This window comes from Pteronotus mesoamericanus, unplaced genomic scaffold, assembly GCF_021234165.1.
Source record: "Pteronotus mesoamericanus isolate MK-2021 breed Mesoamerican mustached bat unplaced genomic scaffold, CSHL_Meso_final contig_101, whole genome shotgun sequence".
Taxonomy (NCBI): Eukaryota; Metazoa; Chordata; class Mammalia; order Chiroptera; family Mormoopidae; genus Pteronotus; species Pteronotus mesoamericanus.
Window position 1 is genome coordinate 7,367,779 of NW_026555001.1, and position 72,089 is coordinate 7,439,867.

General features: G+C 37.4%; 1 protein-coding gene and 1 non-coding gene across 5 annotated transcripts; one reads left to right on the forward strand and one right to left on the reverse strand.

The window, feature by feature from the left end:
• Positions 1–9,474: 9,474 nt before the first annotated feature.
• Positions 9,475–9,607, reverse strand: LOC129068187 (small nucleolar RNA SNORA41). Its single transcript, XR_008528910.1, has one exon. It is a non-coding gene; the product is annotated as a small nucleolar RNA SNORA41 (small nucleolar RNA).
• Positions 9,608–11,749: 2,142 nt separating this feature from the next.
• On the forward strand, positions 11,750–58,907 carry ATL2 (atlastin GTPase 2). 4 transcript variants are annotated; one of them, XM_054567654.1, is made up of 14 exons: positions 11,750–11,915; positions 33,667–33,911; positions 43,040–43,174; positions 43,593–43,697; positions 46,201–46,251; positions 46,555–46,611; positions 48,028–48,120; positions 50,717–50,855; positions 51,638–51,765; positions 52,869–52,925; positions 53,907–53,978; positions 54,637–55,068; positions 56,604–56,618; positions 56,700–57,183. In XM_054567654.1, exons 1-14 carry the CDS (start codon positions 11,798–11,800, stop codon positions 56,805–56,807), a joined length of 1,755 nt encoding a protein of 584 aa, XP_054423629.1. In that variant the 5' UTR covers positions 11,750–11,797; the 3' UTR covers positions 56,808–57,183. The 4 variants fall into 4 exon arrangements, with proteins under 4 accessions (XP_054423629.1, XP_054423635.1, XP_054423653.1 ...); XM_054567669.1 differs by lacking the exon at positions 11,750–11,915 and adding an exon at positions 12,066–12,454; XM_054567660.1 differs by lacking the exons at positions 56,604–56,618; positions 56,700–57,183 and adding an exon at positions 57,190–58,907.
• The last annotated feature ends 13,182 nt before the right edge of the window (positions 58,908–72,089 follow it).

A 72,089-nucleotide genomic window follows, 5' to 3' on the forward strand; every position in this document is an offset into this window, starting at 1 on the left:
TTCCCTTCCTAATAGGGATCCACCCATCAGCTTCAGACAGTGGTCACTATGTAATCAGCTGGCCCAGGGGCTCAGACCTTGTGATTTTTCAAGAAAAGCCAGAAATCCACATTTTAAAAAATGTGTATAATTACAAGTATTTCTGTTTTTAAAATACTTGTAATTAAGTTAAAATGAAAAAAAAAATCACTTTGCGGGCCAAGTATGTGAGAATCAAACAGAAGGAACTTGTAGGACTCTTTCAGCTCCCAAACATCCAGGTTAAATTAATTGTCTGGTGGGAAAAAACCCAGTTTCAAGTCACTTCAAGTTATGGAGGATAATTTCATAAGGATATGTGTGACCATAAGTAAAATAGGATTTTCAACCACGCAACAGGGCTTCATAGAAAGCCAAGAACTCTATACACATCCCAGGCCAAGGGATGAGCAGAAGGAGCACATGACTAATGCTTACTGAGAATTGGAAGATCCTTTATCACCACTAATGATTTAACTTATCCTTCTCAATTGGTGGCATGTTTCAACACAAACTGCCTATGACTCACGTTAAGTTCTCTAGTAATTGTAAAATATTTGACTGGGTCTCAGGACTTCCAAGCTTCTCCTAGCCTGTTCTAGAAGGGCCTTCATTACTTTAGTTATGCTCAAATTCCAGGGGGTAAGTGTGTATTCATTTTCCTTGTGGCAACTGACTTGGAGCAGAAAAGGAGATGTTGGTAGGTTAGGGTGTATTTGAAAATTATGCCTATGTTCTGATCTATGACAGACAATATGAGCTGTCTCTTCCAAGTGGTCGCTCCTCCCTTTTTTCCTTCCTATTAGTGTGCACCTTTGACCAGATATAAGGCAATTTGTGTACTTTACAATCAGCTTACTACCATGGAGGATAAATGTGTGAACAAAAGTCAACCTGTACAGGAAGGGAGAGTAGATAATTAAAAACAAAACAAAAAAACTCCAGATGTCTTAATGATGCCACTGAACAGTGAGTTAACCAACCTTGTAAATATTCAACCTCTGAACTTTCTCTTACTTGAGATATTGCTACATTCTCCTTTTTGTTGCAGATGTTCCTGTTTGGGTTTTATGTTATTTTCAACCTAAAGCATTATCAATTACTATTTCACTAGTAATAGTGAAATAACTTACCTAGCTTTCCCCTGTAAATTAAATTATGTCCTCAAAGGCTTTACTAGAAGCAGCCTGTGAATTTTAATGTTCCCTTTATGTTTAAAGAAGAAGCCTCCGCAGGTTGCAGCTGTCTGTGTGTGGAGGAGCCTGCTGAAAGCTTGTAGGTGCTATGGGACGTCTTGCTGGCAGGAGACGAAAGCTATCTTGGGCATCCGTGGTGGACTGGCAGCTTGTGCCCAACGCCGACACCATATCCTTAGGTACACTGCCTGGAGAATCAGTCATAGTCTTAGATTTAAATCACCCATTTTCCTTGAATGCAAATAATATAACTTATCAAAGGATCTACACGTAAGGACCTATGATCCGTATTTGCAAGACCATTGCAGACCCTTTGAGGCTCAGTCTACCAAACGGATCCCCAGCACATGGTAGATCCTGCACTTGTCTCTCCAGTCTTTCCAGTAGCACCTCCCAGTTTCTCTCCTATTAAAATATTTGCTGCTGTTGCCTTTCATACTTTGCTCTCACCTTTGTTGTCTTCATTCCTCTCTCCTGCCCTGCCACTGGCAAGGGGACAGCCGGCCAGGTTGCTTTAGTGGATGTTGAAGAGGGTAGACTAGAAACCAGGATCTTATTCGTTCATTTCCTTGCTTGCGGGGCTTGGAAACACCATCCTTTAGTGAGCGGATGCAGATTCCCCAGACTCGTATGGGGCTCTAGTACATTCCATTTATTCTCTCTCGCTCTCTTTTTATTTCTTCATTCTGGTTTCTGAATTTTTGTTGCGTAATTTCTCTTTCCTCCCTCTTGACCCACAATGGACATTTTCTCATCTTCTTAACTTTAACTTCCTCTTTGTCTCTTTCCCATCCTTGACTGGGATGTTCCCATCACAATTAGCTCCTTTATCCCACACTATCCCTTTTCCAGTTTTTCCACCAAAGGCCTCTTCTTTTCTTCCACCCTCTCCAGAGTATCTCTATGTCCACCTGAAATTTCAATGGTTTTCTGGAGCTCCTCTTCTGACTTAGTTTTGGTAAATAGCCATGTCTTCTGTATATTCTCCTTAACCCACCCTGTGCTCCAAATAGGGACTAGCTCCTCAGTTCTCACATAAGCATTATGAAATATATTAAAACCACTCTTGTTAAAGTATTAGGCTGAAAAATATTGTTCTTTTATACAACTGCAACTTTTATCATGAGAAATAACCTGCTTAAGAACAACCCCCCTACCTACAGTCATGTTGAAATATCCATAGTTTCCTTCATTGACCTGAATATAATAAATCCTATTAACCACCGTCAATTAAGGATGAAATAAAACATGTATGTGGGTGAGGAGAGAGTCCCAATAAAGCATACAGGGTGCTGCTGGTCATGACCTTCTGATTTTAACATGCCCACAAACTAAAATTTAAAAATTCTCTTTTCCAGATGGACATGTATATTTTTGGTTCTACAGAAGTAAAATAACAACAGGAGGAAAATATTTCATCCATGCTGAAGTTCCGAAGTATTTTTATTTTTAACAGCTGTTACAGGGCAATTTTGGTCTACTGAGCTAGGGCCAAAATACAGAGAGTGTGGACAGTACTGCTCCTCCAGGTAAGCCCCTTTGGGCTTTGCATGCATAGTTATCACTAGTGTGCACGTTTTGTGCTGGACTGGTCAGACATCCAATGCCCTTAGGGGGAGGACCGGTGAGACTGGGGCCTGAAAGGTGAGAGGCAGAGGACAGGCACAGCATCTATTCTTTGCTTATCCTTTTGGGAGCTGCTGGTGACCTCTGATTAGAAAGGGGAGACCAAAAACAGGAACTGGTTTCATGAGACTTTGAGGCATGTCCAGCAAGAAGTGAGAGGAAGAAATTGTAAAGTCTCTATTCAGGAGAGACTTCGGGAATCTTGAAGCACAAGCAGAGCCGCTCAGAACAAAGTGAGGCAGGGCCAGCTGGAGGCTGATCTCGCTGCCCCTGTGTAGAATCTTCTCAGCTGTGGTCCCCAGTGGACAAGAGGCGCTAGGAGCATCAGCAGTCTGCACGCTTGGCCTGGGTCCTAGCTCTCTTCACTGGCACTGTCAGCACCAGCAAGGATATAGCTCTGTCCTCAGGAACCCCGAGGAAAGCAGATGCTGGGGGGGAGGGGTTGAAGGAGATGGCAAGGCTGGGCAGAGAAGTACATGAACATGAATACTTGCTCAAGACAAAACTCACCAGCCAGCCTTAAGCGATTGTGGTTAAGTTGTGGTTCCTTTAGTTTTGTGGAAATGAAAGTATATGCAAGTTAAATATGCTTTCAAGGGTTTGCTTATCAGAGAATCGATGTTGCAATCTGAAGCCCTTGCTGCTGCCGTTTTTGGGTTATCCATAGCAAGTGTGGGTGTCTAAGGGTGAATTTTCATGGATTAAACTATGCCTTTAAGATGCTCCAGAGGCTTCTGGAATGGAGTAGAGAATGGGTATGAGAGAGGGCATGACTGGCCACTGCCAGCGTGGCCCAGTGTGGTGTCCAGAGTAGTGATAGCTGATGTGGTGTTTCCCTAGCAACAGGTGACTCTGCACCAAAGCAGTTTGGGCTCTGGATTTGAGAAGCAGACTGCACTTAATACACTGGAGCATCGATGACTTATCTGTGATTGGACTCTGATGTCACATGGTGACAAGAAAGGGGCATATGGGGTGGGGTGAGACAGACCAACCCCAAGAAGCTACTGGTATCATACACCTGGAATTTCTCAAGCTGTTCTAGGAAAATGGAATTTAGTCATTCCAAGTGTGAGCTTCTGAGTTCTACCTGTGGGTTCTAAGCCCAGCTCCCCTATTTTATAAGCTGGATAACCTCGGGCAAATTATTTAATTTCCCTTGGCTTCAGGTTTCTTGTTGTAAATGGAGATAGTAGTAATATCTCGGTTTTAAAATTGCTCTGAAGCTTAACTGAGAAAAAGTAATATTCTATAAATGTAACCTCATCATGGTAATATGAATGGCCGGACACGAAAGTGTTGAATATTGTTTTAAGTCTTAGTAGCAGATTCCAGGGATCTTCCCCTGTGACTTGAAAATCTGCTTTTGGTATCTTAGGCTCCGCTGTTTCTAGCAGCAACTGAAGGGTTGAAGACAAAGTGGGAACTTTCCATGGAGGCAGGGGAGGGCCCAGGACACGTAGCTGGATCCCAGGGCTTTTGTGTGAGCCTTGCTGGGCTCCGCTGTGAGGTGTCCTGCCTAACCTGGTCCCTGGGCACTTTGCACTCACCTGCGGAGCTGGAGCTGACTTGCCTGTGCTTTGTTCTTTGGCGTGTCCAGGACCCAGCAGTCTTTTTTCGCTAATTCAGGTCACATGTCTGATTCTCACCTACACCCTGCATGTGATTCCTGCCTTAGACTGAACACTGTGCTCATGATGATAGCCTCTGGTCCCCCACTCAGCTACCTTCCAAGCCCTCCACTGTGCGTAGTGACCTCTGGGCCTCGCTAAGGGAACCTCAGAAGGGAGAACCAAGGCCCGTTTCCACCTTAGCCCCATGCACCATCGTTTTTAATTTGTTGTGATGATTTCTTGAAGGAGCAAGGCCACCCTGAGGAGCCGTCCTCTCCCCGCGTTCTAAATGGGGAAGAGGGGCAAAAACTGCTCTCTGCTTTCTGGTTTCCCTTTGGTCTACTTAACATTGACTTCCTGGATTTAAGCCCTAAAAAGGACGGACCAGAAGCGCTTGCATCCTTTGTCTCTTTATTCCTGTGTTCTCAGACTTGGAGGTGATAGGAACATGTGGAAAGTCAGAAGTAAAAGTGTCCTGCAGTGCTCAGCACCAACAGTATGTTTGTAGTGATTGGAGGAAAAATAATATTTGAAAAGTATGGAGATAGAAACTAGCCTATGGAAAATTCTCTCTAATCATTAGATGGATAGAATTGTAGAAAGAGGATTTTGGTTTCGTCAATGATGATTAAAATGGTATTTCTTGCCTGTTAAGAATCTACTGCATAATGCAGTATATACAATTATAAACACCCCATACATTCTGAGTTCAAAAGGTATTTGAGATTAGCCACTGAAAAGAAATCTTGTTGCAGTGTTATTTTACAATAGCTAAGATTTGGAAGCAGCCCAAGTGTCCATGAGTAGATGAGTGGATAAGGCAGCTACTGTACATTTACACAATGGAATATAATTTGGCCATAAAAAAGAAGAAAATTTTACCCCTTGCGACAGCATGGACAGACCTGGAGAACATTATGCTAAGTGAAATAAACCATTAAGGAAAAGACAGGTACCATTTGATTTTACTCACTTGTGGAATCCAATGAACAAAACAAACTAACAAACAAAAGGGAAATGGACTCATAGATACAAAAAACAGACTGAAAGCTGTTAGAGGGAAGGGGGGTTGGGGGCTGGGTGAAGAAAGTGAAGGGACTAAGCCAAAAAAAATCCCCCAACCTCCCCCCACCCCCACCTCAAACCTCATAGACACAGATAACAGTATGGTGATTATCAGAGGGGAAGGTAGGGTCGGGGAAAGTTGAAGAAGGTAAAGGGGGATAAATGGTGACAGAAGATTTGACTTTGGGTGGTGAACACACAATACAGTATATGGATGATGTATTATAGAATTGTATACCTGAAGCCTATATAATTTTATTAACCAATGTCACCCCAATAAACTCAAAGTAATACCAACAGCCAGAGAAGAAAAAGAAAGAAGAAAAGAAAGAAAGAAGACTTGATGTGTCCTGAAATCCAAAGTTCCTATGTGAAAGAGACCTGATATTTTCCCAAATTTGACAATAATCCTAAAAATTCACATGACAACAACAATGAAATGTTATGAAGCCGAAAGAGACTTTTTGAGGCTGTCAATAAGTAAAGACTTGTCTTAACTATGCTGAAGGAGAAATGAAATCACCTTTCTGTTTTCTCTTCAGAAACTGAAACCCTGAAATGGCATGACATACAGAGCCCGTCAAAGACCACGCAGCCAAAAAAGCAAGACGAACAGTGTTAGAGAGGTATGCCATGAGTTTAATCAATAAAAATTATAAATTTTCTGTATGTTTGCTGTTAACTTTATAGAATTTGTGATTTCTTTTATCATTCTAAATAAATACTCTCACATCTAATTTGTTATTTTTAAAGAAGTTCCCCAAATTCGTAGATGCTTGAAGACCCACAGATCTTCGATCTGCTCCTGCACAGGAGCCGCATGGCCAACAGTTTCACTGACGATGGTCACCAATGGCTACTTGGGCGTGCCTACGGCAGCACATCCTGCAAGCAAATGCCACTTACCATTTGCATTACTTTTAAATAAAACAAAACTGCAACAGCAACGAAAATGATGAACCACTACTCTAGACGGCAGAAACAAACATGTAACTTTACCAACAGGTAATAGTCACAGTCCTGAATTCAGTGTTTGCTATTGCTGTGTGTTTGTTTACACTTTCACTCTATATCCATGTTTACATACTGCTCTCACTCCATGTGCATGCATTCTGGCTACCTATTGCTATTGTATAACAAATTACCCCAGAACATAATGTCTTAAAGCACAATCATTTCATTATGTTTTATGATATCTCACTTCCTTGGATGGTAATCAAGACAAGCTTGAAATACAGTTAAAAAAAAAAAAAGAAGAAGAAGCTTGAAAGATAAATATTTGCCAGGCAGATCCAGTGGCAGTAGCATTACCTACCGGTATTTCAGCTTTAGCAAAGAGATGTTACAGGAAATAGAAAGAAGGAACTCACATTCTAAACATTTATATTTGAGGACAGACCCCAAGAATATGGAGGGAGAGAGGAAATGGAGAGGGACTGGGGAAAGTGTTTGAGATGAGGTGAAGATTTAGCCATTGAAAAGATAATGATGAAACCACTCTAGTGGCCGTGAATCCAAGGATTAAATCCGTTACAGCAAAAGGACAGTTAATTCTAAGGGCATTGTCAAGGTGGGGTGTTTTGCCTGCCAACTGACCAGTCAGTTTTTGGGAGTTTGGAATTAAGCTTCGGTGCTCTCCAGTTCACAGATAAAATATGTTGATTGTAGTAAGGCTGATGTAGATATTGTCTAAATCTTAAAAGAAGCTAAGATATGCGGTTTATTCTGTGAAACACAGATTTCCCACTGACTTCAAAGGCACTCCTGAGGGTAGGGCAGTGAATGGGGGACATTCGGTGTGTCCAGACAGGATGAATATGCCTGGATGAATATCATTCGCTGCCCTATTTCTCAGTGTTTGCTTTAAGCTACAAGCACGTTGTCTGTTTCCTGGTGGCTACGTGCACTCTTTCATTGTTATTTTTGAGAAAGTGTTACAGGATATGATATGGGTCCCTAATTTAGCATCCATTGACGGTTCTTGTCTAAACCAATCTCTTCCCTCATGGTTGCAAATTGGTGATTTTCCAACTCTAGTACTTCTTTCACATTTACCAGTCGACCCTCAGCATTTTACTGGAAACAGGAGTCCTCCCTTCACATCTATTTAGCTACCTACCTACCTACCTACCTACCTACGATTATAGACTGGTAGATTCCTATCTTTCCAAAGATCTGTAATTCATTATTGCCCGTAGTTGCTTTAGTGCTCAAATTGTATGTTCCAAATTTGGTTAGTGGGAGCCTCTTCAAGCTGACTTTTGTGTCTCTGTGACATGCTCCATTATTTGTTTGAGTTCCTCCTTAATTTCTATCACAAAAATGGTGCTCAAAATTCACATTCTACCTATTCTGCTTCAGTTCTAGAATTAGCCATTTCTCCAAAGACTCCTGTTTCCATTTAGTAGGGAACGGTATCAGAGACCAAGACTGGGCACTAGGTATGATCATTACTACCTTGGTGTCTTTGTTTATAGTTCTTCTCTATGGTTGAACTTAGGAAATACATCCATGTATACACATGCATATATACATCTATACACATTCATACATATACACATGTATTTTTACACTTGCCTACACACATACACACACACACATTTTAGAAATCTTTAGTCCATATTTATACTCCAGTTTAATCCATCCCATAGGGTTCATTTTGCCTTCCTCCTTTCATTATTCATATGTTCCTTCTTCCTAACGAGAACTCTGGCTCTCAACATCGAGACATTTACACATTTGTTAATTCTGTAGTACATCTAAAATAGGTTCAGAATTGCTTTGCCCATACTTCTACAAAAACAGGCCTACCAGTAAGAATTCAGGATCTGTCTGATGTTCTCCCTCCATCCTGACTGAGGCAGAGAAATATTTATCGTCTAATGTTTGTAAATTACTGGATTAGTTGGCTCTTTTTTTCCTCTTCAGCGTGGTTATTTGTTTAAAATACTGTTAAGATCTTATTTAATTTGCTTTCAGTTTTAGTCCGCACTTCCCATCCTTGCTGATTTTATTTTTTTGATCATATAGAACATGATCCAAATACAGCCAGAAGAAGCTCTCCCCCTCCCCCCGACAAAGTCAACATTGTATAAACAGGTATAGTCAGATAATGTTCTGTTCTGTCTTCCTGCTACCTTATTCTATCACACTCTACTCCTGGGAGGGAACTAACTTTATTGTTTTCTGTTTAACCTGTCTGATTTTATTTTTGGACAGTTAAGTGGACATATGTATATTTTCTTATTTCTCTTTCTCACATAAAATATTCTGCTCATAGTTAGCATACTACATACGCTGTTCTGTAGTTTGATTTTTTTTTCACTGAAAAACCTCTTGGAAATTACTCCATGTCAGTTCATAGAGATCTACCTTTTCTTTGCTTTTTTTTTTTTATAGCTACCAAGTGTTCCATCATGCATATTTATCATAGTTATTTAACTGATCATCTATGCTTGGATATTTAGATACCTATCAATATTTTGCAATTGCAAAGAATGCTGCAGTGAATAATCTTGTGCCAATGTATGTTTTTGTGTTATTGAAGTTGTATCTTCAGAGTTAATGTCCAGAAATGAGGTTGGCAGGTCAAACAGTAAATGGCAATGAAGTTTGTTGGATACTCGTAAATTCTTCTCCATAGGGATTACACCATCTTGCATTCCTGATGAGAATGCAGTGTATGAGTACCTGTTTTCCCCCGTATCCTTGCCAACAGAGCTTAATCCTAAATTTTTGAATTTCTGCCAACCTAACTTGATGGGTGAGAAATGGTTTCTCAGGATTGTTTTACTTTGTATTTTTCTTATGAGTGAAACTGAACATTTTTTATGTGTTTAATTTCCCATTTTTATAATTATTTTGAATTGTCTGTGTATGTCTTTTGTCCATTTATTAATAGGATTTAAAAAATTTTTAAAGTTATTTGGCAGAAATAGCTTTTTTTTTTTTACATCTTGTGTTTGTCACACGCATGCCCACTTTCCGTTTTGCTAGAAAAGGGACGTTTAACAGGGTAACAATTCCCTTCCCACAGAGGAATGCCACAACTGCCATCACCAGAACAGCTGCTGACCAGTAGCTGTGGAAAGAAATAGCTTTTAATGCAACTTATACTAACTGAAGGCAGAATCTCAAAGTACCTACTATGAGTTCTGCCCTCTTGCAATTTATAGTCTACAGGCTGAACACCAGTCACAGTGGATGTGAGCATAACCTCTGGACCCAGATTCCCTGCTTTCAGTGCCAGTCCTGCCAAGTAGGCAAGTCTTTTTTTTTTTTTTTAACCTCTTGGTGCCTCAGTTTTTAAATCTGTAAAATGAGAATAACAGTAGCATTGACCACTTAGAATGGTTGTAAGGATTAAATGACTTCACATATGTAAAGTACTTTGAACAGGGCCTGAAACAGTAAAACAGTCCACAAATATTGAATGAGCATTGTGTACTTTATGACCCTCACATTCAAAACTACTGAGCAAGTAGAGCAACGAATCTGCATCAGATGTTGCATTAAACTTGAACATTCCTGTGAAAACTTTGGATGATTCAGAAGCCTGCAGCTATGGGTAACTGCTGATTGGCAGCTTCATCACAACACATCCACTCATGCATCACACCTAGTGCTATTTTTTTGCAAAACATCAAATCACCCAAGTTACTCATCCCTGCTATAGCCCAGACTTGGTGTCCTGTGACTCCTGGCTTTTCCCCAAAATAAAGTCACCCTTGAAAGGGAAGAGATTTCAGCCTGTCGCTGAGATTCAGGAAAATACAACGGGGCAGCTGATGGTGACTGGGAGAACTGCGTGAGGTCCCAAGGTGCCTACTTCGAAGGGACTGAGGCATCATTGTCCCATGTACAATGTTGCTTACATTTTGTATCTTCTTCAGTAAATGTCTCTATTTTTCATATTACATGGATGGATACCTTCTGGACAGACTTTGTACTTTACAAAGTGTTCCCTCCTATAATTTCAGTACCCACCGGACACTGTACATAGTTATTACAATATTATTGATTACATTCCTTTGTCTGTACATCCTCATGACTGTTTGTAACTATTAATTTGTACTTCTTAATCCCTTCATCTTTTTCACCCAGTCTCCCAACCCCTCTCCCTGGCAACCATCAGTCTGTCCCCAGGGAAAAGGAATTTCCAATGCAGATGCTGATATGATAAAAACCCAAAAGAATAGAGACCATGTATTGCAGAAGTCCCCACAGGCTATTTTTAAAAGTGACCTAAGCCCCTATCAGGGTAGCTCAGTTGGTTAGAGCATCCTTGTCATATTTCAAGGTTGAGGGTTGCATCCAGGTCAGAGCACGTCCAAGAATCAACTGATGAATGCATAAATAATTGGAACAACACATTGATCTCTCTTTCTCCCTTCCTCTCTGTATAAATCAATTAAAAATAAATTAAAAGTGATGTGCGCTTTCTACAGGAGGTCACTGGATCCCTACAAGTTCCTCACAGTTAGAAAAGGATATGCTACAATTCATTTTCTGATTGGAGTGCTTTGTGGCTTGCCCCCTCCAAGATGCTAGTAGTTGGAGGGCAAGGGTACGCACAGCTAAGATGGGGGAGGGCCTCATAAGTAGATGGGAGCTATGGCAAAAAAAAAACAAAACCCCAAACCCAAAACAAATAAACAAAAAAACCCCACAAACAACAAAACCCCCCATAGGGTGGTCTCTAGAGGGGAAGGAACGTTAGGGACTTGTGCGAGGAAATATCACGAGGAAAAGCAGGGCACAAGCAATAGCTGGGGAGTGGGGGCGGGGTGGTAGGGAGGCAGGAGGGGAATAGCTGTGGAGGAGGAGGTGGGGATAAGAAGGAAGGACGGAAAGGAGTGGAAAGCAACCTCACGTGCAGGGCACGAGTCGACGATTGGGGAGAACTGTAAAGAGAATTGGTTTACTGAATTGGGAAGGAGGAGCTTGATTCTAAGGAGCTCCCTTCTGGGTATTTACAGACCAGCCCAGCGCTAAGGGGGTGTGGTACTGAGCTCACGGCCTTAGCAGTGTGAGGCAGGGGTGGCTGGAGAGCCGCCCCACTCCTCCTAAAAAGGAAAGGCCCGGGGAAACTGGCCGGCCCGCGGTGCGGAGGCGGAGCGAGGGCTCCGATGGGCGTGGCAGGACGGGGCGTGGGGAAGACAGGGAGGTGCTGGCTGGGGCGGCGCTAGGACCCGTCAGCGCCCCGCCGGCTCCCGGGAGGTTGATAAAGCGGCGGCGGCGTTTGACGTCAGTGGGGAGTTAATTTTAAATCGGTACAAGATGGCGGAGGGGGACGAGGTAGCGCGGAGACAGCAGCCGCGCCCGGGGCTGCGGCGCCGGCGGCGGAACAGCGACTCAAGCACTGGGGTTAACCACGTCTCGTCCACGACCTCCCTAGGTACGGGCCGGCGCGGCGGAGGCCGTAGGGCCCGGGTGGGGAGAGGGCGCGGGCCGGTCGGGCTCGCGGGCTCCGGCCACGGGCGGCGGGGTCGTCGTCCGCCGCTGGCTCGGCTCTCCTCCCGCTGCCGCGTCGGGCCGCTGGGCCTAGCCCCCGCCTTGCTCCGTGCTCTCGCCTCGCGCGTCCTCAAGGGGCGCCCCGCGGGCCGCAGCTCCTGCAGCTGTCGGGTGAACGGGAGGCGCGCGCGTCTGCGCCGGGTCCGGCCCCCTGCCCGTCTCCCCGCGTGGCTGCCGCTGCGTCCGCCCCGACCTGAGGGGGCGGCCTTGAGCCGGGGCCGAAGACCCGGGCGCTGGGAGGTTGGCGGCCGTGGGGCTCGGTCTCAGAGAGCTCCAGACGCTTCAGGCGACCTGTCACCCGACAGGCACTCGCTGTCCTCTGTCCCTCGTGCGGAAAGGGTGGAAGGGGTTACTAGGGAATGACGGGCCCCGCGGAGAAGGAGGACGTGGAGCGCGCGGGGGGAGCAGACACCTCGCTCTCAGGTCGGAATCATCTCCAGACACCCTTCCAGGAGGGAACCGCAGTCCGCAGGCCAGGACTGTGCCCGGGCGCCCGCGTCCCAGGGCCCTTCGGCCCCCCAACGCATGGTTGCGCGTGGCTAGGATAGAAGTCCAGATTTAGTTGCTAAACTGGGGTTATGAGCCCTTGACTGCCTGATCGCACTGAAAGTGTTTGGTGCGAAGTCACCTGATCCTTCGCTCCCGGGTTTTGCTGAATTCAGTTCCTACTGTATGTGAGCAAGGAGCGTCCGTGCCTTTTCGAAGAGGCTCTTGCGTTGGCGGCGGAGTGTTGTGTGTCCCTTGCACTGATAGCATCCCTATTTTTAGGAGTTTAGCATTTGATCTTTTACTGTAGTGGGAGTTGTATGCATGAAATTCCGATTGAGAATTTTGATGGTACTTAAAGGCATGAAGTTTTTCAAAGGCTTATAAATAAAAAAAAAAGCTTACAGTTAGGTCAGTACGGCCATGGCATAGGTAAGAGTTTGTTAACTACACTAAATATGAACTTATGTTTTTCAGAATTCCCTCTTCCCAAAATCCAATTAAGGTCTTGTGAGATGAAATGTAAAACATTTTGATAAAATACTAACTGTGAAGATTCATGTTAATAGAAAAGTTTATGTGAAATGCACTTCATCATTCACGGTAGTCCTTGGACGGGTTGAACATGTGTCAGAGGTGATGACAAATTCTAGAGTTTTGGTAAGGAAAAAGAACAGGAAATAAAGAACAGCATTACTTTATTACCTGCCAACCAAAGCATATGACAACTGTTTACACAGAAAAAAAGAGAAGAGTTTTGTCTTAGATCTCTTCTGGTTGAAATTCTCAAGTAATTGCAATATTGATGGATTAGTTAATTAGCTTTTTTGGGACGGGGGCGGGGGTGGTGTGTGTGTGTGTGTGTGTGTGTGTGTGTGTCTTTTTAAGGTAACCATTTTAGATGTAGTGTCAACGTATTTTATGTACTTGCCTAATCAGAAGCCTAGCTTTATGACTCAGTCATGGCTATGGACATTGTTTTTATGCTGTGGTACACTGAGAAGACATGCAATTCTTAAGACTTGATAAACAGGGCTCACCATTTATTAAATGCTCAGTCTGCTACTCAGATTTTTAGGCCCCCCCACTCGCCCTCCCGGAGTTAGCCTTCACTTAATAGTCATCCCTAACAAATGAATGCCTAAAACAGTCCCTCTCCCTGCTAATTTGCTCTGAGTCACCATTACTACATTAAAAACCAAATAAACTTGTTAAGATTTGTATTTAAAGTTAAAGAGCAAATAGGCTGTGAATGAGTAGGGACTGTTTTTGACTGAAGAAACTCTGTCTCCCTCTGCTTTCTGGAGAAGTCAAGTTGAAGAGCTAAGTTGGGGTGAATCGGGTGCAACTCCAGTAGTTTTAGTCTTAGGAAGATGCTTTGTGTCTCTTTTAAGAGAAGTACTTACTCTTTTAATGTAGGAATGTAGGATCTTTATAAAGCACCAGCACTCATATTTTAATGACTTTGTAGGATGATAGGAAGAAGTGGATGTGATGAAACCTATTCAGTCAAGTGTTTTGAAATCTTTTAAAATTACTTTTTGTGGGGGCAAGAAGAAGGCTTTACCTCTTACAGTAAAGAGGTATTTATTACACAGAAAATAAACCAGGAGTTTAAATTTGACATTCTGGCCTTAAGTTGAGTGTACCTGTTTTGGAATCCTCTTTTCATTTGTTGTGTGTATAACTTTAGGATAAAGTTTTTGAATATTCACAAGTAAAAGTAATTTCTTGAAATTGTTAGAATTTTTCCCAGAATTGTGGGTTTGTTTTTTTTTTGTTTTTTTTTTTTGATGTGAAGCAGCTGCTGAGAGTTATGGAGTTTGATGGTGTAGTTTGACATTTTAAAAATTGTGATACTTAGTAGCAATATACATTTAAAAAAATTGTTTATGCTCCTTTGGAAGACCTGTTTGACACACAGTTGTAAGCAAAGCTGTTTGGCAGGCTCTCAAATTGAAGAGTCAGGAGTGTAAGGGATGGGAATAGAAGTTAAACTTTTTTGTAATTATAATTTACAGCTTTACTGAAGGAAGATTTTCTCTGCGGTGCTGTGCTGGAAAACAGCTTGCTTTCTTTTTTCTTTTTTAAAGTGTAATGGTACTGTAGTCTGTGTAGCTATTTTGGGGTTTCAGAGTTCAGGTGAGTTGTATACTTTGTTGAGCACTACTTAACTAAGGAAGGTAGTTGAGAATAGAGCATAACTGAACTTGATCCAATGAATTCATTACTCGTGTAAGTTTCTTCCCATCTTTTTTTTCTTAGCACCCACAATACAGAAGAACAGTTGAGGACTTTTCTCTAATAGCTTTAAAAATGAACGGCAGGAAAAAAAATCAGTCTGAAAATATGATGGCAATAGGTTAATACTTGTTACTTTATAAAGCACTTTAACGTCTTGGTTTTTTTCCCCATAAAACCTTCCTTGAGGGAATCAAGTTATTTCTGCTGGAGGGAGTGATTGTGAGTTGTCAGCAATCACAGACTACGCAGAGGCACGTAGTGCTCCTCACCAGACTTTGAGGAGGGTGGAAGCCTTGCTTCATTGAAGATGACCACATAATTAGAGATGGCTGGGTAAAACTTTGAATGAAGTCTGAAATCATACTAATGAGAAGATAGGGCTGTTAAAAAGTAAGGATGGAGGCAGTCACAAAGTGAAGTGGGAAATTTTAAAGTAGGAAGGGAAAAGGTAGATACTGTAGAAAAGAGTAGAAGTGATGAAATGTTACAATTTTGCTTGTTGTAGACATTGAGAAGCATGAAGTGTTCCGAAGTGCAAAGCCAAGATAACTGTTTTAAAAATGATTTATCAAATTATTGCTAAACACATTTCTGTGTGTTTGGGTGTACACATACTTGCTAAACTTGGGTAGTTTTTGTAGAAAAGTGTGCATATAAGTAGCCACCCTTACTACCCACTCTGTAGCAAATGGCTCTAAGGTAGTTAATTTAATGGGCAGATGATGTCTATTTGAAACAACTGTTAAGTCATGAAAGACTAATTTATATATTACCTCAAGGAGATAGTTTGCACTTATGACTGACTGACTGACTTCAGGTTTAGTCTTTTGGCCAGTACATGTAGAATCTAGGTGATTACTCATACAACTTATATTTCTCTGGTTGGCATCAAAATAACTAGTAACTCTATTAGCTTGGTGAAGTATGTAACCGATGAAAGATGCTTACCTAGGACCTCTAATACATTTCATCTGAGCATGGAGCTCAGACTGTGGGGGTGTGTTTCATTAATTATAGAGAAGAAAGATAGTGTATGGAAAAAAAGAATGAAGAATCAAAACCCACTTAAACTTTCTGTGCCTTGAAACCTATCACACAGGGTAGTGATAATAATCCCCTAACAGGACAGTTGTAGGAAACAAATGAGATGACAGGGTACAAGTGTTTTGTAAGTTGTAAAGTTGTCTGTGCTTAAGACATAGTAATAAATATTCAAGATTGTGCCAACTTGACTAGTTATTATGTAAATATTGCAGTCAGAAATTCTCCTAATCTTTTTTCTGTAATGTGGACAAAGGTTTAGGTTGGGCAAGGGTGATAGGTAAATTTTTAACTTTATCTGTAAAATGGCGATAATGTGTTAATGATTAGGGTTATTGTGAGTATTAAATATGATAAAAGTTCTTGGCAGACATTTTATTGATGATAGTTATTACTCTAATGTGTGGTTATCTAAGATGAGACTTTGAACTAAAGGGTAATTTAAAAATAGGTGGTGTGAAAGACCTTTGTTTAGTTTTTATTGTAAGATAAAAATATACATTAATTCTTCTGTCTTCATTTTAATAAATTTGCATTTTAGAGAATGAATCGTGTCAAAATAGTCTTCTGAAATTGATTATTTCAATAACAGCATTCAATATGAATTCATTTTTTTTACTTAAGGTCATGGCAGTTCCCAAGTAGAGTGCTTTTTAAACAGTAAATGTGCGAAATTTAACTAGGGTCTGTTATGTACAAGAATGCCTAAAAAAATGATTTACTTTATACTATACTAATTGTAAATCTGACAAAAAGCTTCCCCCCTCCCCTTCATGTAATCATTTATGGGAGAGTCACAGGTAGTGATTAAAACATAGTTATTTTAACTAAAGACTTTTGAGTTCTATAAACGTCCTGTGACGTTCTGAATGGATTCAAAGTGGAGCCTTGGATTTTAGCACTACCTCACTAACACCCCCCCTCCCCGGTTAATATCAACCCAGCAAACTTACAGGTCTTTAAAAACTTTGATGATTAAATAGTTTATGATGGCATTTTTAGAAGCTTTGAAGCCTTCCTTAAACGCTTTAAAGGGGATGAAATTGGCACACTAAACAAGCTGTTCTTTCTATATTTGAATGAATGGGTTATGAGATGTTAGAAGCTGGATTAAGTTCATTTTTATCAGAATGGGTGAATTTTTAATAAGTTGGAGAGAAATTTTGACAGGATAATTACCGTGTTCTCAGATTTTTTTTGAAGACAATTACTAATCAGATCTTCAGAAATTGCTGTTTTCTTTTCATCAGAACTTTAATTTTAAAATAAATATGACTATAAACTGGCTATGTGGAGTTTTTGTTTAGAGCGGAGATGCTTTTTATTGTAGGAAAATGGCAGTGCACTTGGATATTGTTTCTCAAAAAATTCTAAAGTAGGCTAGAAGGTCAAAGGAAGGTCAACAGTGTAGCTGATGCTGAATGTCTTACAACTGGATGTTACAGAGATTACTGCCTTTAAGTTACAATTAAACTTTGATTGAACAGGGTTTGCGATCACACCTCATTATATAATAGTAATATGGTAATTCATACTTTGTTATAATTTTTTTTTTCCCATTTCAAAAGCAATAATCTTTGCAGACACTTGAAAAACAAAATAAAAAGGAAGAAGGTAAAAATCCTATCAACTAGTGGTAACCATTGCTGACATTTTAGTATACATCTTTTAGTTTATATCCTTTTTAAGTGCATAATTTAATTTTTCCTAAATTGAGATCTTACTGCAATTTTGTAATTTACTTTTCCATTTCATATTATATTTCCCTATGTGATTAAGTAATCTCTATGACATGATTTCTTAAGTGGCATCATAGTGCTACTTAATCTTCCTTTTGGATGTGGGGTTATTTCTTGTGAAAAATGTTGGCTAACCATCTTGTAGATAAGTCTTGACCTTTAGGATAGGTTATAAAAGTAGATTTCTGGGTCAAATTGTATGCATACTTTCACCATTGAAAATATACCTCAGCAAATCCATTCCGAAAAGTTGTATCCATTTATGCCATCTTCCATTAGGGTTAGGTTTGTGCTTGTTTACAAATACCTTTGTTTACAAATGGATATTGCTATTTAAAAATGCCAACACAGGTAAAAATGGGGATCTTACTGTTTCATTTGCATTTCTTTTTTTTCTTTTAAGAAATCCATGTGTGTTTTTTTTTTAAAGATTTTATTTATTTATTTATAGAGAGGGGAAGGGAGAAAGAGAGGGAGAGAAACATCAATGTGTAGTTGCATTTCACGCGCCCCCTGCTGGGGACCTGGCCAGCAACCCAGGCACATGCCCTACACTGGGAATCGAACCGGCGACCCTTTGGTTCACAGGCCGGTTCTCAGTCCACTGAGTCATACCAGCTAAGGCTTATTTGCATTTCTTTGAATACAGTTGATGTTGAAATTTTAATAGGGTAACTGAATGCGAATCATTTTTATTAATTGCATTTTTGTGTTCTTTGATCATCTCAGTGTTTCTCTTACTCATTTGTAAATGCCTTTTACATATAAGAAATTCCTTATTTTTGCTTTTTAATTTTGTGAGTTTGGAGAAGTAGTATGTTTAAAAAGTTCAAAATGTTTCTGTATGAGTGTTTTTCTTAAAATGGCAACTTTTCAATTTATTAATTTAGTGTTAATCTCTTCTGAATGTTTAGGTATATTACTGGAGGTTTTTTTTTTTTTTTTTAAAGTCGAAAAAGTTTCTTTAACTTTCAAATTCTTTGTGAGATGTTGTTTTATTCCTCTTTCTTTTTAAAGCCAGGGTATGGGCGTTGGCTTCAGGGTCTGGTAGTGTGGTAGACTCCAAATTTAGGGGCTGGATTCAGATCACCACACAACAAAGCTTCAGCTTCCTTAACACACTTTAGAAGTCTAAGATTGAAAGATAATGTCTTAAAAAGGACTTGGCATGTATTGAGTGTGCAAAGAAAGTTATCCCCGTTTCAGGGTAAAGGAGAACCTTAAGGGGCTGGGGTTAGTTTTCTTTTGGGGGTAAAGAGGTGGATGGAGAAGGGCAGGCAGATTGAAGACCACACTTAGACAAGAGCTAGCTTTTTTCCATTGATGTTATAAGTTGACACATTGAGCTCCTGCCTCATAAAAGGGCTTTGGAGTTGCTTGTAATGAACACCTATGAAGAAAAGCGCAGAACAGACGCCTGTTCTAAGCTTTCATGGAGATGGGAGATCAGATAGACCTTATACATATTTGTGAATACAGTTTATCATTAAGTTTATAATTCAGAAGTAGTAATTACTGTGTGCTAATGTTGAGGAAGACTTACAGAGAGTGGTCTTTGTCACGCCTTGAAAAATATGTGGGAGAGCAGAGTGTAGGATGTACTACTTGTTTGAAGATAATGAAGACAGTCAGTATGTTAGTAAGCTTTTTACACAATAGTTTAAGCACTTGTCTCTTTCTAAGAATTTTTCTAAAAGGTTTGCTTAAAGAAGTATTTAAAAGCATGTAGATAGAGAAAGTTGAAAGAGCAAAGATTGTTAGAACATGTTTAATAACAAAGGAGCATGGGCTGTTTTTCTGTACCCAAGTAGAGCAAAGAATTGATTTAAATAACTGGATAGTTCCTAGAATAACTGTGTGAATAGTCCCAAATGTGACTTCTTAAAAACTGTGGAGATATGTTTCCCCCTGTTTTTGAGCATGTGTATTTATCTACCACAGGGAATCCTGACATGTACTTTAAAATTGTCACACTCGAAAAAGGATGAAAGAATATGGTGAGAACCTCTGACTTTCTTCTTCTTTTTTAATTAATTAACTTCTTTTTTCAAATACATTTGTCTCTGCCTACCCCCCAAGAATCTCTGACTTTCTTATCCCTTTCATTCTTTCAAATTAGCCACATTTTATTTAGCTGGAAGGATGTTTGTTTTTGGCACTACCCTTCTTTTTACTGCTGCTCTCTTAGTAGGAATTTCGCCTGAATTGAGCGAAGCTTGGGATTTGAATGTATACTTTACTTTTCTTGTTTTTTTTTTTAAACTGCTGCTTTAATGAGTCATCTGAGGTAGAGAGTTGTGGCAAAATGGAACTTCAGAGTCTTATTTCCAGAGTCTTGGCAGATAGATATCTATTTGAGATTTGTCATGAAAACCGTATTCTAAATTTAAGCTTGCGGTGGCGGGGGTGTTGGTGGGGGGGTGGGTGTGGGGGGGTGGGTGGGTGTGTTAGTGACTCCTTTCCTAAGTGATTCTCCCAATTTTCAAAAGCTCTTCTGTGGGTTTAATATCTTTTACCTTAATGCAGAATTAATTTTGGGGGCCAAAAAAGGAATGTCTAAACTATTTGTCTGGATCAAGGAAACCTACTCTGAGTTTGATGGATTCCTCATCGCTGCGTTACAGAACCTTGTAGTCATTGTATCAAAAATACTTTTGGAAAGGAAAATTTAGTGCATTGTTGTTTTATAAAGGCTTGTAAGAAAAGAGATGGTTTCACAAAAAATATTGAATAATTTAGTGTTATTTGTTGCCTTGCCCAAAGAAGGGTGTTGAACTCTTGCATGCTTTTCTTTTTCCTTTTTACTGTCACCTCCTGACTTTGGGCTTCTATCTTATACTTAGTTTCTTCCAGTTGCCTTATATCTGATTTCTCTGTTTTTAGACTCTCATTACACTTCTTACTCACTCATCACTTTCAGCTTATCTCTGTAACACAGCTTTGATCTTATCACTCCTCTGCTTCCAAATTTTCCAGAGCTCTCTTCAGGATAATGCCCCACACTTAGTTTAAACTTTTAAGGCTATCCTTAATCAGATTTTCAGGGCTCGGAGGGATACAGCCTTCTCCAGGATATCTTTATTAATAATCCTAGTTTAAATAATCCATTATAGCACTTTCTTTATACAGTCCTTTTATGCTTGTTTGTGTTAGAACCTTGAAGGTTAGGACTATATCATTAGCAAATTGTAGTTCTCTAGTATCTAACACAGTGCCTTGCTCTCTAATTACTGGCCTGAGGTAGGTAGGGTGGGGGACCTTCCTTACTTATTCATGACACATTGTATGTGTGTACCAAGCATTGTGTCAATGAATATGAAACAGCGAGTTACACATTTATTTACATATAAATATATAAGCATATCTTTCCAAAGATGGGCAAATATAATTTTAATGCCTCTTATATTTTAAAAGTCTACAGCTTAAAACTTGCCCTTCAGTAAAGTTATGACGGAAAAAAAATTGTTTCCCAAATGGGGGACTGTATAAACAATGTGCTGACTGTATGAATAAGTTTGACAAGTAAATTTTTGGAAAAAATAAAGGGAAAAATAGCTGTATGCCAAGATTTGTTGAGAGATATACCCCTCCTCGTTTTGTTAACAAACTGTGTTTTGGTAACTTTTTAAAAATTTTCTGGAAATCTTACGAGTGCATAAGAATTCAGCTTTGAGTTTATTCAACAAACTCGCTCAGTTGGTCCAGTTGAAAGATGAGAAATTTGACTATTATTATACAAAGAGTACAAAAGTAATTTTGATGATTGTAGAGGTGATGTATAGTTATTAACACAGAATAGGCACTCTGAATAACTTTTTCATCTTCTACAGTAAAAAGTACACCTAAAATAATTTTATATAGTAACTTATCTTGAGGAATGAAAAAATTACTAATAATATCTTCACCTTTTCTTCCAGATAACCACTTTTCCCAGTTCTCTGCTCAGCTGTTTCCTTATTAAAGAAGGCTTGCCTGAGCATTCTTTTATATAATGGCAAGCTCTGCTTCCATTTTTCTTAATCTCCTTTATTTTTTCTCTGTAGAACATGATGCCAGCTGATGTCATATATTTGTTTTTTATCTCCTCAACTTTAGGATCTAATGAACTCCTAAGGGCTTGCATGTTTGTTTTGTTTATTACTAAATCTGCAGTTCTTTAGAACTATGTTGTAGGTGTTCAGCGACTATATATTGAGGGAATCAAGGCTTATTCTTGCCCCCGCCCCGCCATATTCTTTTTGTCCCCTGCATCAAAATGACCTTTGTTGTTTTAGTGGGGTGCTTATTACACAAGTAGATTACTGGACCCCATACCTGATCAGCTGTATCAACACTGGAGGGAAGGTCCATGAATCTGTATTCTAAACAAGCCATCCAAGTGGCTCTTAAACTTTAGTGTGCATGGGACTCACTGTTTTAACGTGTGGCTCTACCTAATTAAATATTGACCTTGTAACTCAGTTGTGAACCCATGTATAACTAAATTACAGATGAATTGACCATTCTTTAGCAAAGTTTATTCCCTTTCGATCTCTCTAGGAAGAGGTACGTGTATCTGTAGTTTTGATTATTTTGGTTACCCTAGTTTTTGTCCAGAAATCCCATTTACTCTAGAACTTGAAGGCTCTAGAAATCTCAAATGCTAGATTTTTATCAATTCACTTTTCCCAAACAAAATAAAACCCTTTAAACCCACACATAGTGTGTAGTTGTCATTTTTTATTGACAATAAGAATGGATGAGCTGATATCAAGGATTTAAGTGAAAAGCAACATTCAAAAGTAGGACTGATTCAGTCTTTTTTCCTGTGGCTATATCACTGGGGAACAACGGTTGATTCTATAACATTTAAAGGGAGTTTGGTATAGAGCAAACAGCTTGGGCGTAATATAAAGACCTAGGTAGAAATCTTGTTGCATATACTACTTTTAGCTATAGAATCTTCAAGAAAAATTTTTTAAAACTTTTTCGAATATCCACATTTCCCCTCTCCGAAATGGGGATAATCGCTAAGTCACAGGGTTGGTGAGAGGATTCCTGTTGCAGTGGCATCAAGTTAGAGCCATTTCATACAAGTTCCTTTCTCAGTGGAAGCAAACTCTGAAGCAACCTAAAATGCTTCATTAGAAACAATTGTAACAAATTTAAAACTTATAAAATGACAGAAAATTATAATAGATGCCCCAAGTACTCATTGCATAGCTCTAATAATACTACTATTGGCCATATTTGTTTAGAATCTTTTTTTTAAAAAAGAGAAATGAAATGTTACCATACAGTTGAATGGTTCTCCCAACATTTTGTGCCTTCCTCTCCTCCATAGATATATGCCTATCTTTTTAAAAAAAAAAAAATTTAATTTTGGGGGGGGAGGGAGAGAAGCATCAATATGCTAGAGAAACATTGATCGATTGGTTGCCTCTCTCAGGCCCCGAACTGGGGCCCTGGCCCACAGCCCAGGCATGTGCCCTGACCCTGACCAGGCGAGCTCTGGGTGTGCAGGCCGGTGCGCGATCCACTGAGTCACACCCACTAGGGCTCTAGGCCTGTCCTGAAATGGTATATATGTTTCCTGGTTTTTAAAGAGTTCTTAACATGTCTATTTATTTTTTCCCTTAAATAATATATAGTATTGTGCTGTATCAAATTTTTTTAATAAGTGACTTAAACTATGTATTTGTGGCTTGACTTTTTAAATATGACTTTTGTTTTGAGGTTTATCCATGTGTACACATTTAGATCTTACTCATTTCAATTCTTTGACTATTTCATGATTTATTTATCCATGTATATTTAGGTTGTTCCAAAGTTTTGTTTGTTTGTTTGTTTTTACAGTTGCAAACAGTACTTAGGTAAACAAAGAAGCTTGTCTCCTTCCTGTGCTCATGTGTAAGGATTCCAGTCAGGGGTGTCTAACCCGCAGTCCTTGGGCCACATGCAGCCCAGGATGGCTGTGAATGTGGCCCAACACAAAATCGTAAATTTACTTAAAACCTTTTTTTTTTGTTCATAAATTTTTGTTAGTGTTTGTATATTTAATGTGTGGCCCAAGACAACTCTTCTTCCAGTGTGGCTCAGAGACATGAAAAGATTGGATGCCACTAGAAGTTACCCAGAAATTAAATTTAAAAAGTTTCACTGCTGTGTATTCTGTTTAAATATTTGGACCAGGGAACAAAAGTATGCCCTCCTGCCCCTCAAAAAGAGCAGGTGCAAGACTCTTGGGGTGACTTTTGTGAGATTTTCTGCAAGACTTTCCTTTAGAAGAAAATAGAGAAGAACCTTAATGAGGACTCTTAAGTTGCAGAGCCTAAATAGAATTTTTCTGATTTTGTCCTGTTGCTCAGAGTCCTATGAGCCATTATTCATTTTAGCATCTTTTAATAAGCCAACAGAATTAACTTTATAAACTCCAACCTCATTTAAAATATTTAATTTAAATTGACTTTAGTTGAAAGATTTTTTTCTTATCTAAAAGTATGCTGATATTCAAATATATTCTTTAAGAACGGGTTAGTATTTGATGATAAGCTTAAATTTGTAATGTTTTACAGTTTTCTTCCTCTGTCTAGATAAATGCATAAAGGCATTGTTATGACTCAGTATTCTTTAAATGGGAACAGCAGAAATTCTGTTACATCAGTGCTGGTTACTATGGAAACAGTAGATTTCTAGTGGAAAATATGTGAATCTTATAGGAAAACAACTTTTTATTTATGTCCTGATTTGATAGTAATTATGGAAGGAGATGAACTACATTATATACTCTTTAAAATTATTTTTAAAATTTGGTGATTTAGGATGGTCTTGTTGGCCAAAGAGGCAAAACTAAGAGAGGAAATTACCTGAAGGGATTCAAAACAGTCCTCCCCAAAAGGTGCCATTTTGGTCTATGGATTATTTTGAGTTGAAGGCAGTCGAGACCCTTACCCCTCTTTAACTACCTGGAAGAATCCCAATTAGGGGCCTTGCCTGTAATGAAGCGTTATTACCAGAGGTGACCTTTTAGGACTTACAGGGCAGGGCAAACTGCTAATTATTAAACTTCCGTTTTTACCATCCTGCCAATGACCCTTCTTGCCTCTGAAGCCTCAAGGCATCTTAACGTCATTCCTTGCCTCAGGATGCCATCCATATCTCATTTTACTTTTCTGTCTCAGAACCTGGCATGTATGTGGGGTTTCCATGTTTATGTGTAATTAAAATTGGTTATTTGCTCTTTTTGAAGTCTCATGTCAATCTAATTAGACCTGCTGGAAGAACCTAAAAGGATGGAGTAAATTTTCTTCCTCCTCCACATACCTGATATCTAACACTGTTGATAGGTTCTCTTCAGGATTCTGTCAAGTTTGTATTTTGACAAATTGCATTGTAGTTCCAGTTTCACATGAGAGAAGTTTAACTTTTTAAGTTCTTAATAACATTGTTTTATAGGAGCAAAGAGTTAAAACCTTTTTTTTTGTAATATCTGGTTGGCGAATAGCTCCTTCTGTCTTTTAAAAAACAAACAAACAAACAAACAAACAAACAAAAGCCTTACTGAAGTCCAAGTTTGTGTCTTTTTTCAATATTCTTCTAGCTGCATCTGTCTGGGGTGCGGGTGGGGTGGGGGGTAGTTCAAGGCTGTTATAAAAGTTCACCCAGGTGACTGATGATGATTCTATACCAGTAATTGTCAACTCTAGCAAAATATCATGTCAACATATTAAAATGTTTTTTACATTCACATTTTTAAAGTAGGGATATCTATGTACACTGCCTCTTTTCAAATCTTCAGTAGCTAGGATGAAATGGTTAGTTGTATCAGAGTATTATTAACAGTCTTCCGGGAAGAATGGAAGATTTTAGTTTAGCTTGAAGACTTTTTTCTTCTATGAAAACTTTAACATCACTATAAAATACATAAAATAATATGAATGATGTATATACTAAAGACCTGTGAAATATTGTGATCCTGGGTACTCCGTTATTTTCTGAGGACGAGCAGTGTTGGTGTCAGGTTAGAAATGTGAAGTTTCAGGCTCCACCCTGGATTTACTGAGTCAGAACATGCATTTTACCAAGATCCCCAGGTCATTCATATGCATGTTAAAAGTGTGTGAAGCACCCCTGTAGAGGAAATAATACTAAGTTAATAAGACCTAGCCCTTCAGCATGGTCTAGGCATCTGTTTTCCTTATCTTTAAAATGAGTGAGTTTGGCTGCATAATGTCCAAAACTCCTGTGAGTGATATATTAGATTTAATTTTAAGTACAGTAATTTCTTTTTTTGATTGATTCTTGGAACTGCAGTGAAATTATGTATAGCAAAACCAACTTTACCATAAGCTAATTGGTATAAACAAGAGTTGAGTTCTATGGCACATCTTTGGTCAGGAAAGCATCACTAAGCTTCTAAAGAAAGACCCAAAACACTTCAAATATTATACATTGAAATAGTTGTGAGCTATATATACATTTTAAAAAGAATAGAAACAAGGTTATTATTTCCCAACCCTCTATTGCAGTTCAGGGCAGCAAGTAGCCTGAGCCCATTCCTACAGATCAGGGCACAAGGCGTGAACCAACCCTGGACAGAGTGCCCTTCCATTGCAGGGTCACTCCCATCCATACCCACGCTCACTCAGACTGGGACAGTGTAGACACCACTTGGCATAAAACCCACATCTTTTGGATGTGGGAGGAAACCCACACAGAGATGGGGAGAACATGCAAAGCACATAGTGGCCTCCAACCCTGCATCAATATATATTTTTTTCTCATTAGTGTTGGAATGAAACAATGTTAAGTGAAATGATGTTTGAGGATCTGCAGTACTAGAACTTGAATGTCCTCCTGTGTTTTTTGACATTTGTATTCTAGGGAGGGTATGCATATTCCATTGATGCTTAAACTTAAAACATTTGTAGGAGTAAAGAAGTCCTCCCCAATATAAAAAAACTATCTCTTGAGTTCTTTAAGAAAAAAAGTATTAGTAACTTCATAATTCTTTTTTATTTTTTAACCAAAGTATTGTGGCATGATGAAGTAGTGGGTTCACAGGAATTCATTCATAAAGGAATAAATTTGTCACCATTGGAGACACTCAGAATTATGTTTTAGAGATCCTGAATTCAGGTCAAGAGAAAATATTTTAAACTGAATTTGAATGGTGTCAGAATTGATAGCCTGTTTTTCATCACATTGGAGTATAATATTCATGGCCAATTATCCCTGAAGGCGACAGTGCTAATTAGAATATTTTTTTTTGAAAATGGTTAATAAATTGGTTTTATCCCTTTATCCTTCTCATTTAATAAATGGAAGTGCTAAGAGAAGTAGGTTGGATTTGATATTTTTTAAAAATCTGCTCTAGTTAATTTACATAAAACGCACTGATTTTTGAGTATCATTTGATGAGTTTTGACATTATATAGTATTGTAAACACCATCAGTCACCACAATAATGATGTGTAGAACATTTCCATCTCAGAAAGTTCTCGTGTACCCCTTTAGAGTTAGCCCTAGCTTGGGCTACCATAGACTGGGTGGCTTAAACAACAGACATTTATTTCTCAGTTATGGAGACTGGGAAGTTCAAGGTTAAGATGTAAGCAGATTTAGTGTCTAGTGAGAGCCCTCTTCCTGGTTTGCAGATGGCTGTCTTCTTGCTGTGTATATGGTGGAGAGAGATCATCTTTCTCAAGTCTATTACTGATCTCATAAATTTGGGCTCCACACTCATGAGCTAATTATCCCTCAGAGGTACTACTTCCAAGTACCATCACATTGGGGATTTAGGACTTCAGCGTATGAATTTGGGGGACACACAAACATTCATTCCATAGCAGTAATTAATTCTTCTCCTTTACCTTCTGTTCCTGGCAGTCATTGATCTGCTTTCTGTTACTTGTAGATTTGCTGTTTCTAGAATTGAATCAGGCAGTAACACTTTTTTACATGTGGCTTCTGTCACTTAGTATAATGCTTTTTAGATTTGTGGTGGTGTGTATTTCAGTAATTCATGTCATTGCCAAAGAGTAACCCTGTTCATTTTCCAGTAAGTGAACATTTGAATTGTTTCGAGTTTATGGACATTGTTAGAAAAGCTGCTTTGAACATTCATGTTCAATTCTTCAGTTATATGTTTAATTTCTCTTTTAAGTACATAGGAATATGATTGCTGGATGTATGGTGCCTATTTAACTGTGTGTATGGTATTGCCAGAAAGTTTTTCAAAGTGGTTGTATCATTTTATAACCTTACCAGAAATATATGTGAGTGCCAGTTGCTCTCACAAACTCATTTGTCAGTCTTGTAAATTTTAGCTATTTTGGTGAGGATGTACTATTAATTGATTTCCTTAACATCTAATGGTGTTGAGTATACTTTCATGTACTTACTGGCCATTCATATATTTTCTCTGAAGTATCTTAAAATCTCTTGTCCATTTAAAAATGGAATTTTTCTTACTGAGTTTTAGAAGTTCTTTATATATTCTGAATACTGGAATTCAATTAATGATTTTTATGTCTGTCATGAGGGATGTTGATCTATAGTTTTGTTTTCTTGGAATGTCTTTGTCTAGTCTTGGTATTAGGATAATAATACTGGCTTCATAAAATGAGTTGGGAAATGTCCCCTTCTATTTTTTTCCTACAAGAGTCAGTGTAGAATTGGTATAATTTCTTCCCTAAATGTTCGGTGGAATTTACCAGTGAAGCCACTTGGTCCTGAAGTTTTCTTTATAGGATGTTTAATTGATTTTTATAGCTGATTCTTTTCAGTTTTCCCTACTAAAAAGTGAGTGCCTCCTTTTAGTTAGGCAGCTGATAATGAGTTTCTTAGAGTAGGGTTCTTGCTTATGTTAGGAGGCAAGAATTGATGTGTATTTAGAACTGTGTTTCTGGGGAAGTAAGTTGAGGTGAACGGTCGGGTAGGCACAGAATTTTGCAATTACTTGACCTTGTCTCGTATACTGAAAACATTTTTTATTTTTTGTGGGTCCTCCACAGCACCCTTCTGCCCCTCACAAAAAACTAAAATGCTGTGGAAGTGGAAGAAAGGTTGAGAAGGTGTTTTAGAATATTTGAGAAGCTTTCTCTTGTTTCTAATAGCATTGCCCTGTATCTCTTATCTTTTGTATTTCGATCTGCTTAATCTCCTAATAAAGTCTTTATTAGATTCACTACTTAAAAAACCCTTCTATTATTGACATTTTCAAATATGTACAGGAAACCATGCAGACATGTCCCAGATTCAACTATTGTTGATAAAGTGGAGACTTTGTTTTATCTATTCACTCATAGCCAGCTTCCCACCACATTATTCTGAACAAATAGCAGATTGTGTGAATGTTTTGCGTCTTTAAAAGATTAAAGATGTTAAAAATATAGCACAGTACCATTATCGTGCTAGAAAAATAATTCCTTAATATCAAGTATCCTGAGTTCACATTTCCCTGGTGGTTTCAAATTTTTTATAGTTGATTTGCTTAAACACTGCATTTGGCTGATAAACCTCTTAAGTCTCTCTTCTCTAGATTCCGCCCCCGCCCCCCCCTGCAATTTATCCACTCACATTTGTTTGTCCAGTGGAATTGCCCATGTTCTGGAGTTTACTGACCCCATCTCTGGGTGTGGTGAGTGTGTCTCCTGTATTTCCTTCCCTGTTGTTGGATCGAGAGCAGCGATTTTCAGTCTTTTCATCTCATGGCACACAAACTAATTACTGAAAATCTGCAGCACACCAAAAAAATATATTTTTTTACTGGTCTGACAAAAATAGGTATAATTTTAATTTATTTACAAAGAAATAATAATAGTAATTACTTACCCTTTTTGCTCCAAAGTGACTTTAAAAAACCAGGTGCCTATACTTGCTTACGAGACAGTGGTTTTCTACTGCTGTGCTGCAAGAATGTTTAAACCATGCAGTGCCTGCCCACTTAGTCGGGGGCGCTGACCTCTTTTCCTTTAGATTGTCAAATTAAAAATGACAGCGGCTTGTACAACAGTAGCCCTCCAGTGTGAATGAATCAAAATTATACCTATATTTTTTGTCCGATCGGCAAAAAATATTTTTTAGTGTGCCACAGAATTTTAGTAAGTAGTTTATGTGTGCCATGAGATGAAAAAGTTGAAAATTGCTTATATATCCCATCAGCTTTTCACCCAGTAGTCTCAGTATTTGTGCCTTGCTGCCTTTTTGAAGTTCACATTGCTAGATAGAGAGTGAAGACTACCTGGATTCTATTTATGCAGGACCTGAGACACTGCCTAACTGGTTCGTGGGTAAGCAGTCTTAAGACAGATCCTTAGTTCCTGTGTGTGCTATTTCTAATGGGGAATTTGATTTAAGAAATGTTTCATTCTATATCATAGTTGTTCCTGAAAATAAATACAAAGAATACTGGACAATCTTTAAAGAACATCTATTAGGAACATAAACTAGATATCCAATATAAGTATATTATTTAGTAATGATCATATACTTAATACTAATACAATCTTTTAAGGAAGTTTTCTTCTTAACTGCCTTAATTAAGTGATTAAGACTTCTTAGAGTCTCTTCATAGGTTCTTCTAAGAGCAATATAAAGTAAGTCAGGATACCTTCTTTCCCAGGTAAAATTTATTTTAGCAAATATAGGAGTTGTAGGTTATTTTAAAGACCTTAGAATTATATCCAGAATTATTGTCATCTAGCTCATATTTTTCTTATTGACATGCTAAAATTGTGAATAGCAAACGCTAGAGAAGAGCTTTTTTTTGTGTGTGTGTGTTAATGATTCCTTGCTTTTCCACTTTGGAAGTTCTTTGTTGCTGAATTACTTTCCATGAAATTCAAACAGGTCAAGTTTGCTTTGAAATTCTGCATTGCTTTTTCTTCATTGGCCTTACTAATGCATTCACTTTCTGAGATATTCTGTTTTGTTGATAGTGATCTCAAATAGCAAGTTCTTCTCAACTTCCAGGTGACATGACTGGAAAATTCTTCAGTGCATTTGTAATGGCACTTAATACTTTCCACTGAATTTCATTGCCAATCAGTTCTCTTCCCAAACCTCTCAAACCATTTTTTGAGCTAAAAACTCCTTTCCTGGTTCATCTATCCAATTTTTAAGCATTTTGAAGTCTATAGATTGTGCCTCTGTAAAGAAATGGCCCATTTGGTTCAGTTTTGGGGATTTGCTGATGTATACATTCTATCAGTTTGTCCTACATCATTAATCAGCCTGTCACATTTATCAAGAATTCCTGGTAATTGTACTGACCCAGAGAGGTATGCTTTCTTCAGTTAATATTTTCTTGTCCTTCACAACTATGCCTTGCTGAGCACGATAGTTTGAACCTGGAAGATGATTCATATTTTATTCTTCACATCTGTAGACTTTAAAATGCCATGCTTTATTTCTAGAGTGACACTTTTTTAATTAAACTTGACATTACGGTGATTTATTTTATGAGGTCATAATTAAAACTAACAAAGATCTAAAATGTAAGAAATTTACAAAAAATAGAGAGCAGAGTGCATGTGTTTGTGCTAAGCACAACTCCAGATTTTTAACTGGATGATTAACATCAACTGATTGCCAATGATCCTTAGTTTCGAATCGGTCATAGTACTTATAGTTAGAAATTTGAATTTTGATCCTTATCGTAGGAGTCAGTTATAATAAAGGTCACAAAAGCAGGGTAGGGTTATTGAAAGTAAAGTGATTTCAGTTTGAGGCTTTGTCAGTTTCTGCTTACAGAGAGGTCGCAGTGGGGCCTTACTAGTTTTGCTGTTTGTAGTCTGTTTGTAGGGAGTTCCAGTTTTTCACCCCCATTCAGTTGAGAGAACCCCATTTTCCTTTGGGAAAGACGGTTTGCTTTGTAACATTAAATTGAAAGTTTGATTCCTGACCTAATGTTCTGTAAGAAGTAAATCAAAGATATTATATAAACAAATGTATAGCAACTATTAACCTTTTTGATTAGCTCTGAGCATTAAATTATGTACTGTATATAAGATATCTCAGTGTACTCTTAACTATGTGAGCAGCGCATAATCTTTTTTGAATTTAAAAACTATCTGCAAAATACTCTTAAGTATTTAGTACTTTGTTACTATAGAATTAAGAGAGCTTCTGGGTTGTAATTTACCCTATTTTCCTTCTTAAATATATTTCGATTATGACTAGACGGTTCATTCAAGAGGGAAACAAATACTACATATAGACACCTAGCCAACCCAAGTCAAATATATGCATATTAAATCAATATGGATAATGTGACTAAACTGAATTTTGGGTTTTATTTATATTAGAAAAACTGAAGTAGTTTTGTCAGTATGGATGCAAATATGAATGGAAAATGATTTTTTTGGCATTTAATTCTGTGTTTGGAAAACTTTAAGGATGTTTGGAACATCTTGTATACGTGAAGCTACTTTTGGGTGTAAATTTTCTAAAATCTCTTAACAGATCATGGATTTTTAAATATACACTTAGGGTCTGAATTAAAATGTTCTGTGAGTGTAAAATACACAGAGGGTTTCAAAGCCACTATGGAAGAAAGGGAATATTTAAAATATTGATTGAGTTGAAATGACTATTGGATATATATTGTGTTAATAAAATAATAATATTAAAATTATTTATTTTGTGAATTACCTGAATTCACCTAATATATTAAATTGAAATTTGTGTTGTATGTTTCCTGGAAATTTTTCTTTTTTTGCATGCAAATAGCTTACCCAGGTAAATCTGTATACCATTGAAATTTCTTGTTCTTTATATTTTCACCATCTGCAGCACATGTTGAAATAGTGTTGGTTTTGCTATATGTACAGTTAAAAGATGCCTTGTAATGTGGAGGTAAAGTCTTTGCACTTAATCAATTAAGCTAGATTTCTTTTCTTCCCCCCTCTAAAGAGATTATATGGGCAAGTAATCTTTGTTTTGAGGATAGTGGTTATGTGAATAAAGTATTGTCCCACTGTTGACTAATAAGGTGGCACTCCTCTGTGGACTGGCGCTCTCCTGGGAGAAGAGGGACTGTCATTGCACTGAACACGGTGTGTATTCATTCCTTAGACTGGAAATGGGCACTCAGTACACAGGCTTAAGGGGAGAGTCTCTTGAAAATGTTGACGTTGGAGAGGATAGGTTCCCATGTAGTAACTTGTTGCTACATAGGATCAAGCAAGGAAGAAATCCAGACATGCTACATTAGCTCTGAAATTAGCTAGGTGTTTTTTGTTTGTTCTGTTCTGTTCAGAACAGAAACTTCAGCTTTAGAAATTTCTCTCTGCTGTTACATGTTCAGTAGTTATTTTCTTCATCACTAGTCAGTAGAGTTCTTCTGCAGGCGTTATACCTTCTGGTGTGCTGGGTGAACAAAAGAATTTAGCTTTTTGGGGGAGCTTTGTAATTTTGAAGAGATGGCTGTGGTGTTTGGTGAAAAAGAGCCCCAAAGGTGATGAAACTATGTTACAACTGCACCTTACTCACCATTCTGTGTCTTCCACTAAAACATTAATCCTGTGCTTTACTTTAACATGGGCAGCTGTACTATTGGGTTACTCTTACTAAGTTAGGAACTTGTTAGCTTTATCATAGGTATCATTTTTGGAGACTTCTTAGGACCTTAACTTAGGCCTTCAAATTTCAGAGTGAAAAAGGTTTACATTTTATACATTTTAATCTTTGTAATTTGGAATAATTTCCAGGTAATGCCTACAAGAAAAATTGAAATGTGAATTATAGGTAAAATTGATGTTTTTCTTACCCCCAGCTAGTTTCTGTGTGCACACAGTAGGAAAAGTGGTTGGTAGGATAATGCAGCGCTCAGGAACTGCTACTGGTTCACATTTAGCTGTTGAAGTCAAAGACTTAATTGAGATAGAGGGAATACTTAGTATTGCTATTTATCTGTGTATATAGTGGGAAATCTTACTGATAGTCTTGGTCCTATTATAGAGGGAATGAGAAATCCAATGTGTATTTCAACGTCACTTGTAACTATTTTCAAATGATTATGATGGGGGAGAGGAGGTTGGTGTGGTGTGGGAAGTAATTGAAATTTTGCTTTAGCTGTTTTCCTTTAGAAAACGTTTGTAATGCAGGAATTCAAGTAATGTATTTCTCTTTTTAAAATTCTAGGTGAGAATTATGAAGATGATGACCTAGTAAACTCTGATGAGGTTATGAAGAAAGCATGTCCAGTACAGATTGTTCTTGCTCACGAAGATGACCATAACTTTGAGCTTGATGAAGAAGCTTTGGAGCAGATATTGTTACAGGAGCACATTCGTGATCTTAATGTAGTAGTGGTATCCGTGGCAGGAGCTTTTCGTAAAGGGAAATCATTTCTACTGGACTTCATGCTTAGATATATGTATAACAAGGTGAATAGTGTCTTTTAAATTGAACCCAGTTAAAAACAACAAACTGCCAACCAACCAGTCTTATTTAAAGACTAATAGAAAACGAACAGTAAGAGCTGTATTTTTACTTTTACCAAAATATGGTTCTGGGTAAAACTTCTCAGTCATGACAGTAATACAAGTTTGTGATCTCAATTCTTCTTTATCTCCATAACTCCTTTTTGCTTGTAGTACATACTGATGTATATGGTAGAGCATGTGTGTTCAGGCATTGTAGCTCTAGTCTCAGATGTCTGAGTGTACACTGAAGTCACTGAAGTGCACTGTTCATCTCTCCCCTTTTTGTTACTCCCCCACACCTTCCCCTTCTCGATCACCTTCACAACAATGGGCGAAGTAGCCTGATAGACACTTTTGTAAGGGTACACCTATGCTCCTCAGTTAAGTCACCTTCAGTGACTGTTATTATTTGAGGTAAAGTCCAGTTCCTTAGAGTGGCTCCCGTGGCCGTCTGCGTTCTAGCCTCAGCTCTTGCCTTTGTTTGTAAAGTAGCTATAGTTTTTGTAGTTCCTTGAGTGTGTCATGTTATTTCTCAAATGCTGCTCTCCCTTGGCTAATCTTTTCATAGGAGGCTTTCCCTGATGTCTAAAACTGTGTTATGTCCTCCTCCTAACTCTCAAGGCACAGGTCATATGCTGCTTTGACACTGCTTTTTTTGTTTGTTTGTTTGATACAATTTTTTCTATTTATTTTTCCTAGCTAGTTTAACCTTGGTCCTGAGTTGGCCTTATCTTGAATACTGTATCTCCTGTGCCTAACACAATAATTGGCCCATAATAAGCACATATTTTATATTTTGGCCAGTGATCTCCCTTTCTCTATACATTTTCACTTTTTGATGGTTCCAGACAATTGTCATTTCCCTCCAAACCACTCACACCCCGACTTTGACTTTTTCCCTGAAAAAAAAGGCAAAACAAAGTTTGTTTATTTTTACTTAAATCAGAATGTTTATTTTATAACAGTTAAAAGTTGGATTGAGGGAATGGGACTTTGGTAGAGATCAAGAAGGAATTAAAATGGAGCATTTAGTGGTAAGGACTTTTCAGGGGACCTTTGACATTTAGAAGCACGTGAAGATGCTAAAAGTAACCCTTTGACAGAATTATGTAATTGTTTAAACAGTTGTCAGGGTGCTCACCTTTATGAGTTCTGCGTAAATCTGTAACTGGGCATGCATCTGCTTTTCAGGTAATTCTTTTTGTAGGGATCTCTTCAGGTATGTACAAATATGCCTGAGAATCAAGAATGTAGTTCATATTAACACTATTTACATATATCAGAAATTGAGAAAGATACAGTATTTTAAAGTTTTTCCTTTTAGACTTAATTTTTTCCCCCCAGAGTTTCACATCTGAAATAGAGGAATGTATACATTGTGGCATATTCTTATAAAAGAACACTGTGCATTTAAAGATGATAAAGAATTCCTGTATTTTGAAGTTCTAGCTCAAGTTAGTTTGTATATATTGTATCTATCTATGTCTGAGCTGTTCACTGCAAATGTATTTGATTTCAAGTAGGTCACAGACCATAGAATATTAGAAGGGGAAGGAGACTTGCTTAGATCACTTGTCTAGCAATGGCAGGTAAGTTCCACCACAGGTGCCATTTCTGATTCCATCTCTGATCAGTTAGTAGGGGCTGTTCAGAGGTGGAATAGCGGCCCACACATGTGTTATTTATTTGCAGTCTCTAGCTAATACAGTTGCCCCCTCTCCTAGGGAAGACACTGAAGTCATTTCAAGAAAGGTTATGAGGGTCTGAGTAAGGTTAAATACCGAGTCAGTGGATTTTAAGTTGAAATATCTTTGTAAATTTTTATTCAAAAGGTTTCCATATGGAATTACTGTTGTAAGTAATCTTATTCTCTTAATTGAAAATTGCATTAAACTGTGCCTGATTTTTGGGATAACATGCCTGTACTCATCAGTGGTGGGTCATGACACTTTTCCTCAGAGATGAAGGGAGAATAATAATGGGATTCTTTAATATCTTTTTGATATCCATGAATTAGTAGTTTTGACTTCTCTTTCATTTCTGGTATTACTAACTTGTCTTTTCTCTGCCTCAGATCAATTTTATTGATCTTTTCAAACAACCAGCTTTTGATTCATTGATCATTTTATTCTATTGATACCCTGTTTCCTTCCTTTCCATTTTACTGATTTCTGTTCTACTTGTATTCTACTTCCTTTAGGTTATATAGCTCTTAGTTTACTAAGTTGGAAATTTGGATGATTTGTTTTAGATCTTTTGTTTTTCCTAATGTGTGAATCCAGTGCTGTAAATTCTCCTCTAATAACTGCTTTTTCTGCGTTTTACACACTTTCATAAGTTGTATTTTTAAGTTAAAAATATTTAAAAATTTCCATTGAGACTTCTTCTTTGACACAAATGTTGTTTAGAAGTATACTGTTTAAACTAGTTATTTTGGGGTTTTCTAGCCCCAAATTATTTCCAGCTCAGATATTATTGGTTTCTAGTATAATTCCATTATGGTCTGAGAGCATACTTTGTATGAACTATTTCTTTAAATTTGTTTTAAGGCCCAGAATGTGGTCTATTTTGGTGAATGTCCTGTGTAAGTTTGAGAGGAATTCAGCTGTCACTGTGAAGTGTTCTGTAATTTCAGTTGTATAGTTCAGTTCAACTATATCCTTATTGATTTTCTGTCTGCTGGATCTGTCAATTACTGATTGAGGAGTGTTGAAGTCTCTAAGTAATGTAATAGTGGATTTGTCTATTTTGCCTTGCAGTTCAGTGTTTGCCTCATATTTTGATGCTTTGTTGTTAGTTGGTAGTTAGGGATTGTTAGGTTTTCTTAGAGAATCGACTCCTTTGTTATATGTAATACCACTCTTTATCCTGATCATTTCTTTGTTCTGAAGTCGACTCTGTCTGAAATTAATATGGTTACTCTAGCTTTTGTTTGATTAGTGATTGCATGGTATATCGCCCTCAATTTCTGTACTTTAAACCTACCTGTCTATGTTTAAACTGGGTCTTTTGTAGATAAATAGTTGGGTCTTTTTTTTTTTTTTTTTTTTTTTTTTTAAATCCACTGTGGCAGTTTCTGTTTTTTAATTGGTCTATTTCGATCATGTACATCTGAAGTTATTATTGATATAGTTGGATTAATCTCTTATGTTTGCAGCTAGTTTTTTGCACTTGTTTGTTTTTTAATCTTATACCTTATCTTTTTTTTTTTTTTTGCCTTTTATAGTTTTTTGGTTTTCTAAAAATATTATACTTATTTTTAGAGAGAGGGGAAGGGAAGGAGAGGGAGAAAGAGAGGGAGAGAAACACTGATGTGTGAGAGAAACATCAATTGGTTTCCTCTTGCACGCCCCCAACCAGGGACCTTGCTTGCAACCCAGGCATGTGCCCTGACTGGGAATTGAACTGGCGACCTTTTCAGTTTGCAGGACGACGCTCAACCAACCCACTGAGCTACATCAGTCAGGGCACCTTTTATAGTTTTAATTGAGCATTTTATGATTCCATTTTCTATTGTCTCTTAGTATATGCATTATACTTCTTAAATTTTTTTTTTTTTACTGGTTACTTGGAGTTTGCAAAATATATTTACAACTACTCTAAGCTTCCTTTAGAATAATGTTATTCCAGAATACTAGTGCAGGTACCAATGCATCCATCCTGTCCTTTATAACATTACTGTCATTCATTTTCTTCTATCTATATGCCATAATCACCCAATTCATTGTTGCTATTAGTACTTTGAACACACAGTTGTCTATTAGAGCGATTAAGAATATGAAGAATAAAATATTCAATTTTTACATTCTAGTCCTTCTCTGACACTTTATTTATATTTGTCTGAGTGTCTGACTTATATTATTTTCTTTCTTTTTGAAGAACTTCTTAACATTTCTTGCAAGGCAGGTGTACTCGTGACAAGCTCCCTCCGTTTTTGTCTGAGGAAGTCTTTACTTCCTCTTTATTTTTGTAGGCTAACTTCATTGGATACAGAATTCTAGGTTGGTGACTGTTTTCTTTCAGCACATTAACTTTTTTACTCCACTCTTGTTCTATTTGTGTAGTTTCTGATGAGAAGTCCAAAGTAATTCTTATTCGTGTACCTCTGTAAACAAAGTATTTTTGTCTCTGGCTTTTTTTTTCACAATTCTCTTCTTGTTACGTTGCAGTTAGACTGTGATATGCCTGCTGTAGATTTTTTTTTGGTATTTATACTGTTGGATGGTCTATTCTGTCATTCTTACTCTTTGCTTTTCTGTGCATTTCATCCTGGGAAGTTTCTGTTGACAGATCTTCAAATTCATTTTCTTGGTCATGTCCAGTCTATGGATCCGTGCATCAAACACAGTATTTGAAACCATGAGAGATGTTAATTCATCTACAGTGTTTTTGATACCTACTTTCTGTGTATCAGAGACAAACTCTCTGTGTCTATGAGTTTGATTACTCTAGGTACCTCGTATAAGTAGAATCATACATTATTTGTTGTGTCTGGCTTATTTCACTTAGCTCAGTGTCTTTGAGGTCAAGGACACCTTTTAACCAGAGTGCTTTTTTTTTTTTTTTTTGTTAAATTATTCTTTGATAGTGTATACCTAAATTCATAGAGTTGTCCTCTGAACTTGTGAGTTGGATTAGTCATAATGTCATCTCTTCGTCTATCCCGAAAAGGGAGGAGCTGGACAGTGAGGGGGTGGGTAAGATGCCAGACAATTTTAAACTATTTTTAAGAGTCTAATGTTTCTTAATGTGTTCTAGGACTTGTAGAGCGAGTATTTACATATTCAGATGAAAACACTGAATTATGTTTGGTGATCAGAATGTGTGTACTACTCATTCTGTTTTCAAATTTAGGTGTTGAGGGTTAATCTGCCTCCTGCACTAGGTACTGGTTTTATACAGGATAAGAGTTTCAGCTGTGTTGTTGTGGAGCATGCCATACAACTTGGAGGATCTTCTCTTTTACTGTAGTGTTCCTGGACCTTTAATTTCATACTTTTTGTCTCTTCCTATATGTTGTGATGAGTTGTTACAGCTTCTGGATGGGCCTTTATCCTTTCAGGCTTCCCATTGTTGGAGTTAATGTGCCTGCAAAGCAGGGAGCTCTTTGTGCTTTGATACATGGAGACCTGGCTGGACCACCAGCTCTGTGTTTGAAGTGTACCTAGCTATTGTTTCACTTTGTTGCTAGGGAATATTTTCTTTCCTGTGGTGAAATAAAAATTTCTTTATTATTTAGTGTAGGTAGGGATTCTTCATTGTTGCTAATTATATTACATTGGGAAGCTTATATTTATTCACTATAGGACTTAACTACATTTAAAGTACAGGTGTTTTCATATTGCTTTTTGAAATTGAGATTTAACGTATAAGAATCTTCTCTTTTCATTTTTTCTGAGGAATAAGGTTATTTTTGGAATTTCAAATTTTAAGGCTGTTTGGGTCTTCCTAGTAGTAAATGCCACCAGATGGCTGTTTTTCAAGTTCTGGGTTTGCTTTTAGTAAATTAGCATGGCAAACAGTATCTGCTACAGTGAAGCTGCTTCTAGAATTCACTAGAATGCTCTTTGAAGGCAGGAATGTTCTTGTTCACTGCTCTATCCTTTGAACCTAAAACAGTGACTGGCACATGGTAGGGCTTCAATACATGTGTTGAATGAGTACAGATGTACTTTATGAAAGTTAGCAGTATTCAGTATGTTAGAAAAAGAGCAGACTTAAGTTTTTGAGATATCAAAACTTACTAGCTTTGATTAGCTACGTTCTCCAGTTTACCTTTTCATTCTTTATTGAATAATCAACTTAGTATTATTTAAACATTTCCATTTCTAAGGAAATGATAAACTAAGGATAAACTACGAAGAGATTATATATAGTAAGTAGATCTTTTAAAAATGGGATACCAATTTTTTAGAAGTTTCTTTTGGAGAAGTTAAGGTTAACAAACATGCTAGCCTATGATTTTAGTTGTGTATACTTTTTAAAATTTATTTTTACTGTTCTCGTTCATGTAATTGTATTATTTCTAGGAATAATATAAAGGATCATTTTTTTCCCCATACCTCTTACCTGTGCTCAAAAGGGAACACCTTGAAGCTTCATAATAAAAATTTTAAAAGTATTTATTTATTGAAAAAATACATTTTGAGTATCTACTGAAAGCCAAGCACTATTCTATATTCTGAGTAAAAAACAAAATGGACAAAACTTCTTCATAGAACTTAAAAGGTGATAGAGAAACAAGGCAAATAAATAAAAGGTAGAATAAAAATAAATTTGTCTAACAAGATAGATTTTTAAAAATTATTTGTGTAGGTTGGAACTCTTAAAAATAATCAGTTCATTAAATACCACTTTGGCATGATTGGGGAATGAGATGCCATCCATGAGAGTCTAGAACAGGGCAAGGTACTTTGGTAGGAACATTTTGGTAAACAAAGATGGAGTTTACAGCCCATACTGTCAAGACTCACACAAGAACTGCAGTGCAAAGCCATATAAAGATAACCACTGCAGTGTCAGTAATGTGCTTTTAAGACTTCAGAAAAGTGGGAGTTTCTTGACTGCTGGCTCAGTGTAGGCAGAGAACAGGTGGAACAAAGATACAGATATTGGTATGCTAAACAGCATACAGGGTCTGTCCAGAAAGTATCCAGGCATTCACCATGAAAAATAGACACATTTATTGAAGAAGATACAATAAACAAACAGTGTACACAGTGATGCCCTAGTCCCTTTCAAAGTAGGCACCTTGGGACCTCACACAGTTCTCCCAGTTGCCATCTGCTGCCCCGTTGTATTTTCCCGAATCTCATCAACAATCTGAAATCTCTTCCCTTTCAAAGGTGATTGTAGTTTTGGGAAAAGTCAGAAGTCTCAGGGCACCAAATCTGGGCTGTAGTGGGGCTGAGTCACCTGGGTGATTTGATGTTTCACCGAAAAACACTGCATGAGACGTGACGCATGAGCAGTTGCGTTGTCATGATGAAGCTGCCAATCACCAGTTGCCTGTAGCTGCAGCCTTCTGAGTCATCCCAGTAGTTTCTGCAGAGGAATGTTCAAGCTTAACACTAAATGAGATGCAGATTTGTTGCTGTACTCTCAGTCGTTTTGAATGTGATGGCCACACAGTACATATGCTGCCTCAATGGCGTCTACCGCCCCCGACTGACTAGTACAGTGAAGTCGTCCTTGTTCACACATGCACATTCCAGTCCACTCTCTTTGGCTGCCAGGTTATGTTGATGTGCACATCATTTTCATTATATTAATGATGGCCGGACTTTTTCTGGACAGACCTCGTATATATTGAGGAATAGTGACTTTGTGGTAGAAACAAGAAGGTGTGGGGGTGTGGGTGTGGGTGTTGGGGAGATGTAATGGGGTATATCAGGAGCAGAGGAAGGACAAGTGAATTAAAGGTGAACTATATGAAACATCTCCAGATGGTCCTGTAGGTAATGGGGAGCCACAGATAACTTTCTAGCATGATTACATTTCTTGTTGATAAAATTGACTATGGGAAGGAAGGAATGGAGGGATCTATCTGGAGAATCTCAATTATAATTCTGGGGCAGGACCACTGTTGGACTTTTCTAGGTGGTACTATTAATCTTTTCTGTGAAGAGTGCTTACTGAAGCACAAGTCCCTGTAGCTGTATATAGAGTGAATGAATGGATTTGTGCCGTGAGTCAGCCTTGTGACAGAGAGAGAGATGAGGGCCTTAAGTTGAAGATATTGAAAAGTGAAAAAGAGTGTCCAGGACATTTGTATTTGATAGGACTGGTAACCTGGGGATGGGAGTTTTGTGGAATAAAATGACTGTAGTTGATTTGAGGTTTAAAGTTGATCCTCACTGTAGGTGATGGTCTGGACAACACCCCCACCCCTCACGTGCTGCTTTTCACAAATTGGCTCATCCCTCACTGAGCCCACCTTGGCAACTTTTCTCCACCCTTGATTGGAGGTTTGTTACCTGTTTTGGACTGTATATCCAAACTTACCAAAAGTATGAAACAAAGGAATTTTTCCCATGGGATGCTTTGAGTAAAGGGTATGTGGGCTTTAAGTATACTAAAGTATAAGGATCTTGATATTTGTCAGAGTTGCTCACTTATTATGTCCCATATTTAATTTTCTAGATAAATTGCCTTATGATATATTAACTTTTAAATTTCATAATATTTAATTGTAACAGTTTAGCCTTGTGGTTTTAGTTTAAACATTTTATTATGGATAATTTTAAACATACCATAGAATAGAATATACGTTTAGTGAACCCCAGTGTACCTGTCAATATTTTACTGGTCTTTTTTCATTTCTTATTCAACCTGCTCTTTTATTTTCTATTTTTATTGTAATACTTTAAGGCAAATGGTATGCATGTCCTTTCATCGTAAATATTTGCATATTTAACAATAAAGACTATTATTATTAGCACAATCTTAATACCATTATCACACCAAACAATTTACTTTATCCTGATTTAACACCATCTACTATAATACCCACTCTGGTTTTAGATTTCCCTTTAGGATTTGAAAACAGACTTTTACAGTTGGATTGTTTGAATCGGGTTCCAAACAAGTCTTCAAACAAGTCTTGTGGTTATTTTTAAAGTTGATATTTTTTTAAAGAGAAAAGGCAGCATGAAAACATTTTAGTATAAGCTCTTCTAAGAGGGCAACACTATTTTTGACGCTCATTCTGTCTGGAACTTAGTTTTGCTTATCTGTATAAGAAATGTCAAAATAGATGGTAGCTATTTTTTTATGATTGGGAACATAAGAAATCTTTCCAAAATGGTTAAAAGTGGTTGTGACTCCACTTACCTAGAAGCATAGAGAGTGAAAATGTGAGCAGATTTGAGAAGGTTCTGGTGTGGGAGAGACCATCTCTCTCTGACAGACACCTCAGATGAGATGTGACACTGGTTTTGAGTGCTTGTGTAATGTTCCGATGTACTTTAATCTCTCTGGATTTACCTTCCTCATCTGTAAAAATAAAGAATGGGTGACTTCTTACATTTTTTTTTAGTTCTTAATTTTTTGTGTTTTATTTTATATTTATGCCTGACTTTATTTAACAGGATTCTCAAAATTGGATTGGTGGAAACAATGAACCATTGACTGGCTTTACATGGCGAGGTGGTTGCGAAAGAGAAACAACAGGCATACAAGTCTGGAATGAAGTGTTTGTGATTGACAGACCTAATGGAACAAAAGTAAAAATCTATTTACTCTTTTCTACTGTGTGTTTCTCCCATATTTCTTGAGCTATTTTATGATATTAAAGGTCAAAACAGCAGAAAACTATTACTGTCTGCTAATTTTAACATAAAGTATGGGACAAAAGTAGGTTTATACCTGTTCATATGGAAAATAATACAATAATTAAATAATACTACAAGAATAGCTCTGTTTTGCATACTTTCAACAGGAAACCTACTCTTTTGCCCCACACTATATATGGATCATTATTTCAAAATCTGAGATATATAACCTAGAGCACTTTTCTTGACGTAATTACTGATTTTGGTGTTTATCATTTTATGTTTGATTTTTTTATTATTTTAAACTTTTACTTAGTATTTTAAACTTTTTAAAATAGTTTACTTAGTATTTTAAACTTCTAATTCCTAGGTGGCTGTGCTGCTAATGGATACTCAGGGTGCCTTTGATAGCCAGTCAACTATCAAAGACTGCGCAACGGTGTTTGCTCTGAGCACTATGACTAGCTCAGTCCAGGTGAGACACAGGATGCTGTTGTATGATTAGTTCAGAGGAACCTTTGCACTTCCTCAAAATGCCTTTTGATTGAAGAAAAAAGGATTAAAATGAGGGCTATTTACATTCATGCTTGCTGTTCTGGCTCACAATGTGAAATTTCATACTTTTGAGTGCTTACTAAGGAAGTAATAAACCAATAGCCAGGCTTATTACTTTGATTTTTTTCGTCGTAGCATCTCATGTCCTTTTTTTTTTTTTTTAAAGGAAAAACTATTATCACATGTTATTCTTAGTTGGATTCAGTCATATGGCTGCTAGATACATATTCTTCCTTATGCAAGAAATGTTTCTTCTCAGTGGCGCGTGATAGGTGATACTGTCACAGCGTCTTGGAATTTTTGTTATGCTTTCCAGTAATATCTGGACATATGACAAGTCAGTCTCTAGGTTCCCATTTTGAGCCTTCTTCAATGTGAAGTATCTAGCTGTCAGAGTGGAAAGAAGTTTTGGATATTGTGAGATAAAAGAGAAGTACTTTTCAGCCTGGCTTCTGTTTATTACGGGGCTGGGGATATCTGTCACTATCTATTGAATGATCCTATTGGGGACCCTCGAAGTCTTTTTCTTCCATTTTGTTCAACCTCTTTTTCTCTGATCTTGCAAGGTGGCAGAACTGCTGATCCCTTAAGGTAAGCAGAAGCCACATGTTTGTGTTTATAAGTATCACATTATACCCTTTCAGATCAGCTGGCTTTGTGGTTTACCTTAAATTATAATGTGCTGAAACTTGTACCTTGGTGTTCTCTTGTTTGTTTATTCAACTTTATGTTAGCAGAAAGCCTGGTTTTGGACAACCAACCCTTTATGGCCATTCATCTGCTTTCTTATCTGTAAAATGAGGGTTTTACTCATCCTGCCTATCTCACACATGTGGTTGTGTGCAGTCAAATAGGAGATCTAAATGAGATAATGTGTAAGAAAGTGCTTTGTTAACTATAAGTAATCAAGAAGATCAAAGTTATTCTTTATTACTTCTTTCTTCCCCATCTTTGAGGCTAGATTTCTCACCTTCCTTACATAAGCTGTTGGATTGATAGATCAATGACAGATTGGTCCTCTTGTCATTTATTCTTTCAACAAATGATTATTGAGCATCTATTAAGTATAATACACTACATTAAGTATTAATGATCTAAAAAAAAAAAAATCCTCTTGTTCACCGCTATTTGTTCCCTGGCTCTGACAATGAAAGGGTCTGGACCTCTTAATCTAAAAGTTAAAAAGTCCATGTGGGTAAAAATAGGTTGGTTATGCTTTCAGTTTTAAGTTTAAATCTAGAGTTTAATCTCCTCAGTCATTAATTACTTTTTAAACACTCGAGTTAGTCAGCTGAGAATATTATTTTTTTTGCTGGCCGATATTGTAGATTATATATATATATCTCCTCACCAGAGGATATGTGTACTGATTTGAGAGAGAAACAAAAATCAATTTGTTTGCCTCCCATAGACGCCACAACTGGGGATCAAACCTGCAACCTAGTTATGTGCCCTGACTGGAAATTGAATCCACAACCTTTTGGTGTATGGGATGATGCTCCAACCATCTGAGCTACCTATCCAGGCCTGTTTATATTTTTGACCTCCAAGTAATTCAGCTAGATTATCACTCATGCTGGTAGAACAGATTGTTCTGTCTTTGGAGTAACCCTATTTTCTTAGACATAAATTATTTCTTTGCAGAGGTGACATCTGTGGACATCCATTTTTTTCCTGTAGTGGCCTAGGTCACCTTTTAAAAACCTGAGTTAGAAGGACTGGACTTAGTGAATCTTTTCTCCAGTTTTTCTTCCTTGAGAGTACTTAAACCTTCCATTGTTGGCTCTGGTTGTGTGCCTTGGAAAGCCTCCAAAAATTTTTAGGAAGGGCAAGAGTGCCACCTACTGTTATTATTTTCCCTTACCACAGGCTGGTAAATTTTTATGTTAAATTATTTAGACTGATGAGTTTACTTAAGTAAAAAGAGAACCATATTAGAATCAATGGTAGTTGGAACACCCACTGAATAACTATAAAGTATGTACTATTATTGTATCAGGGAAGAGTTTATCTTTGTAGAACTACGCTCCTCACCTTTTTTAACTTAGAAAAATAATTGTGGAAACATTCTTTAGTAAAAACAAACAGACAAAAAAGACCATTTCATAACATCAAAGTAACTTTTGAGAAGGAGAAAAAGAAACTTACTATATAATACACTTAAAAAAAAAAGTCTGGTACTTTTTAGGCCCCTTATCCATGTATTCATGATTTTTACAATTTACCACCACTGCTTCTCTTAATGTTCTATCCTGCCTATTAGGAAAAAAGAGAATATGCTTTTAATGTGCCACTGGTTAAGATAGTGGCTAAGTGATTCATTTGTGGGAGGTATAAAATAGCCTTCATATCCACAAGGAAAGCTATACACGATTGGGTATTCAAAGTAAAACACTAATGAAAACAAAATTTTGTTTTAACAGGTATATAATTTGTCTCAGAATATTCAAGAAGATGATCTTCAGCACTTGCAAGTACGTATGTCATACATCTTAAAAGATGTATGCCAGAGTATTGAAAATTTAATTCCTACTTTGTGACTTTACCCCTAGAAGATTGAATACTGCATGACTTTAAACTGATGTATGACTTCTTGACTTCTTATTCATAACTTATTAATTAAATTTTAATACATACCCAGTCTGTTAGAAACTTAAATGCTGGACTTTGAAATGATTTTAAAGGCTTTGGGTCTAGTAGTCTGATATAGAACAACCTTACAGATGTCTTCTTTCAATCTCATTGGAGGCATTATTTTAAATAACTTGATTTAATAGTTATTTACAGAGTACGGTAGACTTGCAATGGAAGAAATCTACCAGAAACCATTTCAGGTAAATAAATATTTTATTATTTTTTAAAAGTTACCTATGAACCGCTATCAAGCTGCCTCATCTTATAATTCTGAAAACATGAGGACATTACAACAAACTCAGTTTTAGCAATAGATGCAGCAGAATTGATACTAATTTATGGTAGTGTTATCACCAACTCATCAGTAGTAGGCTAACGGGATAGGAAATAAAACAAATGACTATAGGTTGATTCTTAATACTTTTACCTAGATTAAGAGGTTAATGTTTCTCTTAATTAGATGTTATTTAATTCCAAAATTTATGATGGTTGCTTAAATTTCTTTTAACATTATAAACTGCTACAAAATGTTACAGTTTTCTTATGTGTGGTACATAACAAGCTGAGGTTATCCCTGTTATTCTTTATTTTGATTTCATATACAATTTATTACATCTCTCCCCCATCTTGAGCTGCTATATTGCCATGTTTTTTAAATGTTAGGTACAGAATATTAAGTCAGAAAATAACCTGGGTTGAGTTATTTTAGAAGCATTTGCTTTGCTTGCTTCTGTGGAGTCCTTTCATGAGAGATTAATTAAAAACAAAGCTAATGTATAAGTTGACATTAGTCCTCTGTGGTCAGTTGTGTTACGGCAGGTGAGAATGACTCCGCCTTGTTTGCTCATCAGTGGAGGAAGGCCTTCCTGTGTGGTGGTGGTACTAGTGATTGGTTCTGCCTCAGCCTTGTCTGGCTGAAGTGATCACTTTTATGAAATATTTGGGCAGCTTATAGCTTCATTTGTGTATATGATGAAATATACTCTGGTCTGTTTATTTTTTTCTGAACTGGGGTAATTTTGGAACATTTGCCAGTGTCTGGAGACATTTTTGGTTGTCACATTTTTGGGGGGGAGGGTGGGGAGGTTAATGCTACTGGCATCCAGTACATAGAGGCCAGAGAGATGCTATTCATCGTCCTACAGTACACAGGGTCGCCATGCACAACTAAGAATTATCTGGCCCTAAATGTCAACAGTGTTGAGGTTGAGAAACCTAAGCATATGTGAATAAAAATTTCTGTGAAAAAAATTAGTTGTCCTAGAATTAGGTTAGCTGGTCTAGTCAAACACCCTTCACTTAATATTATAATTTATATGTTGTGTTGTGCCTTTTGTTCATTTTAAAAATCCTGTGTTACTGCTTGTGGTGACTCTTCATATATAGCCAGGTTCTCACATGGAGGCAGTTGGTTGGTGTAGGGGCTGGAGTGTTGGTTTAGGTAGGTCCTTGCTATTAACTATGAATAATATTAATCATTTTGTTGCTATAACTTTTGATAAGGGTTGTTTAAGGGAAAAAGGGAGGCTTCAGTTGTTAGAGTAGCGAATTTCTTTTTTTTTTTTTTTTTTGTAAAATTTTGTAAGAAATGATTTCTTTTTTCCCCCTATATATAGACATTAATGTTTTTGATTCGAGATTGGAGTTATCCTTATGAGCATTCGTATGGTTTGGAAGGTGGAAAACAATTCCTTGAAAAGAGATTGCAGGTAAGGCCCTATTTCTCAGAGAGGAGAGCATACATGTCAAGCCAGGTGCAGGAGTGGGCTGCCTGGACTGCTGCCTAGACTACTGATCGCTACGTGTCATTGGAATGCATTGGGTATCCCAAGTTTGCCCCAGTCACTCCATGTGTAATTTATGAAAACAATGACCACAAATAGAAATTAAGGAACAAACATTTATCTTCAGAGTCAACTACCCCTCAGGAAATCAATATTCAGAGGGTGGAAGTTTGAAGGAGACTATAGCTTTTTGATCTACTGAGGTTGCATGCATGTCCCTCTCTGGTCCAGCTGAGCTTTTGAACATTTGCAGGGGGAATTCCCCCCAAGAAACAGAATTTATTTATTACAAAAAAGTGTGTGTTTTTTACTTGTTTACATTTCAGTTACCTTCATAGTACTCTCCATTTGATGCAGTACACCTATTGAGAAATTTTTTGTACTGCTCAAAACAGTTTTTGAACTTGTTGATTTTTATGTGTTTTAGTACTTATGCTGTTTTTTTGTTTCACCTCTTCCACATCAGCAAGACGTTTCCCTCTGAGGACTTTTTTCACCTGGGGAAACAAAAAGAGTCTCTTAGTGTGAAATCAGGTGAATAGAAAGGGAGGGGCATGGGGGAGTCATGCCATTTTTGGTCCAAAACTGCTGACCACTCAGCGTGGTGTGGACAGGTGTGTTTGTAAATCACCCATCTGGAAATGGACAAACGTGTAGTAAGAGTCTTTGAAAAAAACTTTTCTGAAGCTGAACGCAGCCTCTCACAACAGCGCCAGCTGGTACACTGACACAGATGGGTTCCTAGGACACTTACCAAGCAGGGATGCCTGTCCTACAAGGGGCCTGCCCTACAGAAGATAATAGTGGCTTTTTTGGGTCCCCTTTGTATGATGTACACTCATTGAGCACAGAAGATGTAAGGTCCTTTCCCCACGGAACACTATCTTGTAGACACCATATACAGCTAGAAAAGGGGTTTTGAATATCATCTAGTTTAGCCTTTTTTTTTAAAAGTTATATGTAGCAAAGCTGGAACCCATAAAAGTGACTTGCCTTTGGTCACTTAACTAATTATTGGTAAGTGGGCTAAAACCCAGATACCCAGACTCCTGTCCCATGCAGTATGCTACACCAAGGCATTCCTGGAAAATAATCTTGCCAAAGTGATCCTTTATTCCCATGGAATTACTTGAGAAACCCTCCTTGGTCAGATACTACCCATCCACTCACATACACAAAAGATATATAAAGGTCCTGTTTTTCAGTAGAAGGGTTCTCTCTTGGTTAATAAAATTTTCTTTGCCTATGTGATGACGCATTTAGCTACTCAGCCACATTCAAAAACTTCGAGTGCAATATAGTTGTCTTATTCCTAAAATGAGATTGAAACCAATTCCTCAAATCTTGGATTATTTGAAAGGGATTTTCAGACCTTACTGTTTTTCAGAAGAAATTAGCAATGGCATATTAGGCATATTACCTAAACTCAGAATTACGTACTTCAAAACCAATGAGGATTTATAATGTTTTATTGAAGTGATACAGAAAAGTGCTCAAATTATAGGTGTGCAGTTTGACAAATTTGTACAAATTAAACATAGCTATGTGACAAGCTTCCAGAAACACCCACCTGCATCCACTGACCACCCACCCCCACCCAACTCCTCTGTTACTATCCTGACCTCTCACAGGCTTTGTTTGTTTTTGTACTTCTTATGAAAGATATCACATATAGTATGCATTTGCTTGTGTCTAGCTTCTTTTGTCCAGTATTATGTTTCTGAGATTAATCCACATTGTTTCATATAGTTTTAGTTCATTAGTTCTTACTGCTAAGCAGTATTCCATTGTATGAATAGACACCGATTTTTCAGTTCTACTCTAAATGGAGATTTAGGCAGTTTCCAGATTTTATTGATTATGAATGGTGTATTTTGGGTATGTTTTTAAGAATAATTTTTGAGAACAATCTTTGGGAGAGTATATGAGTTATATTGGATAAGTAGTTATTAAAAATCTGAAGTTAAGGTTTTCTTCCAGAAAATACATAGCATTCTCTCTTCCCCAAACACTGATAGCTAACATTAGCAGTAATCATCATCTCTGGGAGTGAGTGCTGAAATCCTGACAGATCGCTAAGGTTCTTTGGAGTGCACTGGAGCGGTTCAGCTTAGCTATTATTTGACTCGGGGACTGACCTTTTTATTTGTAGGCAGGTTAATACTTTTGTCTCTTTGCCATTATAAGTACTTTAAAGGCATATTCTTAATTTATTGCCTGATTTGTAAATCACAACCATGACTTGTTTTTCTGGTGTTAGATATCATGATTAATTATTAATTTTTATTTTTTCATATCTTTGGCAGCTAATATAGGGGAAAAACATCTTTTCTGGTTTAAGATAGAGTGGGATCTTACCCAAGTGGTCAGAAATGGGTCTAGTAAAAATTTTATATTGTTAAACACCTATCTGGAATAGCGTCTGAGTTAAGTGTGCCTGCATATGAGTATGTGTGTGTTTTCTTAAAAAAATTTTTTTTTCTCCTGTTTGCACCTTCACTCTGTCTCCTTCTGCCCTCAGGTAAAACAAAATCAACACGAAGAGCTACAGAATGTAAGGAAGCACATTCACAATTGTTTCTCAAATCTTGGTTGCTTCCTTTTACCACATCCTGGTCTTAAAGTTGCAACTAATCCTAGTTTTGATGGGAGATTGAAAGGTGGGAATTCCCATTCTTGCTAAAATCAGAATTTATTTTTTAAGGGGCTGAAAGTTTTAAAAATACATGGTTCCTTAAAGCTCGTGTCTTAAACTGGAGGACATTTTGATGGCATTGTTATTGATATGATTACAGTGCTCTGTGTGGTCTTTCTAGCTTTCCACTGTTTTTTGCAAACAGCTAGCATATTGATTAACATATTATAATGTCATTTGTTTGTTGCTCAGCGCTGATGGCCTAAAAAATTCTGAAGGCTAAGAACATTGCAGTATTTTATCTGATTACTTTCTGCTAAAAAGCTTTATCAGTAATATTATATTGCTGCAATCAGAGTTAAGCCTATTTTGGGGGTGATAGTATAATTTTTTGTGTTTGTTTTTGGATTATTTTGAGAATGATGGTAAAAGGCTTGAGGATTGATGAAACTTTTAATGTATGGCTGGAAAAACAATCTAATATTAAAAATTAATACAATTTTGTGAATTACCTGCCTTCTGAATGGGATAGTTTAGTTAATACTTAATGTGGGATTTGTTTGGCTAGGCCACTGTTTGTTTTATTTATTATTTGAGCTGAAAGAATTCTTGGGGGGATGAGGAGAAGTGCAGGGGATTGTATTTATTTTGAGATAATGACGTTTGGATTTTTCAAAAATGCATCCACTTAAGTAATAGATACTGTGAACTTTTATTTCATGAAACAGAATTTTATGAACTCTTACAAAGGGGATTTCATCATTTTTTTTTTTTGACTAATACATTTGCTAATTTCATGTCCACTAGATATTGATGAAGATTTTAAACGAGAACTTCGAAGTCTGGTTCCATTGCTGCTTGCCCCTGAAAATTTGGTAGAAAAAGAGATAAGTGGATCTAAAGTCACTTGTAGAGCTCTTGTAGAATACTTTAAGGTAGGAAAATTCTTACATTAAGTAACTTTAAGTTAGAAATGTAGCTGACTTAAAACTTATCTATATGTACAAGTAATTACTTTAAGGCAAAAGAGTAAAATAATTTACTCTGCTTCTACTCAAAGCAGAAATAATTTTTCTGCTCTGAATTGGGTGTATCAATATTTAATGATATTTAAGATTATAGTAGGAATCTTATATCTTCCAGACAGTGATTTTGTTACAGAAATACCCTACGTGTTCCAGCTCTGGGAACAGAGACAAGAGCCACTCACCCTATTACCGTAACACCACTCTTAATAGGGATCGGGAGCCTAATTCTCCATCTTGAGTGCTCACTAAAGTCTCCAGAGTTCTGAGGACTTGATAAGAACAGCTGAAAATACCAAAACTGATTTCTTAAGTAAATTATTCATAGATTTTTTTTTCTTTCTGCTCTTTTCTAGTCTTTATAGCTTGATTACCAAAGCAAGACCATTAGAGAAGGTTATATTTATTCATAGTAGTTATGGATAGGTGGAAGAAACCAGTTAACTAAGTGTATTTGTGACCATTTTATGGACACCTGATCATTTTTATATATACTATCTTTGTTTAGTTATGAAATTAATTTAGAGTCAGTAGAAAGTTGAGATGAAAGATTCCTATATGGACTTGGTAAACTCTATTGTCTTCCTACTATTAAACCACAATTTGTAATTCTTTCTCTTAAACTGAAATATAATTAGGTCTGGTCAAAGTAAAATACTGAATTACAATGTTTTCTAACATATTTAGTTAGAGTTGGCAGTAGGGGAGAATTACAGATTTCTTTCCATAAAGTGAATGATATTTTATATATAAGTTTTAAATAGGAGATAAAAGTTTAATGCAAATTAGAATTATATTTAGAAATATTTCTCTAGGACATTATTTAGCAACATGTGTATTTAATAATGTTGAGCATAGAGTTAGTTTTGTTGGGTTGAGAGAGGGTGATTTTTAAAGCCTAGAATTTCCTTTTAATAGTGTGAATCATTTTATATTTAATAATTTTTCTTTTTTTGAGATTGTAGAGCCAAATTGCATAATTTACCAATATGATGAGTCTTTTGTATTTTTAGGCTTACATTAAAATTTATCAAGGAGAGGAACTTCCACATCCAAAATCCATGCTTCAGGTAGTGTATGCATTGTACATGTATTTATTTATGAAGGAGGAAAAAAAAATCTTTGGTTTAGAGATGAAGGCTGGAAATGGGATGGTTCTTCTTTGCATGCACATAAATTGTAGATGTTTAAAGCAATACATGTCATGGCTCCTGAAGTTTCTGTTTTCCTTTTTATTAAATGTATTTGGGTGACAATGGTTAACAAAATTATACAGGTTTCAGGTGCAATATTCTACAACATATTACCTGTACACTGGGTGCTGATGTTTTTATATGATTTATTTGTAACTATGTGTTGCAGACCTTGCTTACACATAGGCCACCAGAAAGAAGAATCCTCAGTACCTTCTCTTCATTTGCTCAGAAAATGTCAGAGAATTTATGTTGCCGGAGATAGCTTAAAATGGGCCTCTCCAAACCAAATGTCTCTGTATCTCTGAATTGTTTACAGTGAATGTTGTTTGAAATAAGGCTTATTTTCTCTTTGTATTCATGATTTAGAGCTGTTTCTAATGGTACCTTGGGTAATTTCTCAGTTTTATAATGGGTTAAACAGTATTTACTCATAAAACTTACCCAATAAGCAATGTTGTGCATTTAAAAATGTCTCTTGTGTAACATTGATTATGAGAGAGAAAACCATATAGGTAATACTTTATCCTTTGCATCTGGAGACTTGACATATTTTAGTGTTGTATCTATTTAATTCTCTTTAATTTCCTGAGCATATGTGGTATTTTCTATAAACCCATTTTAACAAACCTAAGCAAAAGAAAATTAGGCAAGCAGTACTATTAGAAAAAATTATTATCTCTTTTTTACTGGTGTTCCCTTCCATTGGAAAGGAAAACTGAAAGTCGGTAATATTTTCTCTGGTTCATTTTTAGACTTGTTCATTGTATATAACTTACTATGTTAACCAGAATTGATAGAATCATCAGGTATTTTTTTTTTTTGCATAAAATTGGCACATACTATTTTATTTTTTAGGCAACAGCTGAAGCTAATAATCTTGCTGCAGTAGCAGGAGCAAGAGAGATTTATTCCAAAAGTATGGAACAGGTTTGTAACTAAAATTTAAACTTGACACTAGAGATAGAAGATTTTTATTATTTAAAATAATTGAAGTAATTTGTACTCCTTTTGCATTGTTATGTTACATCATTTCTTAATTCCCTTCTGTCATCTCTGCTGGAAGTGAACTAAGAAAATAATTCAGGTAGACTGCAGGATGGGTGGTAAGTTTTCATATAAACTGTACTGATATATTTTCTGACACCTGATTCTGGTGCTCTTTATTAGTAGCTTCTGATGTAGTTAATATTAGCTGAAGGCCAGTAGCAGAGTCTGTGCTAAGCTTGCTAAGTGAAAATTAAAGTACTTTTTTTATTTATTATCTTTTACCCACTCTCTTGCCAGCAGCCTTTTGTACTTTTATGCTGTTTTGGTGGGTCAAGTGAAGTCGGGTACAGATTGCAGTGTAATTTTTTTGGTTTTTACTTGTATTAGTCATATTTGGAAAACTTATTTTGCCTGAGTCAGTTAAACATATGTTACAAATAAATAGGTTATGGTTATGTATTGAGGTATTATGAACAAGTTTAAACCCGAACCATGTAGGTGGTTTGACTTTTTGAGAGTTAACACTATGAGAAAGGAACTTTCAAGTGTCACTTATTTCGGGCATGTAATCTGCGGTACTGTAATTGTGTCTGTACAGGTATGTGGTGGGGACAAGCCTTACATTGCACCTTCAGATCTCGAGAGAAAGCACCTGGATCTTAAGGAAGTGGCGATTAAACAGTTTCGTTCAGTTAAAAAAATGGGTGGAGATGAATTCTGCCGTCGTTATCAGGACCAGCTTGAGGCTGAAATCGAAGAAACCTATGCAAATTTTATAAAGCACAACGATGGGAAAAATATCTTCTATGCTGCTCGTACCCCTGCCACGCTGTTTGCAGTCATGTTTGCTATGTATATAATCTCAGGACTGACTGGATTCATTGGCCTAACCTCTATAGCCGTCTTGTGTAACCTGGTCATGGGGTTGGCACTGACATCTCTTTGTACTTGGGCATATGTTAAATACTCTGGGGAGTTCAGAGAAATTGGAACAATGATTGATCAGATTGCTGAAATACTGTGGGAACAGGTTGGTATCTATCTTTTGGTTTTTCAGTGACTAATCTTTCCCCCCTCCCTCTCCTCTCCACACAGCATTTGCACACCTGATTTTCCTTTATATGAGGACTGTTGAAAGAATTTTTCTGTTTTGTGTGGACATATAATCTGAATGTAAAGTGTGAACAGGAGAGTGGTTTTTGTCTTAAAGTTGTAACTGTAGAGTGCTTCAGTTGGCATAAATCTCTAATACTCTCTGGACAGATTCTTAGTCATAGACCTGACTCTACCAAGCAGTGGGCAGGGCAAGTCTCTAAGCATTTCTTCCTTTGAGAGAAGAAAATACGTTTGGTGAAAGAGTTATGAAGGTAAGGAAAAGAAGTTTGGAAGTTCAGTGCTTTAGGAAAGTAAGAAAAGCTTCTTAATAGTATTGTAAAGAAGCAATGCAGGCTTATATTCTAGGAAAAATGGTAGATGGTATTCAGGTCTTCGTTGCCTTCAGTGGAGATAGTAATGATTTACTAACGGGTTACAAGGAACAATCCAATAGGGATTTCTTACACCAAAAAACTTTGTTCAACCTGTGTACTATGGCAATACTAATGAACAAGGCAAAGCACTGCAGAGAACCAACTCATAATCATAACCTTTACTTAAACCAGAATTCACATCATATTTTTTTTTTTTTTTACCTCAAACCAGAAATCAGAGTTGATCCTGACAGATATCAATTAAGGAAAGCCATGTTTATATTGGCCAACTATGTGTTGGAATTGGCCTGTGTACAGAGTTCCATTTAAGGATGTTGTCATTAAAATGATCATCATGAATTATTTGAGCATGATGTCAAGAACCAGGATGACAGCTACAGTTATTACTAATGGACAGTAAAATAGGCATTTTCAGATACCACTTTTGGACTGTTGAAGTATTGGGTTTATTTGAAGATCTAGAATGTGCAGGTCCATATTGGTTTTGTCTTTAAATTCAAAGACTGAGGAAACACGCCATTTTTGAAGAAAGTTTGGAAGTTCAGTTGGATGTTTATTGACTTCTCTTGTAATAATGTCATTATTATTTTATAAAGTGACCCACATATTAATTTGAATTTTGTGTTTATTCTTTAGAGAAATGCTCATTTTTATTTAGTTCTGATTTGGAAGCTTGTGTTTGGATATTTGTTAAATTTAAATTTTTATCTCAAAAATCTCTTCACATTCCTTTGTTACCTTTTAATAGAAGATGGATTAAAAGCTATTACAACTTCACTTTTTAAGAAAGTACTACCCACCGTAAAGTTTTGCACCATTACTAATTTCCTGCAACATGAATTTCAATAATTGTACAATGTCTTCCTGTGAAAATCAGTCATCTCCTCTACAACGTTGATTCTAGGATTTTAGAGGTGCCATTATTACAAAACAGTTAAATGGAAGAATCTAAAGTGTGTGAAATATTTTCAGTGTAGCTGAGGTAAGGGGATCACTAGTCAGAGAAGGTCTATGCTGTGTCAACAAACCGTTGTCTAAATTTTTTTTTTTTGCATTTCTCTTTCTTTTGCTTCAGAGGAGTCCCAGGAAGGTGAGAAACCTACAAAGTCTCAAATTCTTGTAGTCTTAAACTCTCTGAGCCATTGTCCTAACAAATCACTCCGTGTTTTAGGTGTTTTCCAAACTGTTTGAAGTTACTAGACGTCGAATGGTTCATCGTGCTCTTTCATCAGCACAGCGACAGAGACTGTCATCCAACAATAACAAGAAGAAAAATTAGACAGTATTTTAAACTTTTTTCTCTATCTGAAGTGTTCACATTTACACATGTAGGACAATAAGCAGGACCGACTGGGCCGGTCTGCATAAATGCTGTGTACATACCAGATTTGATGCTGCACATAGGGTATGGAAATTGCACATCCATCTCATAGGAATTGTAAATGGTTTGACTAAGAGGAAAGTGGTTTTGTTGCATTATAAAATGTCTAACCGCATTATTTGTAGCATCATAACTTTTTTTTTTTGGGAGAAGCTTTTTATGTCCCACATTCCTGATTACTTTCTTCATTGCTTTGAATTGAATTTTTATATCTATTTTTATATGTAACTCTTTTTTTACCTCATGTTTTTATTTGTTTTGCACATTTCTCATACCACAGGTATTGAAGCCCCTGGGTGATAATTTGATGGAGGAAAACATAAGGCAATCTGTAACAAACTCTATCAAAGCAGGCCTCACTGACCAGGTGTCTCATCCTGCCCGATTAAAGACAGACTGACAGTTCATCTCCTCATGGACTCCACTCTCCCCTTTTTCATGCTTGCTGTACAATGAGAACTCAAATACGAATAAACCAAAGTTTACAATCAACTGTAGAAGTAGTTTAGTACAACTGGCTTCACAGATGGCTGCCACAGAGTGTGAAAGTTGTTTGTTGGTTTTAAGCATTCTGTTCATGGCTCCTAAGGCATGGAGATTGGCTGAGGAGCAGTAGTTGATCACGCACATTGTGCCATGTTTTAAATTCTTTCTTTTCCTTTTTACTTAATCTAATGTCAGTTAAATTTGTCTTATGTAAAAGGATATTTCAGGGAAAATATTTTAAGAAATCTATTTAGAGTCTCTAACACAGTCTCCCATTGAATTTTAATTTTTAGAGAAGTTATGAATCACTGTCAAGAATCAGATTGGAATGGCAATGAAGCCTTTATTGAGCCACTACATTAAAGTATATATTGCTTTACTGCCTTCAATACCAGTATTACATAAATGCATGTATCAGAAACTTCACAAAAATTACATGACAACTCTTGTAGCTAAGAAAGTGATTCTGAGGTGTACATTCTTCTTGCCTTTTTAAATTTATAAACCTGCCCTAAAAGGAGATGCATATCTGGGAAACTGAACTGTCATTATGCAGTTTAGTCTTCATGTACATAAAATATGCCATTAATTTTATTGGGGGAGAAATTCCATCCAAAAATGTTGCCTACAGCTATGAGTTAAGAGTGTCTGTACAGTGTGTAGCTTTTATTTTCTAAACTCACAGATAGGGCATGTATATGAATTATAAATATATAAATAGCAATTTTGTATTAAAAGTTTTGTAGTTTATGGCAAAATCTGGTTCTGTGGTAGGCTAATAAGTACAGTCCCTGTGAAGGAATGTTTGTGGCTCATGTCAGTGTGTGAATGCATAGACTATTTGAAGTTTTTGATATATTTGTGATAATTTATCTTCCTTGAGCACTGCAATCTCACCCCCCAAGGGAATTCAATGGGAATGTTTATCGTGACTTTGTCCTCTGTTGCATTTTAAAGTTATTTCCTGTAATTTATTTTCAGTACATAATTAAAAATTTGTTGTATATATAAAATGAAACTTGTGATTTTTTTTAAAAGGAATTCTTCAAGTATGTATTCCATTACATAACTCATATTTGTTTATATTGAAAAGAGCATGAACAGGAAACGCCCAAGTGAGAGCTTTAAGGCATTATACCTTAAAGCCCAGCTTGTAAAAAGTTATTTTTCTGTGTCTTTCTTGGTTAGGGAGAATTTGTGATTAGCCTGGGTGTAACTGGGGATTTATTAATTTCTTTCCTTTTTTTTTTTTTTTTGTGGTATATGTAAGGCTAACATTTTTGCAATACTTTTGTAGCCTCTTTATAAACGTAATAAAGCACCAGCTTTGGTTTTTAAGTGAAGAAAAGTCAGATGTTGAGTTGCATGCCTGAAAGCTCTAAATTTACCTTGGTTGACATTATCTCTTCTCCCCCTTTCAACTCCTGTTTTTGTATGGATTGTATTTGTTTCCATCTGTATTAAATTGCTATCAAATCATCTGTTCTTAAACATAAAGAATCCACCTGAAAAGTGTCTCTCTCTATTTCTTCTACCACCCTGTTTTATGAGTGCTGTGGACTGTTTTTATGAACGAAAAAATAAAACGTTTGTTGTATAATAGCAGTTCTTACAAAATTAAAGACACATAGCTTTTTTTTTTTTTTTTAACTCGGGTTGTGAAATCTAGACTACTGGGTTTCTTAGTATTTCTTGTTGGAAAGAGTGTGTTTTCTCCAAAGAAAATATATATGCTCCTATAAAGGATTCCCAGAAAGCACTTTGGTATCAGGTGGAAGATTCTGAATATTGTTAAGCAAGAAACAATAAAAGGGATTAAAGACAAACTCAGAACTGTTGACTGAAAATAACTTTGGTGTAGAATGCTTTCTGCAGTATAATTTCATACTAATCTATGTTACATGGTCTGTTTTTACAAAGAAATACTTGATGACAAATGATTAATCTTAATTTACTTTGGTGGGACAATTGATTGGTGATCCTGCTGTTGGGCATGCCTTATATATGTATTTTCTCATGAAGATTGCTAGTCATCGTTGCTTCAGTGAACAGTGTATTCGTAGAATTGAATGACGCATTTCACTTTTGAGGGTTATGTTTTCAGAGAATGCTGAGCTGGCCTGGCTTTAGTTACTTCATTGGGTTGGCCAAAAAGTCCATATGGTTTTTCCCACAAAATAAAAGACATTTCATTTTCACCAACGACTTTATTGATTTGGATATTTTGAGTCTGTTGGCTTTCCTCTGCTTTTGGCTTTTAGTGGGTAGAGGCCAGGGTGCTGCTAAACATCTTCAATGCGTAAGACAGCCCCGCAGCAAAGAATTATTTGGTCAAGATACCAATAGTCCCAAGAAACTTGGCAAACTACTTTTGACATGTTTGATCAGTCACAGCACCTTCATATACGGCACAAGCCTTTTGCATTTCAGTTGCATTTCTACCTGTCTCGAAATAATAAAGCATAATATGCCCAAAATGTTGAGTGTCTTCCATCTTCAATATGAAAATGGCTTTACAAAAATTCACCAATTTTGATGAGTTCTTTAAAAAAATACATGCTGATATGGCAGTTGTCACAATACAATCTTAACAAAGTTGTTTTGAATGAAGTTAAAGGCAACAGAGCACTACTAGAGCCATTGTACAGAAAAAACGTAATGGACTTTTTGGCCAACCCAGTACTTCAGAATTGGACAGGCTAGGGACTTTACCCTTGTAGGTATGTGTGCTATTGATGTCAGTTGCCTTGTTTCATTATAATGAGATTAGAAAAGTTTTTTGTCTTGGTTAAGAACCTGTTGAAAATATGCTATAGAATATCAGAAAACACTGATGTTGCTGTTAGTGGTCCACCATATTAAGTATTCAAAATGGCTTTCAGAAAGTCGTTTTTGTAGTTTAGTCTTTTGACCAGGGAATTGGCTTTTTGACTAGCTCCGTCTGCTAGCATGGGTTGCTTGTGTCTGTTGCAGACATTTAGGTTTCAGCAGTTTCATTCATGGGCTGAATTCCTGTCCTTTGACAAGAATTGATCTGTGTACCTGTTTTTCCACTTGTGTTATAGTTGTGGGGTGATGATGAAAATGAGCCTGGAGAGCCATTAACTGTGTTCCTGGAAGCACCTCAGTTGGCCAGCGTGTACTAATCCAATGGCCATCTCACTCAGATTCAGTCTGGAGCCCCTGTCATAGGGAGAACTCACAGCTGGCTTCTGGGAAAACAAAGCTAGGGCGTTCCCATGAAGGACAATCGACACTTCCTCTGCCTAAGTTTTTTATCAGACCCTAGGATTTTTTTTCCTTCCTGTTTGCTGTTTGCTGGAGTTTGGGATGAGGAATTGATCTACTGTTGACATACTTAAGGCTAATACAACTACTGGGCTGGCCAAAAAGTTTGGGTTTTTTTGTAAGATGGCTCTAGTAGTGTGTAGTTGTCTTTAACGTCTTTTGAAACAATTGTTAGATTGTATTGTGACAGCTGTCATAACTTCAAAATTGGTGAATTTTTGCATAGTCATTTGAATATAGAATAGGGAAGAAAATACACATTTTTAGCACATTATGCTTTATTATTTCAAGAAAGGTAAAAACTGAAATGCAAAAAATTTGTGCAGTGTATGAAGGTTTTGTGACTGATCGAATGTGTCAAAAGTGGTTTGTGAAGTTTCATGCTGCAGATTTCTTGTTGGATGATGCTCCACAGTCAGGTAGACCAGTCGAAGTTGACAGTTATCACATTGAGACATTGAGAACAATCAACATCATACCATGTGGGAGACAGCCGACATACTCAAAATATCTGAATCAACATAAGTTATAGGTGAAAATGAAAAATGTGTCTTATTTTACAGAAAAAAAAATGAAATTTTTGGCCAACCCAAAATAGTGGTTCTTGTAGTTTTGTGGCTTTCTGGGTTCATCAGAGCTCAAGCTAGCAATTGACCAAGTCAGAGTACCTAAAGGTACATGTAAAAAAGCTTAGGAATGGGGGCCACATCCTTTGTATAGCTCATAAAGCGTTGCCATGTGTATTAGTGCTTGTTACACTCAACAGTACTGTGTCATGGGGCGGGGCACTTTATCAAAAAACGTGTCTCAAGTATCTTCAGGCTTGCAGACCGAGGACTGTGCTACATACCTCCTAGGGTTTGAATCAGGAAGTTGCAGATATAGGTGAGTCATGTCCCTAACTCAAGATGAAAGCTCTGTCTTGGCTGTGTTCTAAAAGCACTAAAAGGTGGAGAAAAAAAAATTAATACTGTAGGTGAAAATCACCCATAATACATTAAAAAGAGGTGAAGTTTTTCCTGTCCTTTTGATTGTACGCTACTTAGGTACCTTATTTGGTGTATGTGCTATTGAAATCTTTCTTGTGCTTACTGCCATGTCTGTGTATGCATAAACTATACTCTTTATTTTTATTTTACACAAAAGTAAAATTACCCTGTACATGATTTTTTTTCGTATACCATAAACATTTTTGGGGGCCATTAAGTAATTCTTTGGTGATCACATGGTTGCTTTGATTCTTATGAGGGTAGATGAGATTTGGAGGAGAGATTGCTAGACCTTGGATTATTGATAACAGTTTACTTTTTATGACAATTTTCCCTCTTACCATGAGAGTGGTGAGAGAATCAAGTAATGTGAAAAGGTGGTAAGGAAATAGGTACAGGGTTAGAACATGGGTCTTCAATGTTGCTAGCCTTAAGGCTCCATCTGCTGGCTATCTGGCTAGTAAATAGTCTGAAAACTCTCCTGAAGCTTGTCTGTAGCTATTGGGGGGTGGGGAGATGCGTTCATTTGGAGTATTGTTTGAGAATTTTTAACATTTTTGAGAAGTACGTTTATATAGTAAATGGCAGTCATTCTGGAGGAAAAGGAATCCATAGCCACCAACAAAGCAAGAAAGAGGCCATTAAAATAGTTGACTCCCCAGTCATAAACTTCATGTAAAGACTACCTAAAAATGTGTGTAATCCCAAACTGGGAGAAGACTTAAATTTCAATTCCAGGCAAAGTTGATGGACCTGGGAGTTTAAACTGGGGTTTGATCCTAGCACCACCACTTCTAAGCCTTTGAACTTGGCTAAGCCTTTGTAACAGATAAGCCTTAGCTTCATCTTTACATGGAGATAAATTAACATCCATGCCTGGAGTCATTAGGAGGATGGCAGGAGAGTGTATACCAAAATTGTGGTAGACATTCTTCTGAATCTATTTTATGGGGATGATATTTGTGAAAAATGCATCTACCAAATCATACCTACTTTTAATTTTACACCCAGTGCTTCCTGGAGAGAATAAGCAAATTTTGCAGGGTGTAGTGGTCATTGCTATTCTGTTTGGAAAAAAGCAATATCACTAGGTTTCATTTCCTCAACTGAATGTGCACCTAACTGTTCATGGGCATTGCCCTGTTGTGTGGCACAAGCTCTAGACATTGCAGGTTTCCTCAGAAGTTAAGGGTGATCCATTTACCTTCTTCATCGTTTCAGAATTGCCCATCTAGAATGAGTCTCTAGGTTTCATCAGTCAGGGCACTTTCGGTATCAACAAATGGAAGAACCCTCCCTTTCCTCCCCACCCCCCAAAACAAATTTGCATTTCAGAATCAGTAGCTTTTTATTCTTCATAGAGTTGTAATTATAAGTGTAGAAACCCGAGGAAACATGCTGAGGCTTTGAATATCACTTCCTGCCCAAGCAGAATATTGTAAGGCGAATGCAGAAAGTGACCTGAGAAGGACCAAAACGGGCCTGTTGTAGTGGGAAAGGAGTCTCCCCTTATCCTCCTCTTAACATACTGAAGTTGTAGTTACTTGGGTCAGCTACAGTCCACGAATCAATTTCCCTAACTATTGACATCGAGTGCTTCTGACAGTCAACCATTGGTGTCATGTGGCTTGATGCTCCAGGATCACCAAAAGCAGAGGACCCTCCTCCTGACATACTGTGAGAGGGTCCATAGTAGCCTCAGGCCCCATCACAATGCTTGCATCATTCGCCTCATTTCAGCTCGTCACATGGGCATTTTGTCATTTCGTGACAAGAAGGGTGAGAACAGTAAGCTACTTTGAGAGAGCACATTACTTTTATTACAGTGTATTTTGTAATGTCCTCTTTTGTTAAGGTGGTTAATATCTCTGCCTAATTTATAACAAACTATCGTAGGTATGAATTTAGGAAAAAACATGATCTTTATGGGATTTAGTACTTAGCCTTGGTTTCAGGCACCCACTGGGGGTCTGGGAACATATTCACAGATAAGTGGGGACTGCTGTGTACTAGTAGAGCAGTTGAAGTGATATCCACTCATTCATGTATTTGATAACTCAATTTGTTTATTCCGCAACTATTTCTTGGGTATCGTATGTTAGACCCCATTATAGACATGAGGGGAACATCAATGAACAAAAGAGAGAAATGTCAGGCTTTGTAGGCAAGTCGGACAATGATAAATGTAATCTAGTAAATTATATGGTTTGTAAGAAGGTGCTAAGTGCTATAGGAAAAAATGGATCAGGATGAGGCGTGGGGGGGGGGGTGGAAGGGCAGGTAGGTTTCATTGAGGTGATACTTGAGCAAAGAGTGGGAGGGGATGAGGGAATGAGCCATGCAGATATACAGGGTGTGGAAAAGGTTTACAGTTGTTTGGAAAATAATAGAGTAATAGACAATACAAGAATAAACCCTGTGTTTCATATACTCACAGCTGTAAGCCTATGTTCGTCCTACCCTGTATTAGGGAAGAATATCCCAGAGAAAAGGAACAGGTAGGTCGTGCTGAGGCAGGAGGAACGGGTGTGAGGTCATGTTAAAGAGAGAATGAGGCAGGTCTGCCTGGGATTGTGGGGTCCGTGAGGTGGTTAGGGGACAGGTCACTTGGGCCTCTTAGGCTGTGGAAGGGATTTTTAGTAGTAGACGACCTGGGAACTATCGGTATTTTGAGCAGATGGGCAGTAGGAGCTGACTCACATTTTGACCGGGTCATATTGGCTATCGTGATGAGAATAGAATCCAGGGGGGTGGGCAGGGTTGAAAAAGCAAGATCAATTAGGTAATTGAAACAATCCGGGTGATGATAACCCTGGGTCAGATGAAAAGAAATAGATTTTGGATATATTTTGGTGAATATATAAGCCATGATGTGAGTATTGCCTAGACATAAGGCATTTTGTATTATTTCTGATCTTTACCACAGTGCTTGAAAGTCTTCAAAGATGGCAAAATGGAGGCTGACAGAGGCAGAGCTAATTGTCCATAGTCCCCTCGCTACTACAATTTTCTATACTAACTATGTTTCTTAGTTCTAACAACAGGATCCTCTCTAGCTAATTTAAGTAGGAGGGACTTCACAAATGCTATTCCAAATCTTCAGAATGTTTGGAGAAGTTAGGCTGAGCTACTAGCAACAAGTCCCAGATTGTTCCTCAGACGTGACCGTGCAGCGGAGCAGCAGCTGTGCGTGTGTGGCCTGTGCCCTGGATGGTGGGAACAGCCGTTGCCACCGGCTTCTTTGTAACCAGGCTGCCTTTGCCGCCTCTGGGCCAAAGATCTGCCAGGACCTGTTCTGCTTCCTAAGGAAATTCACTGCCGAAACAGTCTTGCACGTGTAAATCTGGTAGAATCTACTCTACCTGTTGCATTAATTTAATGTACTTAAAAGTTATTCTATATGAGGGACATAGGATTTATACTTAAGGAATTATCAAAGTGAGGAGAAGGTGTCTGAAAGACTTGGGGAGGGACAAATGTTCACTCTCTGGCTGCCAACATCAACACACACCCTTCTTCCATCGTTAAATCTCCCATCTGCCTAATACAATGCGCTACCCCTTACACAAAATACGCTGCTTTCTCCTCAAAAGGGGAGACCCAAAATTTCAATTCATCACGTTCCTCTTGTGGCTCAGGATTTTGGTGTGGTGGTCATCCTAATTTAAACACAGTGCCGTCTTTAATACCCTGTCGACTATGGATGAATGAATTGTAAAATGAATCAACAGAGGCTGTGTAGGATAGCTGGAGAAGGGAGAGGCGAAGAGAAGAGAATTAGCATATGTACTTATATAAGTAATTCACCAGGAAAGGAAAATAAGTCCTTAAATGGTATTTACCCATTGCATGTTCCCTTTGCCTTCGGCCCCAGCTTCATCTGGCTGTACCCGGTGGAGTGACCCCAACCCTTAGTCCTGAGGTATATGAGCAAGTGGTGGCCCTCTGCTCCAAGATTCCTCCAGTCCTCTGTTAACATCCACTATTAAATGGGGCAGGACGTTCCTGCCTGCCTGTCTCACGTAGCTCCAATCCTATTTTCCCTCATTACCCAGGATCAATGACCTCAGCTCAAGTGGTAAATGCTCTCCTGGCACCCTCTTCCCCTCACCCATGTTATTGGCTTGTTGAGCGGTGGCGTTAAGAGACTGTCAGCCTCAACTGGTTAAAAGATTGCCCTGATGGAAACAGTTCTCTCTGGGACGTTTTCTCTATCACATCCATTGACACTTAATTATATTCCCTTTAGAACTGTTCTGCATATACTTATTTATTTGTTGACTCCTTACTAAAGCCTAAGCTTCTCCAGGTAGGCACATAGACGTGTCAAATGTCGAAATCTTCGCCATAACGTGACTTCTTTTGTATTCAATAAATCCACCCCCAACTAAGACGATGCCCATCTGTCCCATCCTGTGTCCCTGCTCCTTGAGAGAGATACAGAGGATCGCTGAAGGGCTGGCAGCAGCGGGGGCCTCTGGGCAAAGGAATGAAAGATAACAGAGAACTTTATGATCTCTCAACTAGTTTTGCCAGCTTGGAGACAATCACATGTTTTTGTTTTTTACCTTCTGTCTTTTAGATCTTAAATTCTCAAAGAATTGTTTCTTGGCAGTAACATTGAGAAAATCTACCTTTATCCTTAAGTCTGAGTACTTCAATTTTATTATTTTGTTTAGTCAGCGGAATTACTAGAGACCACCAGGCTCGTTTGATTGCCACCAATTTAGTTCATATACTTAGGAACAGAGAATTGCCCAATGTTTGCATTGTTTTCTTTCCAGGGCCAGTGTGTTCTTGGCATTAGGCCTATGCAAACAGAATACGTAAGTGTACGTTCCTTACCTGCATGTTCACTCATTTGACACATAGGCATCTGCTATATCCCAACTGTGCTACCTGCTGAGACACAGGGAGAGCCACAAACACATCCCTTTTGCCATAATGTTTATAGTCTAGAAAAGGGTGCTAGGAGTATGGGCTAAATTTGGCTCTTTTTCCTGAGGCTAAATTAGAACATCCTGTCATTTATCTAGAATACAGCAGGGGGCAGATGAAGTCCATTTTTCAAAATTATTTGTGTCTAGCATTTCAGATGTAGCAGATGAAAATTGTTACCTACTTTGGTTTTTGAAGGAAACTATAATCTGGTTTTGCATTTTGCTCATTGCTTTCAAATGTGTGGAAAAAAAAAAACTCCCAAATTTTCTGGAATAGTTGTGAGGGAAGCTTGTTAAGTAAAGGAATTCTACTCTGAATGCTTTCAAAGAGAAAGACTCTTGGATTCAATGGATTTAATATTAACTTAATATTTTCTGTGAATCTGAGTTTTCATTTAGGTGTTTCCTTAAACTGAACAGTAGCTGCGCTTTATTGTTGCTGAGAGGATGAGTGAAAGAGACCATCATGCTCACTAGCTAACCTTGTTTCCTACTTCAGCAATAGTAGTCCCTCCTACATCCTTAGCGTTTCAGAACCAATACAAGGAACTTTCTAGAAATGTTGAGAAAGCAAATGCTGTGTGTGTTACATGTTATGGGCACAAGGATGGTAGCAGAAGGGACCAGGAATGTAGGGGGCTGCATCTGGCGTAAAGACCTCAAGGGAACTTTCTAATTTTGGATTTTTTAATGCTATGTTAGATATTCTGGGGGCTTTAAAGCAGTAAGTATATATTATGAAGCTAGATATTGGAATTTCCTCTGAAAGGGAAAATCCGAGAGAAAGAAAAGAGAGTTACTTGAGCAGACGCTTTTCATCAACCAGTGTTTTGTTGGGTATTTTGTTGATCAGTGAATGTTCCCTGCCTCCCCTGTTCTATTTCTCCTCAGGGGACGCACAGGAAAATCGTACCAGCTCTGTTTTGGTTAGGGCTCCCTGAAGAGCCAGCGGTCAAGTATCAATAGGTGTGGAAGGGGAGGGACTAAATCAATTTCTAGTGAATCTGTGAGCCAATCACATCTTATTCTTTTGTTAAGTTTATTATCTTTCTCAGGCGATAGTAAGTTCTGTGGAACAGGGTCATGTTTCTCTTGCTCACCATTGCCTTTCCTGTGTCCATGACATTTTTAATATACTAATGCTTTCAGAGCATAAATAACAGTCCTTCCATTGACCTTATTTTAAAAAAAAAGACCAAAGATTAAAAAATGTGGATAATCCTAGCCATGAGTTGTTGAGAATTGTGTGTGTGTGTGTGTGTGTGTGTGTGTGATTTCCTGGTCCACCTGATCAAATAGAGAGGTAATAAGGAGGAATAGCTAAGGAAGTGATCATCCAATATTGTAGGTTCTTTGAATTAGAAGGGCCCTGAGCTGCCTGCCCCACCATCCAATTCAGGAATTCCACAAGGTCCCTAAAGGGAAGTCATCTGTGTTTTGTTAGAGCGCTCACCAAATCTTGAGACAGCTATTGTATGACTAGAAAGCTCTTGTTTCTCTCTCTCTCCCTTTCTCCCTCCCCCTCTCTCTCTTTCTGTGGGGGTTGGGGAGTGCAGATATTTTAAAAACAGGAAAATACAGGGAAAAATGTAATTACATTATATGCCCACTACCTAAGAATTACCAAGTACTAACATGTTACCCGTTTTGCCTCAGCTATCCATTGCTGGGAAACAATCCTCCTTGGGTCTCTCACCTTTTTGCACATCTGTGAATGAGCTACTGATACCTCCTTGCTCTGGACTATCTGTTCAAGGATGTTTGTACAGTAAACAACTGTGGAATATAGATATAGTGATTCCCTTTAGAGTTAAGGGCAGGTTTTTACAACCTTGGAAGATAGTGTGTCTCGCTCCAGGGCAAAGAAGAGGTCTGCTCAGGACCATTGTAAGATAATCATGTTCCTTCAGCTCAGGGTTCCTCTCCTGCTCCAACCACTGCCCGTGCAGGTGTCCTTTGACCTCTCACAGTGCCCCAAGGAACTGGGGCTTCTGAAACTGGCACAAAAATGATGATCTCTCATTATTGCTATTACTGTTATACATTGTCTTTTGTCTCTGAACAAGGGGTATTGTGCCAACATCCATAAAAGTGTGACGGGTTATTATTTAAACTATTCCAGGCTGGCTCCAGCTGTGTAGCATAGCTGGTTAGAGCATCATCCTGATAAGCCAAGGTTTTGGGTTCTATCCCTAGTTGGAGCACATACAAGAATCAACAAATGAATGCATCAATGAGTAGAACAATGAATTGATCTCTCTCTCTTTTCCTCTCTTTCTCTGAAATCACTAAATAAAAACTAATAAAAACAACTATGCTAGGCTACAGAAAATGGTGGAAATAGCACTCAAGTAATATTAATATTAAAACTTACAAAGATAAGAAAAAAGAAAATGAGACAATTTCACTTATGAATGTGGAAGCTAAAATACTTAGGGAGCAAAATTCAGTAGAAAGTTATAAAAAGAATGAAAGTCGATTAATACATGTTTATTTCACATATGTAAAGACAGTTCAAAATTTTAAAAAATTTCCTGTGTCAGATTAAAAGAAAAAAGCTATTGTTAAAACAGCAGATGGCAAAAAAAGCATTTGATAAAAGCTAGCAATATTTACTAGTAAAAATTCCATGTAAAATAGGGATAGAATAAAACTTTTAAAAACCTAATAAAAATCAGGAACAAATAACATTGACTGCTATTATTAGTATTTAGTATTAGCTTTGGATTTTTAAATAATGCAATAGGTTAATGAAATATTCAAGATACTGGAGAAAAACAAATCATTTCTCTCTTTTTTTTTTTGCAGAGATATAAATATATATTCAGAATTCAGTGATTTTCATAACCTCCTAGAGTGAAGATGAGAATTTGGTAAGGTGGCTGAATATGATTAACATAAAAAAGTCAATAGCTTTTCTCTAAAGACAGATATCCAGTTAGTAATAAGAATGGCATGTATTTAAAACAAAAATGTCTTAACCTATGAGCTGAGTGAATTAAATGCCTATGCAAGAAGGTTTCCAAAAGATCAGTAATGATTAATGAGAATTTGGAGCATTTATGAGCTTATTACAGTAAATAATAAAAAGAAAGATTTTGATTTAACGAAGAAACCATGTCAACCAAAAAAAAAAATTTAGGTGGTTATGTTCTCAGGTCAAATCAGTTTGTTTCCTATTCAAAAGATAATTCAAGTATCAACAATGTTCTAAGTATTCTTTTCCACTAATCTCCTCTAATTACTGAACTATTATATTTGAGATATAACATCCCCAAGAGGACTTCAATGAGAAGACTTCATGGCTAGGTCATTTTGAAACTAAACTCTGAGATAAAAGTCTTTCATACATGCTTCAGAAAAACATCTGAAATGTTAACAATCCAATAGCCCCAAGATTTGCACCAAAAACAGAGGCATTTTTGTTACATAATTAAATATTATCTTTAAAGACGGAAAAAAGAAATAAAAATGAATCCCATTCTTGACAGAAACAAAAACTACAAAATACATAGGAATAAATCTGATAAAAGGTGGGTAAAAGACGTAAAAAAGCTATAATATTGTATTAAAGTTCAGAAGGCAAGATTGAATAAATGGAGATACCACATTTCTGCAACATAATATTTAGCTTATAATGTCAATCCTCATTAATAATCTATGTTAATATACACATTTAATAAAATTTAATTGGCATTAAAGATGATTACTTTGGGTGGGAGGGGGAAAATAGACGAAAAGGTATTAATGTTCCTATGGAAGAATGACTTCCTTTACCAGGTAGTAAAATTTAAAACAAACCTGCAAGATTCAGACACCATGGAGCTGGTGCTAGAATGGATTGGTGGGAAGAAGAGGGTCAGAAATACACACAATGAATAAGAAAACATAATGAATGATAAAAGATGACATTTTCTTTTTTTTTCCTTTTTTAAAAAATTTTTTTCAAATACATTTGTCTCTGCCTACCCCCCACCACTTTCCCTTACCCTCTCCCTCCCTCCCTCCCTCAGCTCTTCCCCTTTGGTTTTGTCCATGAGTCCTTGCTATATGTTCCTTGATTTTCCCCTTCCCTTCATTTTCCCCACCCCTCCTCCCTCCTTCCCTCTTGTCTCTGTTGGTTTCTTTTCCTTTCAGTGTTGCTGGTCTTATTTTCCTTGCATCTTTGTATTGTTGGTTAGGTTCCATTTATAGGTGAGATCATATGGTATTTGTCTTTTGCTCCCTAGCTTATTTCGCTTAGCATAATGCTCTAGAGTTCCATCCATGCTGTCGCGAAGTTTAGTAGTTCTTTTTTTCTTTCTGCTGCGTAGTATTCCATTGTGTATATGTATCATCATTTTTTGATCCAATCATCTACTGATGGGCATTTAGGTTGCTTCCAACACTTGGCTATTGTAAATTGTGCTGCTATGAATATTGGGGTACATAGGTTCTTTTGTATTGGCGTTTTGGTATTAGGGTATAGTCCCAGCAGGGGAATCACTGGATCCAAAGGCAGTTCCATTTTCAGCTTTTTGAGGAAATTCCACACTGCTTTCCACAATGGCTGCACCAGTCTGCATTCCCACCAACAGTGTACTAGGGTTTCCTTTTCTCCACAGACTCGCTAGCACCTGTTGTTTGTTGATCTGTTTATGATGGCCATTCTGACCGGCGTGAGGTGGTACCTCGTGGTGGTTTTGATCTGCATTTCTCTGATGGCTAGTGATGCTGAGCATCCTTTCAAATGTCTCTGAGCCCTCTGTATCTCCTTGGAAAAGCGTCTGCCCAGGTCCTTTGCTCATTTTTTGACTGGATTGTTTGTCGTCTTGGAGTGGAGTCGAGTGAGTTCTTTATATATCTTGGAGATCAAACCTCTATCTGATGTATCATTAGCGAATATATTTTCCCATACGGTTGGCTCCCTTTTCATTTTGCTGATGTTTTCTTTAGCCGTGCAGAAGCTTCTTATTTTGATGAGGTCCCACTTGTTTATTCTTTCCTTTATGTCCCTTGCTTTAGGAGACATATCAGTGAAAAAATTGCTACGTGGGATATCTGAGAGTTTCCTGCCAATGTTCTCCTCTAGGACTTTTATGGTGTTGCAACTTATATTTAAGTCTTTTATCCATCTTGAGTTTATTTTTGTATATGGTGTCAGCTGATGATCCAATTTCAATTTTTTGCATGTAGCTGTCCAGCTCTCCCAACACCATTTGTTGAAGAGGCTATTATTGCTCCATTTTATGCTTCTGCCCCCTTTGTCAAATATTAGATGCCCATAGAGACCTGGGCTTATTTCTGGGCTTTCTATTCTGTTCCACTGGTCTATGGAGCTGTTCTTGTGCCAGTACCAGATTGTTTTGAATATAGTGGCTTTGTAGTATAGCTTAATGTCCAGTACTGTGATCCCTCCTACTTTGTTTTTCTTTCTCAAAATTGCTGCAGCTATTCAGGGTCTTTTATGGTTCCATATAAAGTTTTGAAATGTCTGT

Coding starts and splice junctions, on each gene's coding strand:
- ATL2 (XM_054567654.1), top strand. CDS start 11,798: ATGGCGGAGGGGGACGAGGTAGCGCGGAGACAGCAGCCGCGCCCGGGG. Junction 50,856..51,637: donor TTTTGATGGGAGATTGAAAG/GTGGGAATTCCC, acceptor CATGTCCACTAG/ATATTGATGAAGATTTTAAA. Junction 52,926..53,906: donor ATCCAAAATCCATGCTTCAG/GTAGTGTATGCA, acceptor TTTATTTTTTAG/GCAACAGCTGAAGCTAATAA.